Source organism: Eucalyptus grandis, chromosome 3, assembly GCF_016545825.1.
Source record: "Eucalyptus grandis isolate ANBG69807.140 chromosome 3, ASM1654582v1, whole genome shotgun sequence".
In the NCBI taxonomy this organism is placed as follows: domain Eukaryota; kingdom Viridiplantae; phylum Streptophyta; class Magnoliopsida; order Myrtales; family Myrtaceae; genus Eucalyptus; species Eucalyptus grandis.
The window spans coordinates 43,679,517-43,751,605 of record NC_052614.1 but is presented as its reverse complement, the minus strand read 5'-3'; the positions used below and the strand labels follow the sequence as shown (position 1 = coordinate 43,751,605).

Genomic DNA, 72,089 nt, shown 5'->3' with positions numbered 1-72,089 from the left:
TTATGGAGGATCATCGCCTTGAAGTCGGACTACCGTTACCTCCACCGTATGTCATGCTCGGAGTTTTTGGAGTTTTGGGAGTTTTGGGAGTTTTGGGAGTTTTCGCCACTTCTTAAGCCTGCCTTTAGCGAGTCACTATCAAATGCTGTGGTGTTGACTCCAGGCGGAGGCCACGAGAGAAGCTCTCTTTTTGCACAGGAAGGCTACCTTAGGTGGCGGAACTGAAGAGTCTCTATGACATGGCTGGAGAAAAGAAAGTTTTAGGAGGCTGGTCATAATTTGATGGGGTCCAAATCTTTATGGAGATTTGCTTCTGTTTGCGTTCTTGTTTTCTTGAACCGGTTAAAGCCTTGACAGTAGATTTGAATTTGAAGCTGCTATTCTCGGTCGGATGATAAAGCCATTATCCATCGTCTATGATAATCTAATTAATCCTATATCATGGAATGTGCAAACTGCAGTCAAATGCCCTTTTCTTTCGCTCCTTTTGAGGTGCTAAAAGCTTACTCTTGCATTTATGAGGTCAGCTTATATCCATATCAAATTCAAAGTGGATTTAGTTTTTATTATAATCAAAGTAAGTATTAATCTAAATTTCAATTGTGGATATACGATCTTTGACTTCACCAATAAGAAGAAATAGATGTCTTTCACATTCAGCAGTGAAATTCCTCCCATCCTCTCTTTAAATATGAGGTCTCTCTATTCGTTTTGGAATGTACAAATAGAGACTTAAAATTTTATGGAGTTGCTATCAAGAAGTTCACAAAAATTTAGAAGCTTCAAAACCACGAATCTGTGATTTTAGGTCATCTAGATTTCAGAACTAAATTCTCAAGACTTCACCAAATATTCGAGTCATCAAGACCTCGACCATCTTATACTTAAGAGTGTTGGAGAAAGCCTTCAAGTCTTTAAGACTGCTAGACGGCCGATAGTTTTAAAAGGATTAATTTCTTCAAGGATTTGATTTGTATGGATCTTAGATATAGCACCTATATGATTGATTATCTTTATTGAAATCAATTTCGATAATCAAATCTTAAGAAACCCTTATGGAAACTAAGAATTATGTTCATATTTTCAAAAAGAATCGTGAAAGAAAATTTTGATAGAGCTCAAAATTGTTTACAAAAGAGAGAAACTCATCTGAGACGAAATGCATTCAAAGAAGAATGACAATTCGTGCTATTTGATAGGAGATCAAACCACCTAGGTTCTTGAGTTGTCTTTTATTGCTATATACATAAAAATTAGATGGAAAGCCTTTTCTTTATTTCACAAATAGATATGGTTCAAAATGGAGCTCATATTTTACCATTATTAATTAAATTCATGATCAAAAAGGTTCTTGAGTTGTCTTTTATTACTATATACATAAAAATTGATTCTTTATTTTTGTTCTTCATGAAAATACATTGTTTTTTGCATATTTATTTTTGTGCTATATTATTGAATGGTATAACTTTTTCGTTCCACAAACCTCTTTAATGAAGGAAAGAATAAAGTAAATTAAAAAATGGTTAATACCCTGAAAAATCTCAAATTGGTACATGTGTGACAAATTTATCTAAAATTATTTTTATGATCATGAAAAACCTCAAATTGATACAATTGTGATAAATTTACCCCGATTGATCATAAAAAACCCTAAACTAGTATATTTATGATAAATTTACCCAAAACTAATTTATTCAACCGTCAAAAATCCAAAACTTGTACATTTGTAACAAATATACTCTATGTTAAATTGGATTAATACCACAAAAAAATTACAAAAATTGTAAACTGTGAAAAATGGAGAGTAAAATCTCAAATTGATATACTAGTTAACCGTTACGTGTCATTTAACTTAATAATTTGATAATAAAATTTAACATAAATTAACAAAGAATAAATTTGTCACAAGTGTATCGGTTTAGAATAAATTTGTCAAATTTACCAGTTTAAGGCTTTTGGTGGTCAAAAAATTAATTTGGGGTAAATTTGTCATATGTGTACCGTTTTTTAGGGTATTAACCTATTAAAAAAATAGAAAAGTTAAAACTAAGAAAACTACTTAAAGAAAAAAACAAAAACAAAAAGTGGAACGAACTAAGCAAATATGTTTCTTTATATATAAATTATTGCTATTTTAAACAATAACTTAATCTATTCAAAAAATTCAACGCGACATATGAAGAAATCTATGTAGAAAGAGAAATTTATAGAATTTAATAGTCTATAAATATAGATAGGAACAAAGTGCACGAGCTTTTATTTTACCAATACAACTTTCATTTTTTTTTTTTTTATCTACAATTTGTATACGCTAGTTTTAAAATTAAAAAGAATAGATAAAGAGAAAAATATCTCTAAACATATTGATTATAGCTTACATTTAAAGATTTAAATAGTAAAACCGCTTTTAATAGAAAAGTATATAAGTAGAACTAACTAAAACATATGCAATTTAGCTTGTAACTTGTTTGATTTAACTACGTTAAATAATTTCATTTGCAGTTTCTCTTTTCTTGCCTAATATTATCCTTGGCCTTTGGTTTTCTTTCTGCCGAAGAATATAACATTAGAAATACATATTATGAGAGGAACTATCTATTTTACATTAAAAAAAAGTCAATGCTTTCTCGAGAAAATAAAAGTTGGAAGATTAAATCTTTTGAAGTTTTTTATATGTTGTGACATCGATTGTGTAAATGATATTACCATAAGACTCAAGAATGTAAAATCAACTTGGCCATATACAAATACTTCTCGTTATATTAATTTTTATACAGAAAAAATGAGCTCGTTTGTAATTAAGGAACATTTAAACAAAAGAACATGTGCTAGCTAGAAGAACAAACATCAACCCTCGCTTTCATTTTTTTTTTTTCGAATGTTATTGAGGTGGAGAAGGAATGTGAAACTGCAAAGGAAAGTGACAATGATAAAATAAAGGAGATAAGGGAGAGGAGAGAGCGCATGGATATGGTGAATAATGCTATCAATTGCTTAATTAAGTATTAACAGTGTGAGGTTGTCTTTGTCACTTGAAAATAAAATGTCTGAAATAGGGTGTATCTCTCTTGCATGTCCATTTTCAAACTAAGTTCTAATTAAATTAACAACCTGCATTTCATATGTCGAACATCAAAATTGTTTTAAAATTTATCACACTTCATGGACGTCCCTAATTTACATGCTAGTACGAATTATAAGTTCTAACATCAAAAGTAGTTTGCCAACAAATCTAACTAGTGTTATTATCGTGGCAGCAACGTGTTTTTAAATATGAATTATCCACGTCCGTTTACCATATGGTGGTGATTTAAAGCCTACATATCTTTAAAACGAAAAGTGGCACTATAGACTTGACTTGTGACATCTAGAATTTTAGTTGACATTTAGAATTTTCTAGGCCCAATAATAATATTTAGATTATAAAGCTTTGTATTATTTAGTTTGGGGTTCGGTTTGACACGTAGAAAATCTTAGTGGGATTGTTAATTTTATGAAGTACGAAAATGCATAAGATAATTTCTTGCTATTGTAATCATTTTGAGTCTGATGTGTTGGAATTAATTAACAAATGTTGATGTATATTATCTAGTTAAAGTGATGCTAATTAATATACTGTCATCTTAGTTGTTGATGGATACAAGTATTTTTCGAATTTTATGTTAAATGATTATTGAATTTTAAATTTACTAAAACAAAATTTTCTTATTATATAGTAAGGTTTATAAATAATTTTGACATGTTACGGGTTTCATTATTTTAACCTCAGTTAATTAATACTTATAATGACCTATTTACAAGAATGATAACTCACTCACTCATTGGCCAAAGTAGAGGATTTTTTTTATTTTCAACATAGTTACCCTCTTATCTACCCATATTAAGCCACATGATACTCGCTTGTCCTTGTAAGAGTGCATGCACAGCCAAGTGTCATTTCAAATTGAGACTCTTATACTAAACTTGACATCTAAAACTAAGCTATTATTACCTCAATGCATTAGTCATCAACTCTTTTTTCTATTTGGCCATAGATTAAGTGCTATTATTACCCCAATGCATTAGTCATCAACTCTTTTTTCTATTTGGCCATAGATTAAGTGGAACATTGCCACATGTAGTTACATTCAGCCTTCCATCTAATATTTACTTCTAGTCAACATTTTTAACATTCGGGAAGATTAGACTCATTTTCACCTTGACCGTATCACTCTACCTTAAATCTTTAGAAGAAACTTTCTTCTACTTTCGATCTTGGATTTTATCTTTCAAAAGTCACAAGGTGGTTAAGACATTTTGATTGTTCAAGTTTTATTTGAGATTTGTAGGATGGTTCCATTGGATATAAAGATGGAGGGAAAAGTTGACGTCGGAGGCCATCAACCCTTGAGTTGGACGGTGGTTTGATTAATGTATATGCTTCCTCTTGGGTTAGTACGGGAGTAGTGATGCTAGTTGACCTGATCTTTTTTCTAGCTTTATTTATTTTGCTGTGTTTTGCTTAATGTTGTAACAAGTTAGTATCTACTGATGTCATTATATAGAAGTTGCATATGTATATTATTAAACTCATGGGATCTCTTTTAGGATATGATGTAAATATTTTGTTGTGCTTTCGCATGTTATTATTAAATAAATAATAATAATAATTAAAAAGGACAAGTGTGGCGCGTGACGTTTTGGGACGTCAGATGACTGATGTGTCTTTCATGACAAATAGAGAAAACTATTGCATCGTGGATATGTAAACCAATCTAATTCCATGCTTGAAAAGCAATAAATGGAACGTCGATATGGTGGATTACTACAATAGACATTAACACCCTTAAAAGTTCAACCGGCAAGTTCTGATTTTGCTTTCTTATTCATCTTTGGAGCTGATATGATTTCTAGAGAGGATGTACGAAAAACAAACTGGCTAAATATACAAGAAAATTATCTAAAAAATCATAAATTTATTGCATTTTTGCCAATGTAGTTTTAAATCTTTTAATTTTATTAATTCAGTTCTAAATTTTTTCATTTCTTATTGATTAAGTCATCCGGCTAATTTTGGTGGGAAAATACTAACGTGGATGCTGGTGATGCCACTTAGGACCATCGTGCTGATTGGATAATTTTTAATAATATTTTAATAATTCTTTCTTTTCTTTTGGCTTTCTTCTTTTTCTTTCGTTAGTGGCTGGTCACTAGCCACAAGCAATGGCCGGCCACCGGCCACGGCTAGTCGGCTAGCCTTGCCACCATAGGCAAGGCCTGGCTAAGCGAGGGTGATCCCCGAGGGTCGGCCTGAGGGTTGGCGAGTCGGCCCTCCCACTAGAGTGGCCTCATCGGGCATAGGTTCGGCTAGGCTAGTTGGCTGGCCATGGCTGGTGGCTGATTGTCGCCCATGGGCGGTGGTTGGCCATTGGTAAAAGGAAAAGAAAAAAGCCAAAAAGAAAAGAAAGAAAAAAATAGAAAAAAATAAAAAAATAAAATAAAAATTCAAAAATATTAAAATTTATCCATGTCAATGTAGATGGCCGATTGTTATTCCATGTTAGGTTAAAATTTGAATTAGTGTGACTCAAGTTAAAATGTTTGTGACTGCATTTTTTGGCCAAAATTGATCGACACTTAAAATGACAAAAGTGAAAGAAGAGTCTAAGGGTGCCGTGGTTCCCAAAAGAGACAACAAAAGAAGCAAATGACCACCATACAAATTGTAAATCTCAGCTCTATTGAAGTCTTCTATTCTTGGGAATGTCGGGGACATGCTTAAAGCCTTGTCTTTAAAGTGGAAATGTTTATGATTAAGCCAAGCAAGAAAGTGATAAAATAATTCTACCATTGAAATGTTTGCGTGATAAGACAAATGTGTTTGAGCGAGGAGGCAAATTGGCAAATATGAAATAGATTTAGAATTTTTTGAACAATTTTTCCCTAAATATATTGCAATCACTGTGTAAAGGTGCATCCATGGGAGGCATCAAAAGTTCTTCTGTTTTAAAAAGGTGGAATGAATCCATTTGCACCAAGGAACTCCATCATCATCATCATCATCATCATCATCATCATCATCATCATCATCATCATCATGTGTTATTATGGTTATTGTAATCTATGATGTTCCGGTCTCATTATCATTGTACATTGCCAGAAACTATCTAGGACGAATTTCAAATTTTCAATTTTATGCTCATATATATATTCACACATTTTCCTTTGCAATTTTTGCTGCCCTCAATTTTGTTGCACCACATTCTCGAACCATAGGTGCTTCGTTTCTCTTCTCCATCATATTAGATCCTCTTGTTGTTTTCCGGCTGATCTTGTTATGAATTTTTCCCTTGAATCAGAGACTGATTTTCTTTTAAAAATTCGCCACCTTCTTATATTAGTCAAACCAGCAACTATATTTGGATTCAACGAGAACATTTATTTATTTTCTGTCCACTCCAAATAAAAAAGATGGGAAAATGATAGAAATGATCCTTAAAACTTTATCTTAATACACTATATCCTCTATAAATTTTTAATTTATTTAATGTAATCCCCGAACTTTAGTCCGATGTGCATTGTGGTTTTTGAACTTTTAATTTGTTCAACGTAACTTTTGATGCGCATTCGATATAGTCCTTTAACTATTTATAAATATTCAATGTTATCTACGAGCTAAAATTAATGTAAGGATACATTGAATATTTTAATATAGTTAGGGGCTAAAAGTGTGGACTATATTAAATAAATTAAAAAGTTTAGAGACGATATTGTATATTTAATTAAAGTTCATGAGTCATATTTTATATTAAGTCAATTTCGTGGATTATTTGTGCTGTTACTTTTAGATGAGCCGGATCGCATAAACGAGGCAGGTGAGTCATCACGCCAGACTGAATCGTACCATGCCACAACTACTCCACAGCGATCATCCCGTAGAATGTCGAAACCGTATGCGAAACGACAGAACTGTACCGCGTCTGATTCTGCTCAACTCTTTCTTCTACCCTCGCGCTACGAGCCGAAGCTGAAAAAGAGTCTCCTTTTTCTTCTTCATCATCATCATCGTCTCCATATCCTTCTTCGCGATCCCTTCTTGCAGTTGCAGGATTGTCGGGAGAAACCAGATAGGCACGAATCCGAGGCGTCGTCGCGTCATGGGTTTCTTCTCCAAACTCGAAAGGAGCAAAAGCGCGCTCAATGCGCTCCCATGTTTCCACGACAGAGATCGTAATTTTTCACCCGCTGCAGCCGACCTCGCGCATCGCCGTCATCATCAGTGCTACTGTCCTTCTTCGTCCATAGAAGTGAACTGAAGATTCATGGACCGCAATCAGCTAGGGCTGGGAGGACCCAGTTGATCACCGAATGCGTCGTCGAGGCGGTAAAGCAAGAACAAGTTCGTGACAAGGAGAAAACGAAGCATGACCGATGCAGTCCTTGGTCTTTTGGAATCTCGGATGGACTTTCGAGGTCATGTAAGATGCAGGTCTGGCGAAATATAGATCACGGATCACCTTCTTGGACCGTACGGCTGGAGGACCCTGGTTGGCGGGCCTTGGTGTTGGATTTGTGCCGATTTACCTGGAGGCTGCCTCCCCTGCGGGAAGATCGCTGCGTTCCCGGAATCACTTAACTTTGGCAAGACGGATGCGGAAGCAGCAACTGCCACTGCACAAGAGGAAGTACTTGATATTCTCTGGTTATGCTGTAGCTCGTATTCTAGAACAATACAATTGTTAGAGATATAGATATATTTAGGAGATGTATCTTAATTGATTATGATTTGATTCTTTTGATGTAATTGATTAAGCTCTAAAATCTTATATATAGGCTCATGCATTCCTCATTAGAGATGTACAAAATATTACATTTTTCTATCAATACATTTCTCAGCTTGATATCAGAGCCTCTTTTCTTGAGGCAACTGAAGTGCGCCCATCGAGTCTGCTACAAGGTGGCTGCCACGACGCCAGCCTCGCCAACTATGTCTATACCGATTATTCATCAAGACTGAAACTTTGAGTTGCTGTTCAGCATACATCCACTGTTGATTTAAAAAAAAAGGGTCATAACCATCAGACTTGCCACCCATAGACGAGAGAAATATTGAAATTTGGTCGTTGACCGCCACTGGACACCGCCGCATGCCCCACCACGCGCCGTCGTGTCTCAAACCCAGGTAAACCTCCACTCCTCCGTCGTGATTTGGACGCTTTTCGACAAGTTTATTGAAAAACGAAGCTTATCACATGAGATGAAGCTTATCACGTGACTTGTTGTCGGCGGAAGAGGCCGTTGGTGAATTTCGCCGCCAACCACCACTGCACGCGCCTCTACGAACCATCGGAAGTCTCTACGCGTGAGATCCACGTGCGTCATCATTGAGACACGCCTGCATGCATTGTCACGCCTTTGCTTAGCTTACGTAATCACCACGTCATCCTTTGACCATTGACCGGTCCGATCGGCCGTTGACTAAGTCAAATAAGATCGTTGACCAATAAGACCGTGCTGTTGATCGGTTCATACCAGATCGGTCATACTGGTTCCATTGCTTTTCTGACCAATTCATGTGTTTTAAGACTGGTTCTTGGCCATCCAAGATTGGTTCCTAAGGTATTTTGACGTTTTGAGTACGTTTTTCCCTTATTTCCTCCAAATAAGCTCTCCATGTACTAGTTTCTGCATATTTTTTGGTCCAGTCTACTGTGTTGAAGCTGGTATAGTGCTATTATGGATAAATTAGAAGTTTTGATGTCCAATTACCATCAAGTACGACCTACACAACTTACAAAGATAGCTGATCAATCCAAAAATCGAGGTTTACATGCAAGTTCATCTATTATTGCTGCTATTTTAAAGACTTCTCCCAATGGATCGTCTATTACTCTTTCGTTAGAGGATCTTCATTCCATAATTTGAGAGTTTGGTACTTCTAGCTTTTCTATTCCCTATGTTATGTTTATCGCTTCAGGTACTTCTGATTCGGGTATTTTGACTTTGCTTGCTGCAATCATATGACCTCCAATTCTAATTTATTTCAATCAAAATTATTCAATTCACATGTTCCTACTATTCACACCACTAGATAATTCTCAAATGAGAGTTAGCCATACAGGAAACATTTCAACATCTACATTATCCTTACCTAATCTCTAATTTTCTTATGCAATTAATGATTTGCCAAAATTTAGGTGTCAATAACTTAATTAGACAAATTAAAGATAAAATGAATTAATCATAAAAGGTGTAAATGTCACGCCCCGACCTTCGAGAACGCGCACATCCCATTGCGGTTGATACAATTGCAACTTCCCAAGCTTAGTCGCCGACCCTTTTATTTTTAATTAACACGCGGAAGCAAACAATAACCCCTGACAACAAATAACATATGATAGGAAAGTAGGGCAACATTTCTCAAAATCACACTTTTATAAACAATTGGGTTTATATACAACAGGAGTCTAGGTAAAAGCCTACATAATGATTGACTCTCAAAAGAAGTTGTCCTACAACATCCTAGTAGGACACATATGCCGATCCTCCAAACTTCACCTCTACAGACTTCAGGGCTTCGGTCCTCCACAACCATCATCTAAGAACCTGAAAATGGTTATACAATAATTAGTGAGACAATGTTTTAGCAAGTCTACCCCTAAACCCCTACTAGAAAGTAAATACGCCTCAGGGCGCTCTAGCCACACAACCACACAATTAGAATAGGGGAATCACCTCGCCTCAGTTCCTTCCTACATGTCAACATGGTTCATATCTCAAAGCATATAATTAATGCACACAACAATTGAAACGTCTCATCAATTCAATCAATCACAAGCGTTCCAATTGTTAATATTTGCCCCTTAAGGGCACCACATACTCATAGGTTCAATGTCTACTGGCACAGCCATGTATCGTCTCACCGCCATTGAATACGACCACGTTTGTATCTTAATAGACAGCTTCCCCAAAGGGGCATAAGTCCATAATCTACTGTGACCCGAGTCACCTACTCATAAGTTCGGTGTCCTTTTGGCGTAACCAGGTGTCGTCTCACCTCCATTGACCACGGCGTCATTCATATCTTAATAGATGGCTATCGTGACCTACCCTCGAGGGGAGGGAACAGGTTTAGGGGTATTGCCTAAAGGATAGGTTTATAACTCTTGATTAGGCACGGGCTCTTCCAAGCTCATATTTCACGTGACATTGTGATATTTCAGAAATTTTGTAATAAGGAGTTGCCATTAGTCTATTGGAGTCAATTAGAAACCAAGTGAGGCATGGGAGTATGCCACACTTTCTACGCAACCAAAGAATCTAGAATCAGGGACTTGATTACACTAATTAACCAATTAGTGCCCTTTCGATACCTAATCTTGTTCATTTTTAAAAAAAAAATATTTTTGTCAAGCAATTTAGATTGATTTTATAGGTGATCATGCGAGTGCGCAATCATTAACATAATAATCATAGCTACCAAGATCCTAATTGCAGTAAAATTAAACACATGCAATTAAACATAATTAAATATGCAAATTAAACTTATGATATAATCAAAATACGAGCAAGTAAAGGCCTAGTTATACTAAGAAGGCAGGATATGGCAATTCCTAACAAAACCCTACATTTTTTAAATTTTGAAATTTTTTAATTTTTTAAAAATATTTTTTAAATAAATAATAAATAATAATTTTTTTGGCCAGACCGGGTACAACCCGACCCCAATCCGCCCGGGCTCGGCTGAACCGGCTCGCTTGAAAGGCAAGGCTTGACCAACCTTGGTCGGGCCTTTCCTTGGCTCGGATTGGGCCTAACTAGGGGCCTAATCTGGTCTAATCTTTTCTATTAAAAAAAAAAAAAGGAAGCCCACAAGCCCACATCTTAAACCAGCCCAAACCCAACTCAAGTGTATCCGACCCGGATTGCCCGAAACCCTACCCAGTTTGGAGGCTTTGCCCGACCTGGTTTGCGCCTCTTCTCTAAGGCTTATTAGCGGATAGGGGGCGACGGACTTGATGGCAGGTGTTGTAGAGGTAGGGATGGAGGTGCAGTAGCAGAAGGCGGAGCAGCTCGGCGAATAGGTGCTAGTTGGCGTTGGTGACGGAGCTCGGGCGGAGCAGCGGCTTCGCGAGGGATGATGAGCAGATTGTAGCTGGTGCGGCGAGGTGGTGGCAGCTTCGCGGGTTGCTACGAGTGGAGATGATGCTAGGAGTAGCAATGCGGAGGCGCGGGCTAGTGTGAGGCTCACTTGGTGGCGGAGCGACAACCAGCTCAAATCTGCCGTCGTTAGGGCTCTCGAGCGTGAGATTAGGATAGCGGTGGTGTCTAGAGACGGCGAGTGGGCGGTGAAGGGGATTGAAGACCAGCGGGATGTAGGTGAGGCGGAGACGTGGCATTAGAGAGATTGGAGCGGCTCGGTGGCAGGGGTGTTGGGCGAGTAGGGGTGGTCGGAGGGCGATAGGAGGAGGCGTCACTTGGAGAGGGGGCCGCGGGCGTCGAACAAAAGCGGAGGTGTGCGGTGGCTCAATGACTGGGGCTAGGGCTGTGGCGGCGGCGACGACGGGTGGAAGTGTGGTGGCCGACGCAGACGGGCGGCGGCAGCCATGAAGGAGACAATTGGCTGCCGTTCTCCTTCCTTCTCCTTCCTTCTCCTTTTTGCCCTCTTTTTTTCTCTCTCCGCTTTTGCTCCTCTTTCACTTCTCTCTCCACTTATGCTCATTTGCTTTTTGCGGGCTTGCTTTTTTGGTGAAGACTCCACGTGCGAAGATGGACAAGAGAAGGAAGAAATCGGCATGGGCCCGGCCGAAAGGGAGACGGGCTTGGGCCACATAGGGGAAAGAGAAGCAGTCGGTGGGCCAAGCCAATGCCAGATCCGGCACGACCCGACCTCTAGGCATTTTTTCTTTTTTTTGTTGTTGTTGTTGTTTTTTTTTTTTTTTTTTTCTTTTTCTTTTTTTTTTTAGTGACTAATTCCTAATTTTGTATAAGATTGAGTTATAAATAAAATAGTAAAATTTAGGTGTCAATAGTTGCCCCTCTTTGAATGGGAGCTCGAAGAGGTTACATTCAAAGATAGAAGATACCTAAATTATTTCGACAAGAAGAGGACCCTAGGTGCATAGGCATGCACTAGGTCGACAGAAAGGATTCAGGGCGGGCTATGGAAGTGTGTCGTGTTGATAAGAGGAAGAAAGATCCTGGGTTATAGAAGCACGTCGTGTCATAAAAATAAGGAAAGACCCTGGGCTACAAAAGCACGTAGTGTCATAAGAAAAAAGACCCCAAGTTACATAAGCACACCGTGTCATAAGAAAAAGAGATGAAGTCTTACCGTGTAACAACGAGTTTTAGCCGTGTTGAAAATATATGATTTGAGGAAAGCCCATGAACTTTCGCAGTTCAAAGATAAACTCACGAACATTGTAAAAGCGTGGTTTAAGGAAAGACTCACGGACCCCGTGATTTAAGGATAGGATGAACCCACAAACCCTATGGTTTAGATTGAAAAAAAAAAAAAAGGTCTCACCTTGTAAGAGATGTCTCACCGTGTATGTATGGGTTTCGATTGAATGATAGTCTCATTGTGTACGAACAAGGTTTCGACTGGAAAAGAGGTCTCACTGTGTACGAATGGGTTTCGACCAGATGATAGTCTCACCGTGTACGAATAGGTTTCGACTGGAAGAGAGGTCTCACCGTGTACGAATAGGTTTTGATCGAATGATAGTTTCACCGTGTACGAACAGGTTTCAATTAGAAGAGAGGTCTCACTGTGTACGAACGGGTTTCGGCCGAATGATAGTTTCACCGTGTACAAACGGGTTTCGACTGGAAGATAGGTCTCACCATGTACGAACGAGTTTCGACTGGATGATAGTCTCATCTTGTACAAACGGGTTTCGACTGGAAGAAATGTCTCACCGTGTACAAACGAGTTTTGATCATGTGGTTTAGGAAAAGCCACCAACCCCGTGGTTTTAAGGATAAACTTACGAATCGTGTGGTTTAGGAAAAGCCACCAACCTTGGAAATGACATGGTTTAAGGCTGACCATGAACCTTTGGAAATGGCATGGTTTAAGGCTAACCATGAACCTATGGAGATGGCATGGTTTAAGGTAACCATGAACCTTAGGTTTTTAGGGAAGCACCCACTAACCCCTTGAAAACTGCATGGCTTCACTAAGGAATCCCGTCAGACTCAACTTGAGCATATATCATTAGAGACGTCATGAAGAGACGTATTGGTAATATTGCAGCATTAATTGAACAAGCTAATCAAGCTAAGTCCAACTGCTTTAGAAAAATATTCAATGTCAATCAGCATCATGTGGCGCAAAACTGTCATCTTGCTCGAGGATATATAATTAATCATCAAATTCTCTAGGAGCCAAATTCTTATCATAACGGCTACGGCTCATGAAAAAGGCTCATTAAGCATGCCAAACTAGAGCTTCTTAGTCAGAGAGGGTTTCTCACACACTCTCGATAAAAAAGCTACTTGATCCCATCTATTCGCGTGGGAAGTAACTGATTGCTGAGGGTATCTCACATAACCCATGTCAAAGGCTTTTATAAATATTCGCGATGAGCACAATCTGATCGATCAAAAATGTCTTTTGAAAGAACCGCAATATCGATTTGGTCGTGGGCTTATACAAATGAATTATTGCTTTAAGGCCAATAAATGAACATTTGTCGTTATCTTCATCGGGTTTACAAGTCGAGAACTTGAAAGATAAGATAAGATAAGATATAATTGCTTCCACTTCTTTAAGCAGTAGCTTTTTGGTGGTATTCTCATTTTCACTCAAACCATCCCAATCGAAGAGGCTTTGGAAGAGGGTTGTAATATTGGCTTGAGAGAGGCTCGACAGGTTCAAGAGAGTTTTTAAGAGTCGGTGATCATTATGGCATCATGACCAAGTCACTCAACCTTTCGAAAGCATTTGGCTTTTGAAACACAGCACATCTCGAAGGTCCCTTAACTAATCATTTTTGCACGGGAGCTTTGCTCCTTTCTCTAATTTCTTTTGCATTTGCGATGATTTTTTTTTTTTTTTTACGCAGGCACTTGAACTTTGATAATTTTTCTTTCACGTATAATGCATCCTTTTTTTCAGGGGCATTGGCCTTACTTTTACTAGGCACACTATTTTTTCATACCCCATAATTTGGCAAACTTTTGCTCTTCGAACTTTTGGAGCTTTTATGACTTTCGAGATGCTTTTCACGTTTTCTTGTAAATGTCAATTGTATTTGGTTAATTCTTATGCCTTGCCCCAGTGAATGGAGATGATCATCGCTCGGGGTTCAGAAATGAACAATCAAGCCCAAATCGGTTAAAGTAATGAGTATCAATGTTTGGGTAGAGAAGGAAATATTCTTCTTCACATTGGGATGAGTCAAGCTCTGATGAAAATTCTTCTTAAGCTATCACCAGAAGGTTGACGGAAGTGAAAGTAATAGAATCTTTCTCAATCTTTCGCTTTATAACACGACCGTAATCTCCTATGTTGCCCCCAATGTAGGGTCGTTCTCGACAGGGGTACTTTGAAGCATCATCTTTATTCGGCCCAAAGAGGTAGCAAGAGATTAGTGCAATGCTTGGGATTGATGAAGGAAACGCCTTTATCATTTCAATCTTTGCGCTCAATGTGAATAAATCATTCATCCTAAGAGAAGGTCTCTTTTCGCTCAACTCTCAAAAGTGTTTGAAGAATGTGTTTGAAAATGGCTCACATTCCTTCATCCTAAGCACTTCTTATTTGGCATGGTTAACATCTTCATTTCACTCTGTTGAGATCATCGAGTAGATCAATCTCTATAGAGAAATTTGATTCAAAATGAATAACCCACAAAATGATAAAACAATTTTGAGATAAAAATGATGCTCAAAAAGCTTGTAGAAAGTTTTTTATTTTTCTCAATTATTCATTTTTGTGCTTGTCTCTAGGAAAGCGCAAAAGGTTCTTTTTTATTTATTTTTATAATGGAATGGAAATTCTCCGTTTTTTTTTTTTTTTTTGAGAAGAAGGGTACTTACCTACAGCATGGTGACCCAGTAACCCTGTAAAGAAAGTAAAAGAACATGTTAGTGCAAAAATCTTTAGAGATTGAAATGTTGGAAACGATACATTATTACCCTTCACTCACTTTTATCTTTTGAGGGCTAACATCTCTTGGATTCACCCTCGTGGATATTTGGTAACTTGGCATTACCCTTCACATGCATTTGTCTTTAAGTGTTTGATGTCTTCCTATCAAAGGAAAGAAAGAATCATGTCAAAGACGCTATCAAAATGAACCATTGGAATCGACACCATTTATCCTTCACGTGTTTCCATTCTTCAAATATGAACTTTGCCTGAAGTCGCTAGAATTGATTGAAAAATGGCTATGTGGCCTTGATTTTATTTATGAAAAATACTTCTTTATTGTATATAACAATTTACAAAGTTCAATTTATGCATTTTCAAATGCTCTCTTCAAAGAGACGTTTAATTGACAAGGAGCTTGAAAATTTTAAATATGGATCATTAGATGTGTTTTTTCAATATCTTGCTTTGAAAAGAGGGGGGATTGCTCATTGTTTCCACATTTGGAAATATTGTTCTTTAGATGCTTTGCCCATTTGTTGCCTGATTCCTTGGTGGAAGGCGTTGTTTCTGTGGTCAACGTGCAACTTTTTCCTCATTTATCACCCTGTAAAAAGAAGAGATGAAACGGGTTATCTCCATACTTAATTAGGTTCAATTGAGGAACGATACATCATTTCTTGATGAATTTGACATTGTTGTTCTAGCACACTTCATTGGTGGGGGAAGGAGAGATTTTTCTCTAAATCAAATGTTGCTCTCCCACTCTTTATTTGACAAACCTTTGTTTTGTCTGAGTTTGTGTACCAAAGAAAAGAATATGGAGGAAGGGATAATATTGCCCTTCTGTTTCATTTGAATCTTTCTTTGTTTAAGATGAACATAACTTAATAACGCTCCATCGCATTTGTTGGAACATTACAAAACTTGGTACTCTTGATGTCTCTTTGACACTGAAAAGAAAGTCATATCAGAAACGGTATTAGAAATGACTGATTAGAATCGATATAGTTTACTATTCCTTCGAATTCGTGTTTTTGGATGCTTGGCAACTCCCTTCATTTGTCTCATCATGCAAAGTGAACGAGATTGATGGACTATTTTGGCACCTAAGGCATCTCCAAATAAAGAAACTTCCCAGAACATAATTCAATTTTGTTCCGCCTCTATTGGAAGATTGGCGCCGACAAAGCCTCGATGCGAGCTTGCCTCTCGAGTTCCATGAGCCTACACTTTTATCTTTTAGAAAGGGTAGATGCCAATCTTAGATAAACTCCTCATCCTACCTGAGGAAGTGATCACATGAAGAGGGGGCCTTAAATAGAGTTTTCTTGAAATTCATTTTGGAAGGTAAACGTATATGTTCGCTTGAAACACTTCTGAATTTGTTTTTTTTTTATCCTTTTTTTTTTAGTTTAGGATGATTTTCCCGAAATTGAATTCCATCATTAAAAAAAAAGCGTGAGTAACATGATTTACAAAAGCATCAATTGGATTTGCAATCAAAACCCAAAATGGAAAACGTGGTTCTTAACAAGAATAAAGACAATGACAAAATACAAGAAACTCTTGCACAAATGAAAGTAAAAATCAACTCTTGTCCTAGCTCTAGAATTCACTTTTTTATGTGGTCACCACGAGAATGTCAATGAGCATCGCGCATAACCTGCAAAAAGACGACAATGTTAGTATGTGAATGAGAGAAAATGATATCTCAATAAGGTCACTTCTTACAATAAAATCGAGGCAACGGAATATGCCCCACAGTCCTTATTACGGGGTTTTAGTATTTCGCCAAGATTTTATCATAAGAGAAGACATCATTAAAATAATCAATCCACGGCCATGAATTGAATGTCCACTTTTATTCCAAAAGTTTCGTACGCAAAAGTGTCATTGATTTTTGAAAGATTGATTTGTGATTTTACTCATAGAAAAATGAAGTGACTTTTATCTTGAGAAATTTGTACACAAAATGATTTCCATTTTAGTCCCAAAATGTGAGAATGAGAGAATTTGATAAAAAAATGCAATTTCAATTTTTGTGCCCCAATATAAAATTACAACTTGAAAGTTTGTTTGTTTGTTTGTTTTTTTTTAAAATGATTTTGAGCCCATAAATAGAAATTTAAACAAAACCATGTATTCAACATGGCCAAATCAAAGTGTTTAGAACTTGCATTCAATGTTCACTTATCAAAAGTGATTGTCAATCTTTTTTTTTTTTTTTTTTAATTATAAGCCTACAGCACCGAGGGCAGTCGATTGATGTTCGCGAATTTCAAGATGGGAGTTTAATACAAAATGAGCAAATAAAAGGAAAATGATACTTACAATGTGGTCCGATTTCTACTTTGTAAGGCTCAAAATGGAGTCATAGGATTATCGGATTGAACCAACAAGATCGCGGCTAGGTCGTGTTACCCATGACTCTGACTTTGTCAAAGGACCGACCCGTGTTGCGCGATTGACACCGGGGTGGGTACCTTCGATATCAAGAAAGAAATGTCGGGATAGAGATGGGCGACTTGTACCTCATGGTTGTAGTTGGAGTGGTATCCACCTCAACACCATCCTAAGTGTTTCTATGCGGCCTAGGTCCGGCGGTAGGTAGTGTGTGCTAGGGCATAGTGCATTGAAAATGACACATGCACAACAATTTATAGGAAAACAACACTCCGTACATAAGAAATAAACCATACATTCCTACACCTCACTGCAAGACAAATGTGAGCAAACGCTTCCCCTTTTACCTCCCATTTTACAAAAAACATTTAACACCTTTAATGTTAGGAATGTGCCTGGAATCCTTGCTACCAAACAAAAATATTTTTGAACAAGATTAATTTTGGCCTAAGTCCTCTAAGGTTTAAAACCAAGTCCCTAATGGAGTCACCAAGTTATCGCGACCTACCCTCACGGGGAGGGAACATGTTTAGGGGTATTGCCTATACGATGGATTATGCCCTTTGATTAGGCACGGGCTCTTCCAAGCTCATATCCTGCGTGACATTAGGATATTTTAGGAATTTTGCAATAAGGAGTTGCCACTAGCCTATTGGGGTCGGCTAAAAACCAAGTGAGGCACGGGAGTATGCCACACTTTTTACGCAACCAGAGAATATAAAATCGGGGACTTGATTACACTAATTGACCAATTAGTGCCCTTTCAGTACCTAATCTTGTTCATTTTAAAAAAGATTTTTCTCAAGCAGTTTCGATTGATTTTATGCATATCCACTAACATGTGAGGTGATCATGCAAGTATGCAATCATTAATATAATAATCATAACTACCAAGATCCTAGTTGTAGTAAAATTAAACATGTACAACTAAACATAATTAAATATGCAAATTAAACCTATGATATAATCAAAATACGAGCAAGTAAAGGCCTAATTACACTTAGAAGGCAAGATATGGCAATTCCTAACCAAACCCTACATTTTTTAATTTTTGAAATTTTTTCAATTTATTTTAAATATATTTAAAAAAAAATTTTTTTTTGGGCGGACCGGGTTCGGTCTGGTTTGACCGGACTTGGGTCCGACCCAGTCGTGGTGGGTCAGTCAGACTCGCCCAAGCTCAGCCTAGATGGGGGCTGGGTCGAACTGGCCCGCTTGAAAGGCAAGGCCCGACCAACCTTGGTCAAGCCTTTCCTTGGCTCGGGTTTGGGCCCAACCAACGGGCCCAATTTGGTATAATCTTTTTCTATTAAAAAAAAAAAAATGAAGCCCAAAAGTTCACGTCCTAAACCAGCCCAAACCCAACTCAAGTATACCCGACTCGAATTGCCCAAAACCCTACCTCGTTTGGAGGCTTCGCCTGACTTGGTTCGTGCCTCTTCTTTATGGCTTCTTGGCAGACAGGCGGTGGCAGCAACAACGGGCTTGACAGCGGTAGCAACATGGCGGCAGGTGCTGCAGAGGTAGGGATGGAGGTGTTGCAACAGAAGGCGGAGTGGCTCGGTGGACGGGTGCTCGTTGGCGTTAGCAACGGAGCTCAAGCGGAGCAACGAGGCAGTGGCGGCTTCACGAGGGATGACAAGTAGATCGCGGTCGGTGCAGCAAGCGGGCGACGAAGGGGATTAAAGACCAGTGAGATGCAGGCGAGGCGGAGACGCGGCGTTGGAGAGATTGGAGTAGCTCGGCGGCAGGGGTGTCGGGCAAGTAGGGGCGGCCGAAGGGTGGCAGGAGGAGGCATCGCTCAGAGAGGGGGCTGCTGGGCGTCAGAGAGATTGGAGCAGCTCGGCGGCAGGGGTGTCGGGCAAGTAGGGGCGACCGAAGGGTGGCAGGAGGAGGCATCGCTCAGAGAGGGGGCTGCTAGGCGTCGGACTAGAGGCGGAGGTGTGCGATGGCTTAGTGACAAGGCTGGGCCACTGTGGCGATAACGACGATGGGTGGAAGTGTGGTGGCTAGTGCGAGGCGGTGGTGGTTGATGTGGACGAGTAGGTAGTAGCCACGAAGGAGATGATCGGCTGTTGTTCTTCTTCCTTCTCCTTTTTTCCCTCTTTTTTTCTCTCTTCGCTTATGCTCGTTTGCTTTTTGCGGGCTTGCTTTTTTGGTGCAAACTCCGCGTGCAAAGATGGATAGGAGGAGGAAGAAACTGGCATGGGTCGGGCCGAAGGGGAGATGGGCCTTGGCCGCGTAGGGGAAAGAGAGGCGGTTGGCGGGCCGGGCCAATGCCGATCCAACCGACCCGGCCTCTAGGCATTTTTTTTTTTTTTTTTTTTGTTGTTTTTTTTTTCTCTTTTTCTCTTCTCTTCTCTCTCTCTCTCTCTCTCTCTCTCTCTCTCTCTCTTTTAGTGACTAATTCCTAATTTTGTATAAGATTGAGTCATAAATAAAATAATAAAATTTAGGTGTCGACAAGGGCTTCCCCGAAGGAGCGTAGGTCTAAAATCTACTGCGACCCGCGATCCAAAGAATGAATATCTCATATAGGGTAATGTCTGGCTTAAAAGCACGAGACAGGTTCTCATTAACCAATATACGACCAATCAATCTCGACCCAGGACACCGTTCATTGCACTTAAATATCTCCATTAAAATAGTGATATTGGCATATTTTCTTCATATTAAAAATACTCGATGAAAATAATTATGTGTAAGTACATGGTTAGACCGAACCCTAAAAATTCATATCCTCCAATTTAAATCCCACTACTTTATATAGTATATAAAGTCATTTTTGGTGTTAAAACCTAACATGCGAGATTTTCTGAATAAATATTGAAATTCACAATTTTTGGAATAAATTATCAAAAATCCAATCAACACTCAATTTGCACAAATTAACATCCAATTGCAAAAACTGAAGACACAATTACAATCAGCACGAAATTCCAGTCACTGATTATTCTGATCTAATTTCCAGAAAATATTTAATAATTAAATAATTACTAAAATTAATTAAATAAATCAATTAAACGCCGAAATAGCTAACCTAGGCCGAAATTGCAAAATTAAATACCGAGACGGGCTCGGAAAATTCCCAAACCAACCTAGATAATTAATACAACCTATCTAGGCTCTAATTAACTTAATTTAAAAGCCTAACATGCAAAATTGGATATTTAAATAACTAATCTAATCTAACTAACCACATAAACCTTAATTAACTTAATCTAATTACCCTCTAAGTGTAATTAACCTACTAATCGAGGTTTAGTGAGTTAATTCACTTGATTTGCGATCCGCTCGGACCAAAACAACAGGAATGTGATGAGGATCAACAAGTTCCAAAATGGCGACGCCAACAGGGCTTGGATCGGGCCCAAAAATTGGCTCGTAAGCTCGCTGTTCGAGCTGAAAAGATCGACTCCAAAGTTGCTGGTTCGGTTTCGAGAAGAGATGTTGAGCTCGACTTGCCGCGGATGAAAGATAGCTTCGTGGGGGGATGGGCGGTCTTCGATGGAGTGATTTCGGACCGTGGGGTTGACGTGCGGCGTTGAAGGCCGCGTGGAGCTTCGGTGGGATGCATGGGGCTGAGGGCGGTCAACTTCGGTGGTCTTCAATGCTGATTTGTTGATCGGTGGAGACCAATCGTAATGGAGCTGCAGGCGGCAATGAGAGAGAAAGATGGATTTGGTGGGCTGTCTTCGAAGAACAATAAAAGGGAAATGAAAGAAAACAAACCAAAAGCAGAGAGAGAAATATAGGTTCGGTTATGTGGTGTGAGAGAGAGAAGGACTGAAGATGCGAAGGGGGAAGGGACGGCATGCCGAGGAAGATAGAGAGAGAGGGGAGAGAAAGGAATGGATAAGAGAGAGGGGGAACCAAAGTCCTAAAAGTCAATGTAAAATATCTACACATTTAAAGCTTGGTCCCTAAATCTTTCTAGCAAAAATAAATACCCAAATAATCAAATTTTGAAGCCCAAAATTGCTGCCCTCCACAAAGCTCCGAATTCTTCAATTTGATATCCAATTTTGATGTAGAAAAAGCCCACATGATTTCTATAATTCTCTTTCGCCAAGTAGCTTGGTTTGCAAGTTAAAAATCCCTTCAATTCGGCCAATCCAAATTTCCGTTCGTTTTCCGAAACATCCAAATTGATTTTTTGTAAAAATCTTGAAATCACCAAAAATTCTTTGAATGATAAGTAAACGTTCCTAAAATAAGTCGTGACATGACAAAATTTTCAATTTCTAAAATCGGGTTCAAATTCGCAGTTAATTTCAATCTCACGCGATTTTAGTATGACTTAACATATCGGATAGTTTTTAGGAATTTTTAGTGTAATTAACTTATGGTTGATTATTTTTTAGCCACAACGTATATCTTCGACACATTGACGACTCTCGGTTATTGTGAAAATTTCGAGATTTCAATTACGAACACAAGGTACCTAAAAACGACAGCAAATCAATTTATTGCCGATCGACGAGAATTTTGCAATCAAGTAGAATCACCTACACTTACTCACACACTTCAGTCGAATCGACCTATACACTTAATCATACACCTCAGTCGAATCGACTTATCTCCGGTCTCTAATCGATTTTTAATGTGCCGTAATGACCCTTGCAAATTAGCACGGTCGAGTAATCGATTCATGGTCGAATTCTCAAGTCTTTTGCGTTAAAATCCATTAATGACTTTTTTAGATAGTCTAGTTATCTCATGAGTGATCGGCTTATAGAATAACACTATAGGCGCGTCAACGAAAGGCCCGATTTATTCAATGGAAAATAGGATTGAAAATTCAGGATGTCACAATAAAATATAAAGAAGAAATGTATATTCTTATTCTAGCATTTGACTCGACAAGATTAGGTGATCAAGTACGTTTAGATGATTTCGTGAACTTCATCAATTAACCGCATTCATCTAATCCATTTGATGAGCCTGTCAACAATTTTGTGAGCAATACTATAGGAAATCAAATAGATTATCATACATTACAAATGTAAGTGCATAAGTTGCTTATATAAATAGGATTAGAAGGAAAAGATACCATGAAATTCTTTTACAAACTACATAAATTGATTGTAGGATAGACAACATATGGTTTTTGAACAAAAATTGATTAAAAAGACAATGTGAGCAAGCCATTCGAAAGAGAGTGCTAAATGTGAATAGAAACACTACCTTGCGAATTTTTGCTTTTGATCGATTGGATAAGTTCCTTGAGTGTCGTATAATTTTATGAGATTTATTTGACAAGTTTGAGCATCTCTCTTCCGACCATACCTGAGGATGCCACATCATTTAGCTCTATCAAATAAAGTGGCATCTTTCTTCCCTAAAATCCTCCGGAAGCAACTAGAAGAACCTTCTTCCAAGGAGAGTGGTTTCGGGGACCAGGAGGCAAGATTCAGGATTTTCATAGGGGAACTTGTCGGTCTTGTGACCCAAGAGAAGCCACACATGAGTGAAGAGCTCACCTCCTCTTCTCAGGTTATGGGCATGGCGATACACATGACACTTGAATGCTGCATAACATAGTATCTCCACCCAGATGCTGCTGATGAGCTCCCACTTGTTATCCATCCTCCTCAGGTTGACCACGAGACCTTGCACGTCCAATAGCACGTGCCAGTCACCAAGGATCCTTGTCGTGTCACTCGGTTCCAAGATGAGTGGGACATCTCCATCCGCCGACGACAGCATGCTAATTGCTTCTTCAGAGTCTCGGTACCTGAAGAAACGCGTCAGTGTGTTACGAGCGTACTCCAGCGTGATGTTGGCGGTGGGCAGGGACAGCATGTCAGGATGCGCAGTGAGGAGAAACATCATGTACTCCGATAGGAATTTGCTTCCTTCGTAAGCGTCGGATTTTTCATTTTCTAATGGATGCAGGATATCTGTTGCAATGTGCCAAGTAATGATGCTCTTAGGAAATTTTACCTCGATGCTACTGCTCAGTGCTCGTTCCTCTTGGACGCCGTGAATCTCGAGCGTCCACTTGCCTCTTTCGTGGAATGGCCGATTTTTTCTTTTCTCCTCTAGCTTCAATATCTTTCGAAGCACCAGCGCCCTGAGGCACAAGGGCATGGGCTGGTGGGAGGGGACCAAAGCCAACTGAAGATCTCCCGCTTAGAAAACCAATCAAGTCCCGCACGGACGGCCTTCCACTTACCAAACCATTGAAGTACCACGCGCACTGGCTTTCGCCTTTCTTGGGTTGGGAGGCATTGTTTTCTTAAATTGAGCTGCCCTATCGACCTCGACCATCTTTTCTTCCTCATGCATCGATCAGCGAGAAACGGGAGGAGCCTTGAGAAAATCCTTGAGAAGAGGGGCACCCGGAGGCTCTTACCCATTCCCACCACTGCCCAATCCGAAAACGCCGCCGTCGTGATCTGATAAAGCTCAAGACATGTGAATGCTATCAGTATCGCATAGGTGTAGGTGATGTACATATTTATCAAGAAGGCTTTCTTGAAGATCACGGCGAATCTACACAAGGCAGACACCAAGCAGAAGAAGCCGATAAGGCAGAAGATGAGGCCGCGTTTCGTGTACAGAATGGGCGCTTTAGTGTAGAGTGCATCGAACATGAAGTTCAGTTCGATCTCATTTACGGTGAAAGCGCGGTTCTCGGAGTACTTGTCGATGGACATCAAATCACGGGATATGAACACGGGGTGGTATGGCCAGTTCACGAGGTGGGGCTTCAGACAGTCGAACCTAAAGTAGGCCTTCAAGATGTCCTTTGCGGAGTCGAATTTCTTGTCCTCGGGAAACTGTTCGAGCTGAGGACTGTCTTCCCTGACTTCCTTGGCTTCTTGGGGATAGTACTCGAAGTTCACAATTGAGTTCTCGTCATTTACGGATTTGAGAGCCCAGACCCACAATGCCGCCTTTGTGAATCCAGCAATGAACAAGGGGATGTACAGCCGTGAGACTGGGGACGAGCCGTCCCAACAGCGAATGAGAATACGAAGCACGATGACAACTGCAGCCCCGATGTTCAGAATCTGTCTCAATCCCAGCCGGTTATCTTCCCACGCATAGGCCGTTATGCCGTTTGGGTACCCAAGTTGCATCAGAAGCAATGGGGCAAACAGCCCTTCCAACTCCACGTCGTAACTCGGATCTTCAGGATCATCGATGTGGACCAAAGTAAGCTTGCCCATTGCAATTTTCACGACGAAAGAAAGGAGCAAATAGGCAGCCCAGGTGATGAATCTAGCAAACTTTGACGTCATATATTTCCGACGAATGCCTAATATTGTGAGACTAATCTCGCAGGCAAGGCTTACGGTGACCAAAAAATGAATCCCCCAGTCCACCCACAGATCTTTTAGCAGCGGCCACACCGTGTTGATAATTGAGGAAATCCAGCTGATCAAACTCATGGTAGCTCCGGTCAAGTGTGCTCACTGGACGTCAATGCAAATGCAGAGTGAGGAAAATTTTTACATTGCTTGAATTGCTTCTGAAGAATATTTACTAAGAGCTTGCACAAAACTGCATAGATGCATACATCATTTCTCTCAATCTGCTAGAATTTTGCACAACTGAAACTATGAACGTGCACATTGTTTAACTATAAGTTAATCCTTCCATGTTCTTCTCTCTTTCCTTTCCCAGAGTTTTTGACTGTGTATCCTTTTGCGATCCTCATATTTTTATTTTCTCCATTTTTTTAGTTACACCTTTTTCTTTCCTTTTTTTTTGATGTGTTAAGCTAGATTTTAACTATCAAATAAGGGCTTTGCCAGCATGGTAGTCTTGGGGCTAATGTGAAAATAATAATTTGTTGTGAAGCACAAATTCCAGAAGAAGTGGACCTTAAAACAATTTATAATTATTTGTTATTTGAATTTTTGTTATCCAAAATAGATTATTATTCTCATAATTAATTAAAGATTGTCACCCAATCATTTTTATTCTAAAAATGTGGCCCTCTTATTGCATTGGGAGATGTGAAGAAGCTTTGGGACAAATTTGTGGCCGTTCCCGTCCACCATCTTATGAGTTTTCCTTAACTTTTCAAAATAAACAACTACACATGCTCACTCTAATTAAGTTATTTGCAAAAACAAATTTTAGTTCTAAGGTGGTGTTTGTTGAAAGTTATAGCATCGAAATGACTGATTGAAAATTTTTGCCACTAAAGTGAGCATTATAAAAAAGTTATGACATTCATGGTATTATTTTTCTCAAATTCTTTATAAGTGAATCCTTAATAAATTCTTTTAATGTGGCTTTTAAGTTTTTCTACCTCTATTCTTCATATATTAGCTTTTGGAAGTATTTTCAAAATAGATTTAAGAAGAAAAAATGGAAAAAAAAAATGTGGATAAGAGATGTTTCAGGAGTATTTAGTAGAGGTGAGAAGGTTTTGGGATGGGTAAGGTGTTTTCCCTACCCTAGAACCTTAGATAGCCATTCTAAGTTTTTGGAATTTAGAAATTACCTTATAGGCTCTTGAAACACCTTAAAATTTGGAACTTATCAGCGCCACGGGTTCTAGAATATCCTGTACATTTTCATATCGTTTCATAAAAAAAAAAAAAATTGTCATTGTTATTGTTATTTACACATTGAACATTCAAACATAACATAGAAATGGATTACGTGTTAAATTCATGTTCATATCTAATATTAACATATGTCGATAAAATAAAAAATAAACATATATACATATGTTGAAGGAGAAGACGACGAGATGCACACATGCATTCGAGTCATGTGGCATGAATGAACCTCATTAAATCTTCATGGTGATCGTGCGCCGTCAGGCCATGCACGAATCGATACCTTCATTTGTTACGCTTAATCGCAAATGTCTCCGGGAGTAATAAAATTACGGTGATGGTTATCTTCAGAGAGAGAGAAGAATGATTACGAAGAATCTTTAGTAATAATTTATAAGTATTCCACTATCACGTGTTTGATATCATTCGTGAATCAACAACAATATGAAATTCATATCTAATAGTTATGGTGAAATCGGATGCTCTAACATATTTATCTGATAAATTTATTACATTTAGTCTCCAAATTTTGTTTTTAATTTATTCTAAATTATATTTTGATCTTTTAGATAAATTTTAGGATTAATCTATTTTAGTATTTAATTAGTTTATTAATCATCGATCTCCGTGAGACGATACTCTTTCTTATCATTATATTTCTTGTTCGACACATTCATTTGCGTTTAGAATTTTACGAACAGAGAGGGCCACATGTTAACTTCTCATTGGCCTTGTACTATCTTCACAGAAATACTTATATAAAATTAGAGTAGATGACTTTAGGTGTAATTGCTCTCAGGTTGGATTTTTGAAGTTTTATTTAGAAGAGCTTTCACGACTCTCAAAATAATTCCTATAATCCCATCACATCGCACTTCCTGCAGATTTCTTAAATCCCATTTACGTAGGCAAGAATGCATTCGATAGCATGTTTGCTATACCTTTCAGACATAGCAATATTTAAATGTCAAATTTCATCGGTTGTGAAACGAGGAAGGGTCTTAATTTCTCTAGGTAGTTCTTTCACCAGTTGGAAAATTAAAATCGAAGACAACAAAACATGTGCTGTAACTTGTATAGAGTATGGTTAAGTGTACTGACCAGCAAATTAAAGTAAGATAATCACTTGCCGAAACATCCAAATGCGGAGAGGATACAAACCTTTTACCATAAAGATAATACAGGTTAGTAAGCACAATAAGCAAATGCAAGCTATCTAAAGTAACAGGAAAGAAAGAGGTGCAATGCAATGCGAGACTAGCACCACCACACCTGAACTTGAGGGCTGATGAATCCGAGAAGTATTATTCAGAAGATGCAGACAGCAACACCGGAAAAATTGGGCAAACTGAAGTACGCAAAAGTAACAGAGAGATTTGTCCTAAGAATCATTGTTAAGGAACGAGCACTAGGGATACTAGCTTTATTTATTTAGCTGACAGATAACTTGTGTCTCGACACTTTACAGCAATGAACTTCTGTTTTCTCCAATTATTAAGTAAGATAAAGAAAAGCACGAGAATAATAAGTACAAAAAGAGAATTGATTATTTGCTTGCAACTTCAGTTTGAGGCTCTTTTTATCTTTTGTTTGGTTTGCCTAATGAGCACGTAACCACGTCTAAAGTTTCGCCATCTATCTTTAAGGTCACACGTGATTTTCATCCTATCTTGTATTTTTAGCTCTTTATTTAGGCAATTGATAAGCCACTCAACCTCGGGTCTTGATGAAAGTGTAGGGGACTTTAGGTCTATTTTGTTTCCTTGAAAAATGAACATGATTGGTAAGTAATATTTCATAAGGAAATTATTTTCAAGAAAAATTGATTTTCTTGTGTTTGGTAGGATTTTTCTAAAGAGATGAAAATCATTATGGGGAGTTTGGTGTTGACAAACTTTAGAAGGTGCTCAAGACAAATTAACGTCCGTCTGAAGCACAATTATCGAGACCTTGGCGGCAAGCTGTGAACTCAAGCCTTGTGCCTAGTATCTCCAGGCGCCATATCAAAACCCCAGCCTCGGACTCAAGATCCTCCCACAACTTGGATGCTCAACTCTCGCCCCCGGTTTCGAAAGTCTAGGTGCCTGCGTCCAAGTTTTAAGCGTCCGAGGCACCGGTTAGTGCACTGAGATCTCTGGCGAGGCCCCTAATGTTCCTAGGTTCAGGATCTGGAGTGTCCGATCTGACCCCAAGGTCTCTAATTTTGATGAAAGGGATGATCCGAACAACGGTGGAGGTCAAGTTGGATCCTTGAATATGAATACCAATCTTTCAAAAGCATATATTATCTTTTGAATTTAAATACGGATTTTTTGTTTTGCATGAAAAATAATTTTTATTGATTCATTTTTAAAAAATGCCAAAATGACAAAAAATGAGGAGATACTTTCCAACCGCTAATTTCCGTAAAACAAATCTATCCTTCGTGTTTAGAAAATTTACTTCAAGGCCTCCTATAAATACTTATAAAATCCACTAAATTAAGAAAATTATGATGAGGTGGAATAATCATACAAATTTTTAAATCCAAGTAGATAAAAACAAAATGTTTTGCATAATTCGGTATACTAAAATGAAGTGATGAATAACGCCAAGTATACTAAAGGGTTTTACTAAAGTGACATTTAGTCAAGTACTTAAGGCGAAGAAAATTTCCTCCTGTTCCCTGCCTCCTTGTAGGCTTTTTGACAAATGGGCTCCATCCACCATTTGAAATTGCTTCGTTTTTATTTTCTTACGTTTTTTTTTTTTTTTTGGAAAAGATGACATTGGGTGCGTTTGGGAAGACTTTTGGGGAAAGTCCTTGAGAAAATGTAAAGACCTTTGAGCTAAAAGGGTTTTTGGAAATGCAAATTGTGTTTGGTAAATCGTATTTGTGAAAGTCTATTGTAAAGTATATTTGAGCAAAATAGCGTTTGGACAAATTAACTTTGCAAAAGACTTTTATTATTTAAAAAAAAGGAAAAAAAATGAGAATTGGTTGGTTACCGCCGGCGAGGGGCAAAGGTCCGGTGAGGGACAGGCGGGCGGTCCGGTGAGGGGGGGAGTTACCGGCGAGGGTCGCCGCAACCAGATTGTCACGACCAGATCGCGCGATCCCGATCGCACGATCCGGGGTTGCCGGAGGTCGCGTGGCCCGGATCGGTCATGGCGACCTCCGGTGACCCAGATCTGCGTGCGATTTGTGTCGCCGGAGGTCGCGCGCCCGATCGGGTCGCGGCGACCTCCGGTGACCCAGATCTGCCGGGGGTCGCAGTGTCGCCGGGGTTGCAGCGGTCTGCGACCCAGATCTAGGTGGTTGCCGGGAGTTGCAGCGGTCACGGCGATGCGACAACTAGGGGGTCGCCGAGGTCACGCGATTGGCCGCCGGCGATCGCCGTGACGCACAGGCCTCTTGCCGACCTCTGTCCAGCTTGTCGCCGACCATGGACAGCTCCGCGCAGCTTCGTCGGCCATCCTCAACGAAGAAGAAGATGAATAGTAACGAGGACAAAACCGAAAAAATGAAATGTTTGTGAGGACATTTGTGGAAGAAATTTTTTAACTTACTCTCCCTCGCCTTCGAGAAGGCCGAATGCCCAAGGCAGCCCTAACCCGCCTTGGGCTTTCAGCTTGGGAAGGCTTGCCTTTGGCAAAGGCAAGTAAAAAACAAATTGCCAAACACTGATTATTTGGCCCAAAGGCCTTTAGGGGCCTAAAGATCCTTGGCAAAGTGGTTGCCAAACGCAGCCATTGTTTTGCTTCGAAGATGGAGAAGAAAAATGATGTGACAGAAGAAAATTTAAAACTTCCCACCAATCAGCCCACCTCTCATTTTCACCCCCTCTCTCTCTCTCTCATTTAAGGCAAGTTGGTGGATGAGCTCCTCTCTCAAAGACTATGAGGAATCACGAGGTGAGAGTAATCTATAATAAGAAAATACGAAATTATAGATTTGATCAAGCATATGCAAATAAAATTCTAGGAAAATTGTCTAAAACGTCCTAAACTATTATACATTTGCCGATTCAATCATAAATTTTTCAATATTATCAATTGAGTCATAAACTTTTTCATCTTTTATCAATTAAGTCCATGGGGCCAATTTTGGCAAAAAATTGCTAACATGAACGATTGGCAATGGCGTGATACTTTTTTAATAATATGTTGAATTGTTTTGGATTTTTTTTTTTTTACTTTTCCTTTTTCTTTTTTAAGGTTTTATAGTTAGGGCCGGTGAGGGTGGCCGGTCGACCCTCACCGGCTCTAGGCAAGGGTGTTGTGGCCCTCACCACCTCTAGGCTAGCACTATGACAGCCTTGTTGGCTAAAGCGAGGGTGCGCGAGCCCTTGCCCAAAATCGGCAAAGGACGCGACACCCTTGCCAGATCTAGCTAGGCAAGGGCTTGGCGGCCCTTGCGGATTCTAGAAGAGGGCTCGCATCCCCCTGCTTTGGCCCATGAGGGCATCATAGCCCTGCCCCAGAGCTAACGAAGGTTGCGATGCCCTTGCTGAGAGTCAGCAAGAGTCGACCAGCCCTCACCTATGGCGAGCAAGGGTCACCAACTCTAGCTCCAAAAAACGCAAAAAGGCAAATAAAAGTATATAAAAAAAAGGAAAAGAAAAAAACATTTTAAAAAGATCAAAATATTATTAAAAAGGTACCACATCAATGCTAGTTATCCATGTTAGAAATTTCTGCCAAAATTGACGGGATAGCTGAATTGGCAAAATATGAAAATGTTTAAGGTTTAATTGGAAAAATTGAAATGTTTATGATTGAATTAGCAAAAACTCAATAAATATAGGACTTTGTGGACAATTTTCCAATAAAATTGTAGTAAAAACATATGTATGAGCTCATAGATTTGACCTATATAAGGGTGATTTTCTTGAAGAAACTGGTGACAATGAGAGGGCTATTACTCTCATTATAGAATACAATCAGGCTGTCGCAACCTACCCTTGAGTAAAACCACCTAAGGGTTTGGCTAATGGATTACTAAGTTTAATTTAACTCGAACTCTCTCAAGTACATACCAATTTGCAACTTAGGTTCAAGTGATTAACATGCAAATGATTTTTATCTAGGATTTGTCACTAATTAGTTTATGGTGGGTCGATTAGATACCTAAGTAAAGCAGTAAAGCATAGGGAGAAATACTTTACTTTTATGAACTAGAGATTAAACAAATTTAGGGACTTGATTAACTAGATTACTCTAGTGCCATTTCGGTACATTTTCTCTTTTATTTAAAAAAAAAATTGCAGGTAGTTTCAATTGATTTTAACATGTCCTCTAACATATGAGGTGATCATGTGGGTATGCAACCATTATTGAACACTTAATGAAGTAAAGGAATAAATAAGTTACAAACATAGGGAGGAAATACCTACCTCAAATGCAATGTAAACAACTACAACAGACATTAATTAGAAACACATATTATCCCTAAATATGATTTTTAATTATTACTCAATTCACTTAATATTTTCTTTTAGGATATTTGCTTATTTAAATGAAAGAGAGACTGTGTGCAATGCATGCAATGATGTACACAAATAGTTTATATGACATGCAGCTTTTAGCTAAATGGCAATGCGATCAATATATATTGATTTTTGGACATCCTTTTAGGTTGAGCCGCAAATAATTTAGGGATAAGTGTTCCAGAAGTCCTACAACTTGTCACGAAAATGCATTTCAATCCTAAAACTTGCAAAAAGTACATTTAAGTCCTAAAACTTGTCAAATTGTTTCAAACGAGTCCTAAGATCGACGCCGTTAGCCTTTTCCGTTAAAAATGCTAACGTGGCATTTTAAATAATTTTTATTTTCCATGTGAATTTTTTTAATTATTTAAAAAAATAGATTTAAAAACTAAAAAAATCAAATTTATTCATTTTATCTTATTTTCACCATTTTTTAAAGAGTTAAAATATTTATTAAAAAAAAAAAAAAAACAACGGCTACTCTCTCTCACCATCGCCGCCGCCGCCGCCCATCGTCGGAGGGGCCGGGCGATGGTCGCCGGCCTTGGGCGGGGGTGGCTGGGCCTCGCCGGCCCCGGTGAGGGTCGACGACGTTGCCCGCCCTAGGCGAGGCCTCGTCCGCTCTCGCTTGGGGCCGGCGAGGATCGCCAGCATTTGGGTGAGCCTCGCCGGCCCCGAGCGAGGGCGACGAGGCCTCGCCTGGGGCGGCGGACGGTCGCCGACCCCTCGTGAGGGCTGGCGACGACTCGCCCTGTGGGGGCGGCGATTGCAAGCCCCTCGCGAGGGCCGGTGGGCCAGATCGGGCACCCGCATTAGAGTTGAGCGAGGGTGCCCCGATTTGGGCCCGTCGGCCCGCACGGGGGCCGGGCGGCCGTCGCCCCTCCGGGTGAGTCGTCGCCGGCCTTCATGGGGGCCGGCGACCGTCGCCCCCGGGTGAGGCCTCGTTGGCCCTCGCTCGGGGTCGGCGATCGTCGCCCGGCCCCCCGGGCGATGGGCGGCGGTGGCGGGGAGAGGAGCCGGGCTGATTTTTTTTTTTTTTTTTTAGAATTTTAAAAATAATTTTTTAACTTTTCTTTTTAGTTTTTATTGAAAATAAGATAAGAATAAATTTAATTTTAATTTTTAAATCTATTTTTTTAAATGATAAAAATTAATTAAAAATACACTTGGAAAATAAAAATTATTTAAAATGCCACGTTAGCATTTTTCGTTAAAAATGTTAACGGCGTGGATCTTAGGACTCATTTGAAATAATTTGACAAGTTTTAGGACTTAAATGCATTTTTTTGCAAATTTTAGGACTGAAATGCATTTTCGTGACAAGTTGTAGGACTTCCGAACACTTATCCCAATAATTTAAGTAGAGACCTTGTCAAGGGAAATCTTGATTGCATTGCCATTGGGCATTATATTGTGACCATGGTTGAATTTTAAGCAATAGATTGTTTAGTGAAATGAACCATGAATATATGAATTGATAGAGATTGATCAATGGATTTGGCCATTTATGTTTGATTTGTGAAGATGGATTAAATATGTATCCAATACGTATAAAGTTTTGCTGAAAATTGGATTTGAGATTATTGAGTTTCTAGTTTTACCTAGTAAATATGTATAGCGGTGCTTAATCTGTTTAGAAAAGATTTGTACTATTCATTGAGCTATAATTACTCATTCATTCATTCCAAAAATTTCTCAAAATCTTCCATTAATTGCAAGTAGGCAAGAACAATATTGACAAAAGACTTTTGGTTGTTAGAAGGACAGCCGTGTGATTCTCCTATTCTTATTCTTGTAGACTTCATCTTCCTTGGTGGCTAATTGTAGTGGAGGTTGCAAGATTGGCATGACAAACGAAGAGGTGGAGATGGAGGAGGGGGTGGAGTAACAATGGTGGGTTGATGAGCGGCGGAGTGATTGACGCTTAGGGAGGACAAAGTTTTCCTCCACACTTAATTAGATAATGCAATCTATGCAATTTTCTGCTATGATGAGTATTCAATGGGCTTAGTCCAAATAATTTAATTAAGCTCATAGCCTCCCGTCTAATCAAAATGCAATTTATGCGAACTTATTACTACTAAATGTTCATAATATGCAAATGTAATTAACTAATATTTTTGTTTAAGAGTCAAGGTCAACTCTTAATTTTCTATACAATACATAATTCAATGAGTTATAGAACTTATGTGTCTAAACATACATGCACACGCTATGTGTGTTTGGACTTAGAGATAGCAATCAACAAGTCCATATACAAAAAGCACCCTCGAATTTTGGGATACTATAGCCCCCATCCCCCTCCCAAAAAAAAAAAAAAAAGAGAAAACTTTCAACTATTACATAATATCCCCAAAATTATGTTTATTACGGCCTTTACTATTTTTTCATTAGCATAACTTTGAAAGCGTAAAAGTTGATTTTTGTCTCATTTTTTAAAGGAAATCTCTTTATTATCCTTAATTGTTGTAAAAAGTAAAATACAGGAAATGTGAAAAAATTAGTTAATTAAAATACTAATAAAATAAAAATAAATATCTATACAAATATTCTAAGCAATTAACATTTGTTAAAATTTGAAAAGACATGAAGGTTCATGGCGACGATGAGCATCAAACCACTAACCATCTTACAATAATCCACAAAAGTCAATCCAAAATCCATTTAATAAATCAGTTTCACAAACTAAAACATGTATTCTTTCATAATAAAATATATCTTATAAATCATGTTCACAAATCAATTCATACGGCAATTTGTAATTCCTTCCATAAAGCATTTCTCAAACTATAGTAAAAAAAAAACCAATAAATAAAATACTTCCAAAAACGTTTCACCATGTCATTTCAAAATGATAGAAAGGGTAATGAATACCCGATTTGGATTATTTACCCTCTTTATAAATATCACGTTGTGTTATAACTTTGATAACTCATAACATATCTAATTTCTATCACCTTCAAGATGTGAATTTATAAATTTTAAGGAGATGAGCACTACCAATCTAAGATTGCAAAACTAAACAATGGAAGCTCTATTGAGCTGACGAACTCGATATCCTATCAATTATGCAAGAAATGGGTATCAAATCCATGTAGACAACCATCTTAGTTGATACCTGACCAAGCTAAGCTTACTTGGTGGTGAAATGACTTGGACGCACCAGCGAAAATCTCTCTAAGGTAGACCTTATGATGGTATCAGTTTTAATGTGGCAACTTGCGTTCCTAATATGTTCATGTCATAAGTCTCTACAATGGACTCCAATTGAAATGACTTTACAATCAAAGGAAAACCTTTTGGAAGAATTAAAAGATCCTAAACTTCATCGACTCAAATGATGGCCGAGGACAAGCGAAAACCATCCCAAAATCATAAAATTCGGAGCTGATGACAATGCATGTGAAATGTTAAAAATTCATTTCTACCAAACCGTAATTCTAAATTGACTTTTGTAAAATTCCATGATTCCACGATACCATACTCTATCATTTCCATATAATTTCACAGTCAAATATCTCCCGGATTGGACCTAGAAACTCGGAGTTTATATGGATCTATGGTTCAACTTCGAAAATTCCACCGATAAAATGAACAAGAAGTACGAATCCCAGCGGGCTCTACGAAACAGCGTTACTTTGGCTGCGTTTGGGAGTGGCATTTGCAAGCCACTTTGAACCCCCAAAGCTCTTTGGGCTGATTTGTGGGTGTTTGGTAAAAATTTCCAAACCCCATTTGGGAATGCCAAGCATTCCCAAGGCTGAAAGCCCAAGGCAGGTGGGGGCTGCCTTGGGCTTTCAGCCTTCTCGCATCGAAATGAGCTTAAATAAAAAAATTTCCTTCCCAAATTGTCCCCGTTGATTTTTCGTTTTTCCATTTTTACCCCGATTGTTCATCTTCTTCTTCTTTCTTCTTCGTGAGCGATTGCCGACGAAGGGCACGCATCGCCGGCGACCGGCCGCGCCCGCCACGCCGACCCGCCGCACCACGACCTCCGCCGCGGTCGCGTGACCCTTCGGCGAGGGTCGCGTGACCCCGCCGAGAGGTCGCCGCGAAGGTCGCGATCGCGACCCATTTGGTCGCAGATTTGGTCGGGGCCGCGACCTTCGCATTGCGACCGAGATGGGTCGCCGGTCGTGACCTTCAAGCGACCTTCGCGGAGGTCGCGACGCAGATCTGCGTCGTCGGCCGTGCTCAGCGACCTCCGTGGAGGTCACGACCTTCGCGACACCCATCGGTCGCGACCTTCGCGGCGCGACCAGATGGGTCACCGACCGCGACCTTCGCTGAAGGTCGCGGCGACGCAGATCTGGTAGCGACCGGTCTGCATCGTCGGCCATGCTTCAAGCGACCTCCACGGAGGTCGCGACCTTCGCGCGACGCATCCGGTCGCAGATCCGGTCGCGACCACGCCGGCCGCAACCTTCACGCGCGACCGGATGGGTCGCCGACGACCTCTCGCAGGCACAGTGGGTCGCACGACAGCCGTGGCGAGGGTCGCGCGACCCTCGCCGGATTGCCTACCCTTGGCGGCGAAGCCTTGGCCGGCCAACGTTCTTTTTTTTTTTTTTTTTTAATAATAAAAGTATTTTACAAATTTAATTTACCCAAACATTATTTTGCACAAAAACATTTCACAATGGGCTTTCACAAATAAATTTACTAAACACACTTTGCATTTTGAAAACACCCTTAACTCAAAGCGCCTTTATTTTTTCTTAAAGACTTTTCCCAAAAGTCTTCCCAAACGCACCCTTTGACTAGTCGAGGTCTCCAAAGCATGTACTTGCGAACCCCCTCTCCTTTCTTTTTCTCTCACTTCTTTTTCACCGATGGGCTCTGCACAATGAAGAAGAAGAAAGCTTATATATGGGCTGAGGATGGAGTGGGCTGAGGGCTTTAGGGCTTAAGCGAGACTTGCAGTTGGACTTATTTTCCTTTTATTTATTTAAGCCCACTTGTTACATATGATGCCTCCACCAGTGAAGTTGCATTGAAGCATCTTTAGGTTTATGCCCATCCTTTGCTACCGACTTTCAATGGCTATTAATTACGATTTCTATATTCGAAGTGCCCTAATTTTTCTTGAAAAGTTTTGGACTTTTACCCTTCCGACGATGACTGTCATCCTCACTCTCTATCGAGTCATCTTCCTAATAGGCAAGTTACACAAGAATCCTAAGCCTTTTAACTCAGTATAATTAAATTCTGGGTTTCTTTTTAAATCCGGTACAATTCTGTCTTTATGACAATAGGTCCATTAAACTTAATAATGTGGCGTTGGCGTGGAGATAGAGGGTATCTCACATTAGAAAAATGTCAAACAAAAAAGAAAGCAATAATTTTTAACAAAATAGACTTAAGCAAGTCCTTAAAAGGCTCAAGAAGGCTTTTACCGGGGGAAGAACCTCTGAGGGGTGGGATTCCCCATAATAACCCTCCGCATTCCTACCTACCAGGGAAGAAAAATAAGTGATAGGAGTTGGAGGGTCTGTTGGATGGTGAAGGTAGACACCACATCGTTATTTAGGTACCGGCCATCGCCAGGTAAGGAAGTATAATAGCTCTCTATGCCTAAGATGAGGCAGGTGGGATTAAAACCGCTGTGGTGCAAGCTGAGCTTCATTCAAGTCTTTCAACCAATTGATCGAGCCATACCCCATCCCTTGGTTGAGCCCCAATTTTTCTTGAAAAGTCTTGGACTTTTACTCTTTTGAGAATTTCTGGCATCTTCCCTCTCTATCAAGTCATCTTCCTAATAGGAAAGTTACGCAAAAATCCTAAGCTTTTGACTCAAAGTATAATTAAATCCTTTTTTTTTTTTTTTTTAATCCGATGCGATTTTGTCTATTTGGCAATATGTTGATTAAATTTAGTAATGTGGCCTTGGCGTGGAGACAAAGGGTATCTCACATTAGAAAAATGCCACAAAAAAAAAAAAGCAACGATTTTCAACAATAAAAGTTAAAGAAGAAAACCAAAAGCTAAAATATAAATTGGGATAAAAAGAAGAAGAAGAAGAAGAAGAAGAAGAAGAAAGAAGAAGAAGAAGAAGAAGAAGAGGAGGAGGAGGACGGAGGGCAATGTTTAGCGGCCTAATAGGATGATGACTGATTATTGAGTGAGACTATTTATTTATTTTTTATTAATTTGGAAAAATAACATAAATGGTCCATAAATTTTGACCAAACGTATAATGTGATATCTAAATTTAGTTTAATGTGCAATATTGTCCCTAATTTTTTTTTTATATATGTCCAATTTAGTCCTTAATTATATAAAATGTTCCATGTTGTCCACTTAATTTTTTTCAAAAAATTTGAATTGACAAAATGATAATATTAAACATTTATGTTATCATCTCATTAATTTTTGGTCCAATCATGATTCTTACTCCATCCCCATTCAAGATAGATCATCAATGACGATTTCATTCGAACCAATTTAAGTCAATCACATTCGAATCGAGTCATTACACACGGGCTACAATTGAGATTATATCTCGTCCCGGCTCTTATTAGATCACCATTCGATCTAATTTAAGTCAATTACATTCGAATCGAGTCATTACACACGGGATACGATGAGATCGTACCTCGCCCCGGCTCTTATCCAGATCACCAAACGGGCGGGACGGCAGCCTCGAGCCGGGTTCTCCAGCCGACCACGGCGATGACGCACGAAAAGCATCGTCCTCATCCCCCAAAGGACAGAAGGTCGAACACGCATACGAATCGTTCGAAGAAAAGGTCAAAAACCCGACGCGTAACGTGGCGAAACGACGTTCGAGTCAGCACCATCCAATACTCATCAACAGCATCGGCTTTGACTTTTTAGGTTCTCTCCAATGTCTCCACTTCTTCGTTTCCTTAACCGTTCTGAACACGTCGACCGTTGCCGCAACTCTCGCATGCGCACGCGCTCGCCCCCGCCGGCCACGGCCCCTTCCCACCCGTCACGCGTCGGATCCACAGCGCGTGCGGTTTTCGTATGCAACTTGCGCTTTCACGCCCCCGAATATGAATATTCTCGGCAGCATCATCGTCAGCATTTCGGATTGCACCGTGTCTGTCTCCTTATTTATTCTCCGTCTTCTCTTTCCTCATCATCCATCCATCCAACTTCTCTGCAGTCCACAAGATCCTTCTTTTCTGAGTTGGGTATCTCTGCTTTTCCGAGCCCAAGATGTTCCGTCTGAGCAACAACCTGATCGGCATCCTCAACATCTTCTCGTTCCTCCTGTCGGTCCCCGTCCTCGGGGCCGGCATATGGCTCGCCAACCGGGCCGACACCGACTGCGAGAAGTTCCTCGAGAAGCCGCTCATCGCGCTCGGGGTGTTCCTCATGGTGGTGTCCATCGCGGGCCTCGTCGGCGCGTGCTGCCGCGTCTCGTGGCTCCTCTGGTTCTACCTCCTCGTCATGTTCCTCCTCATCCTCCTCCTCTTCGCCTTCACCGTCTTCGCCTTCGTCGTCACCAACAAGGGCGCCGGGGAGGTCGTGTCCGGTAGAGGGTACAAGGAGTACAAGCTCGGGGATTACTCCGACTGGCTGCAGAAGCGGGTGAACAGCACCAAGAACTGGAACAAGATCAAGAGCTGCTTGATCGACAGCAAGGTCTGCGAGGCTTACGCCAAGAAGTATGCTAATGATACTGTGGTGACCCAGTTTTACAACGAGCAACTGTCGGCTCTTCAAGTAAATATTCTCTCTCTCTCTCTCTCTCTCTCTCTCTCTCTCTCTCTCTTCAAGTAATTGCGACAGTTTTTCTCTTCGTTGTCCTGTGCTGTTTGAATTTGAAGTTCATTACGCATACGAGTGGTTATTGTGGGGTTTGTGTTCTCGTTGATTGTTCTGTCAAGTGTTGAATAGAGTGTGAATAATTGATAGGCAAATTAAGGCAATTTTGTGGGAGGAATTCGGTTCCTTGCATGATGCTAGAGATAAGATCTTTGAGGGGTTGCTGACTAATGCTTATGGATCTGTTCAATTGCTCGTTCTGTGGTCCTTGTGGTTGCCTTGCATAGGGTGATGGAGCATGGTGCTCTCTGGATGATTCCTTTTGAGCCGAAAATTTTCGAATGAACCGTTTTATCGTGATGAGGGTTTTAAAATTGTCTCTGTTTCTACGCTTGATCCTGCATAGTGGCTCACTGCACGCTCAGTTAGGATTCCATCCTAACTTCTATGAGCAAATTGGAAGATGTGACCTTGTTATTGGCCATGAATGATATTGATTATAATGTCTGTTGAATCGAATTGCTGTTATGGCAAACTAGTAGAACATCTTGCTGTGTCTTTCATGGGGAATGCCCCTTCCGATGAAACTCCTCTTGATATCATTAAACTGGTCTGGTGTAATTGTTGTTGTACCAATTTAGAAACTTTTTCATAAATCAATGCTGTCAGGGACTTGTTTCTTATGCTGCTGTTTTGTTTCTGTAGTTAATCCTATCACGTGTTTGAGCTTGTCGGTTTCCCCTGTTAGTCATTCTCTGGTTGGAAGTTTGAAATTAATAATGTGATGGGTTTTTTGCAGTCCGGGTGTTGCAAGCCGCCAGATTCTTGCGGCTTCACCTATGTGAGCCCGATTGTCTGGAATGCCAGTTCGACCTCGAACTACACCGACTCGGACTGCAGCGTGTGGAGCAGCGACTCAAGCGTGCTGTGCTACAACTGCCAGTCTTGCAAGGGCGGGCTGCTGGACAACCTCAAGAGGGACTGGAAGAAGGTCGCCATCATCAACATCATCATCCTTGTTATCCTCATCATCGTGTACTCAGTGGGGTGCTGCGCATTCCGGAACAACCGAGACGACAATGCCTTCTGGAAGGGGCGTGGGTACCCCTGAAGTATGTAGTCAGCGTCGAGTAGCAGCGACAGTCTAGACGTGTAGTAGACTGTATTTAAGAGTGATTAGACGATCCCGCGATTTTAACTTGGGTCTGTGTAGTTCTGAATTCGGGTCGAGATGTATGTATGGTCTTGTATAGCGTTGCATTTTGTGGATCTATCTGATCATATTAGGTTCATCTAGTACGACTCTCTTTCGATGTCCATTCTATATGCTCCTATTCATCCGATATTTCAAGTCACTCCCAGAATCTGCTTCCAGGCCTCGGTGGCTATCTCCCTCCTCTTCCGCGGCTTGAATTTCCCTTTAACATCTGTGCTAAGTCAGAAGGTGAACAGTCCCCTTCCAAAAGGAAAAGATGGAAGATGGCACGAGCAAAACCGCCTGCTGATTTGTTCAAAATTCAGGCATTTTATTCGCGTGACTAGAAAAAGATTAACCTTGAAAAATTTAGGTGAGTCTGGAAAAAGTTTCGGAGTAGATTCGAGCCCTGAAAGTTATCTGGTTGAAAAAGATCTCCGAGATCTAATTAAAAGTGTCATGGAAAAGCAGCCATCTAACCCAGTTCTTTTGTCCGAAGTCAATTACTGTTCTGCAAAGTTTTTCCAACTATCAGTCAACTACGCAAAGCTTTGAGGACGTGTGAAATGTTCGGGTTTGGTTGGGATTGACCTATGAGTAGAGTTCCGTGGACGAGACACTTTGCTTGTATTCGTGGGGATTAATTGAGCTGCAAGGTCGTGATACCCAATGTTTTATAAGGGGAAAAAAGAGAATTTTGGTATGGAGTTTAGTTGATAATAATCTATCTATAAAAACTTTAAATTTATTATTTGGTGAGCGAGTGAGTTGATTGATTTGGGCAAAGTTAGTGTGGAAAATATGTATGGAATAACTTGTACCTTTAACATTGATGTTAGCGTAATGCCACGGAATTCAAGGTTTGACTCTTATCAATTCAAAGAACTTTAGTGTTTGAAATTAATCATACGTCAGCACATCGAATCATACAAGATATTTGCATAATTTCCAAAACATAACTAATATTTCTTCTGAAGTTTTCAAGGAAAAACTATTTTTTTTATGGAAAAGGAAAACTGTTAAAAAAAAAAAAAAAGTAGCTGAGAATCCCTTTAAATGGGGTACGGCACCAATTAATATAAGGGCTTAATTTCCTAAATAACCTCTACTTAGGTCTAATTCCAATTCAATCACGAACTTTTATTGTCTAAAAAAACACAAATTCTTACGTTAGTTTCTAATCTACCATCGCATCCTAAAATGACATTAATTTTTTTTCAAGAATTAATAGTAACGGAATTAGTTAAAAGTTTATTTATTTCTTCATCAACACTCTCACCCTTACATGAAGGAGTAAAATCCTTTCAATATTGATAATTTTCAAAAAATTAGTTACGATTTTTTTACACATGGTTATTAAAAGATTAGAATGAAAGTTGATGTTTAGACAAAAAGAATTCAGAGCCGGATAGAAATTAGACTAGATATTGGTGATTTTTTTAAGGCACAGAGGCCTAGACGGATTGTGCTCGATTTTTTAATCGGTCCCACGTTCCCTCCTCGCATTATCATATTTTCTAGTATGAAAGTGCTAATCGTGCCACGTGGATTATTACGTGGGAAGACGTCCTTTTGAGCTATGTGTTTTTGTCTCTCAGTTTTATTGGGATAATGTCCCTTTTGTCTGGTTGAACTTATCAAAATCCAGATACCACCAACGCCCGCATCGCTGTCCGATAATTGTAGTCATGTTTCTCGTGACTAATGTCTGAACGGCTATGATGGCTATAATGGCTACACGAAGGCCTACGATAATGCTGTAGCGGGTGTCAGTGGAACGTCCCACGTGCTGTCGGATTCAGAAAAAAATGGCAGTAGATCAGCAGTCGCATCGTCCTCTCCCCACTATCGTGCCCCTTTTTTTCAGTTTAAAACAAAGATATTAGGTGCTTTTCGCAAGTATACCCTGTCTCACGATGGAATCTTAAGCAAATATGAATAAATACACGTAAAGAGATCGATTTTTGGGTACGCGATTCCTCATCTCAGGATGGATGATATCCACTTTGAAATTGAAAATCATCCACTAAGGCTCAACTCCAAAAAGTTAAGACTAGAAATTGCCTGTTGGTTATATGGACGTGGAATTTGTCAAAATATTTTTACTTTGAAAGAGGCATGGGATTTGATAGTGAACGACGAGACTGAAAGTGACGGAGAGCAAGAGTTACAGACAATATGACAAGGCCAAAGACAATCCAGAGAATGAGTGAGAGAGGGATCAACGAGGCTGAAGGCCATTGAGAGCAAGAGTAAGAGAGGGGAGTTAAGGTTGCCACATGAGCGACGTGATAGACAGAGAAAGATGAAGAGGAAACTAGAGTTTTGATTTGAAAAGTTAAAACTTAAAGCTTAAAAATCGAAGTAATATATATACCAATCCAAGTAGGCGATTCTATATCTAGAACTTGGATCTCAATTCGAGTAATTTGAAATCAGAAATTGGACAAGTTTTCATAGGAATCGTCTATTCTAGTCCGATCTGATTAGGTCCTAAACAATTCGGGCGGTTCCTAATTATTTTGCACACTTCTAGATACACATTGAATTGTATAAATTTTTAGTTTGGAAAGAATGCCCTAATAATTATTCCTCAAAATGGATGTTTCCGTATTTGAATTTGTATATTCCCAATTTATTCAAAAGATATATTTCAATTTATTAAGCTATAAAATGTATTTTCCGTTGTATTTTTTAGAAAAAAAATTGTGTGCTCAATTTTAACTTCGAGAGTTCGTAGTCTCAAGTTTGATTTCTTAAGCCCCTTCATCCATTTATGATTTTTCCTTTCACTATAGGAAGGATGAAGGTTTAACTTATTGTTCAATGTCATTCGACTCAATGTGGTGTTCTTCTTCCTTGTTTTAGTTATCGCTTTTGAGTGCGGAACTTGACTTTGCTGATGGTGCGGTAGCAATGGCCAATAGCATCCGAAAGCCACTACCGCCGACATCTAGTAGAGGGGCGATGTCTCTTTCTCTATCTCCATGTGTCTAGAAGTGTGAGTGTGTATCCTCGATGGATTTGAGATAGGTACTCAAGGTGTGTTTATTTCACGGAAAACTCAAGATTTGAAGAATATTTTCCAAAAAATGATTGATTTTATCGCTTAAACAAATTAGTCAAAGGAAAATTTTCATAATCGACAACAATTTATATCTAACCATTTTCATCCACCGATTTGAACTATTGCAGTTTTCCCTCCGTTAGGTAATAAAAACATTTTGTATTCATTTGTTTTTGCAAATGATATAAATGATCATTTTTCGAATTTTTTTTTTTTAAATCTTGAGTTTTCCATGATATTAATGTATCCATAGATATACGATTTTACAACTCAATCCATAAAGAAAGAGGAGAGGGAGTGTGTGTGTGTGAGTCCTAGTCTCGCAACTCGGCAGTGGGGGTCCAGTTTAGGGTAAACCAATTCGAGCTAGTTGTGAGTAACTTCGAGCTCAACTAAATGACTATCGGCGATTGACTCACTTAATTTCTAGCCAGACCTGAGATCGAGCTACTAGAGCATCTTGTTGAGTCAAGCTCCAATTTGTCGATATTTAACTTAATAAGCTCATGAGCCTAATTGAGCTAAATTGAGATTTTATTATTTTTTAGGAAATGTTAAATAATCACATAGATAGATACAAAATACTTAAAATTGTGTAATCCTTGAGCTTAGATTTTACTTATAGATTGATATTAATCAAGTTCAATCAAGCTTGAATATCTTGAATTTCTAACGGATTTGAGCTCGAGCAATTTAGTTAGTACTTGATATGATATTGACTTGACTTGGCTCGATTACACTTCCTAGTGTAGCGGTTCATGATGATTATTGGGAATGATGGTCACAGAATAGGGGTGGTGCATGTGTTTGATTCGATGCTGCTGGTGATTGATCGTGACGGCAAGGGCAAGTCGGCAACCGAGGGCAAGTGCCATGCCTGATCATGGAGTTGACTGTCTGTTGAGCTCCCAAAAAAGCTTCCCCAGCCAAAAGGCCCAAAACACAAATTGAAAGTGGCTGCTAGCACTTTTCTCATTGGGCTCATGCCAAGCAGATAGTTCTTCTTAGGCCTGCCCAGACTTGAATTTCGGATGAGTAAAATTTTGGATCATGGGCGAGTTTGGACAAGGACTTTTGGTCCGGTTTTTAGCTCGAGCCAAACCCGTTCATTGATCATGTCTAACGGTTTTTATGCGTCAATAATGCTAATAGAGGCACCTATTTTCTTGTTTAGGAAAATTTTGGCCCAAATTTCGAAATGTTCCCTTAGAAGGATGCTTATGTCCATTGGACAAATTTTGCACATGCTTTTGAGCATTCATTTGGCATCTTATATCGTTCATGTCAATATGTCATTTAAATTGAGATTTTTTTACATCACTTAGAACAAAGTTGTGATTACACATTACAATGGCATTATATGAAATAAAAAGAACAATCATGTTGGATCATCCAAACGGCATCGTTTTGTTTCACTTTTGCAGTTATTAGATGATCCGATCTGCTAAATGACGCAGTGTTGTTCGCGAGAATCACTTCGGCAAATAACACAGAAGCGCTACGTGCCACGTCCACGGCATGGCAAAGGTCAACATGGACTTGCTCTTTTTTGGGTACTTAAAAGGAGAGGTATGTGCTGGGCAATAGACTGAGGGCCCATTTGGTTCGGCTTTGGGGAAATGCCATTGGAAGAATGCAAATATCTTTGAGGTAGAGAGGCTTTCGCAAATGTTAGACCGTTTGATAAATTATAGCATTGAAATGCAACTTAGCATAAACACCGTTTCGCAAAATTCACATTTGTAATTAGCTTTTGTTATTTTTTTTTTAATTAGAAATCAAGGCCAACCGTCGGCCACCGCCGGACGGCCAGATCTGGTTGTTGCCGGACCGCCAGATCTAGTCGCTGGAGGTCGCGGAGGCCAGATTTGGCCTCAAGATCGCCAGATCTGGCTGTCGAACGGCCGAGATCTAGCTTTGCTGGTCGCCTGGCTCACGCGAGACAGGCGACGTTGGCTAAGGTCTGCGCGACCTCGGGCGGCGTCGCCTGGCTCGCACGCGCCGGCGACGCCACCGAGGTCGCTTGACCTTAGGCGCCCGAGGTCGCCCAACCTCGAGGCCACCTCGCCCGAGGTTGTGTGACCTTAGGCGAGGCTGGGCCAGATCTGGCCACTCGCGGCTGAGCGCCGCCCACCACAAAGAAGAAGACGAACGGTGAAGAAGAAGGCAAACGGCGAAGGAGACGATGAACAGTGACTCGGAAAACAGTAAAATCGCATCTCCGAAATGCCCAATACTCAAAGTAGCCCTACCCTGACATTGGGCAAAGGGGCTTTCAAAAACACATGCCAAACACCCAAAATTTCCCCCAAGGGGCTTTGGGGGCCCAAAGCCCCTTGGGAATGCCCAACCAAACACCCCCTGATTTGAAACCACGAAACTTCACTACTGCTCATCTTTTCCTGGTATTCTCTGCAGAAATCTCCTCTTCATGGAAGGAATTCAACCATTTCTGGGGACATTAGATGGTCAAGTGACGCAATAGAGTGTCCAATAAGGTGCCAAAGGCGGGCCTTTTGACTACATCCAGTGCAATAGATTCCTCCCTTCACCCCCCCCCTCCTTCCAAAATCGGACGAGAAAGTTTCCTAGCCCGATTCATGGGATAAGAGAGTATATTTAGTACCGAAATAAAGTGCGAGGAATGCATTTATGCTGGCGCGGCGACGATGTTGCGATTAGATGCAATTTCGACCCTTGACATGTATAACAGGCTTGTTGAGCTTAAATGAAGACCTAGGAAGGCCTTTTATTCCCCCCCGTCTTGGTTGAATCAGGCGCAAATCAATGACAAAAGAGGACTTCTGTCTGATGTCGCAACGACCACAAATCCGAGGCCATAGCCTTAGATATGAAAACCCGTGGGGGCGTGGTGGTGGTGTCAAGGCCTAATGGTGGTGGTGCCGACTCAGGTGCAAGCGTTGATGGCGACCGAGCTTTGCGGTGGTGATGGTTTTCTTTTCGAGCGCAGTGGTCGTTTGAAGGTGGTGGAGACATTGAAAGTGGACTATGAACGGCAGTACTTTCAAGGTCGAAAGAAAATTTTTTCTTGTAATAATTTGTCTAGTTCACTGGGGAAGAAGAAGAAATAAAGAAGAAGGTCAACATGTTGTTGCATTTGGCCTGTCCAATTGGACACGTCAAATGCCAATTTGGACATTTATTGGTCGGTTAACGACAAGAGCGCCTTTGTTAAAAAAAAAAAAAGGATGAGCGCCTTGTAAGCTATTTTCAATTAGCCAATTTAATGGAAAAATCACATTGCATCAACTTTGAAAAGTAGTACCAAAAAACAAAGCTCAAACTACATTGTACATTGAGGAAAACTATAGAGACTTCCAGTGCCGTTATCCCCATATTCGCAAGTATCGCCGGGAGAACGAGCCTAGCAAGGCATTCTCTTCTAAACTATAAAAATCCGAAAAGGCCCGCAAGAGCCCATCTTATGTTCTTGATGCAAATTGAAAATTTCTTCATAAGCCCGCTTGACCCATTGGAAGAAGTCTTCAAGTTTAGATGCACAAGAGAGCCCACGACTTTGAGAAGCTTTCTATCGGTCATCACCAAGGCGAGTAATAATAAAACTACCAACTCCATTTGCAGAAGCTTTCTATAAGTCATTTATTATGCCGAGCTCTCTTGTTCATCTCGCCGTCGTAACCATCTTGTCGATGTAAGAAGCTGCGTGGTCTTGTTCAAACGTTGACGTTGACCAGTCAATCGATGTTATCTAATGTCGATGGCTGTTGATTGATGAACACAAGTCTAGTGGATACATATGCGCTCCATTTCAATCAATTTGTTGTACATATGGGTTGACAGGAGTGTTGACGATTCAATTCAGTTCAAGTATCCAAAAAACTTGTATAGAATCGTCTCGGTGTATATTAGTTTTGAATCAAATCGTTCAGTTTTCTTTTTTTGTAATATCGAGAAGATTCTTAGCGACAAAGGAAAAATATCGTGTAAACTGTAACATTAAGAAGGCAGAGATATCTTCAATTTAGTTTGATTAACTGACTTTAAATGAAATCATTCGGACCGAAATAAAACAAACCATTATTTTTTTCATTAGTCAAATTAAAACCCAAACTGAAATGAAGATGCATGAAAATTTAGTTTAATTCGATTTGACACCCTTAATTGACAGCCACTCGCGGGGGGAATCATGTACTTACGTTGAGGACGAGAAGGTTGAGTTCTGATGGCGAGGGACGTGTGACTGAGACTGAGCAGCAGACTTCGATACGAAAAGAACGGATTTGACTCGACGATAGACCCTCGTGTGATCGGCTTTGCGTATCGAGCTCGAGAGAAAAAATCATCTGCTCGTAGCATCTATTGCTGTCCATTTGCGTTTTCTCATGTGGCATCTGTTGGGCGGTCTAATCCCAACTAACGTAATTATTTGAGACGTATGGAAGTCTTTCGAACGATGTCAAGGAAAGGATAAGGCATATCTTTTGTGCACGGATTGCGGATTTCGACGATACATAATCTCCTACGTGCGTGAGGTTACATATGGGTCGCCAAGGATTTGACCGGTATTGCTCGTCCGCACATTTCGCGGCACATACCAGGGGGTAGTGACTGTTTATTAAAAACACAGGACTCTGCTAAGTGGTAACACGATGTATAGAGTGCGACACTTGCCCAGTGTTGGAAGGTCAGAAGGAAAAGTGTCATAAGCTTTGAATGGAAGCCCCGGTAAATGGCGACAGTAACTCTAACTGTCCTAAGGCATCGAAATTCCTTGTCGCATAAGTAGCGACTTGCACGGGCGTTTCTCTCACAATCTCTTTCGTTTATTTTTCTCGTGGATGCCTTAAATTTATTAACTCTCATAAGATTCTACCGTTATATGTGACATGTGACTTGTCGAGTTTTTTCCATACTAACTAGTTAAGACTTATTTGAGTTGCTTGCTAATGTTTAATTATTTTTAAAAAAAAGACATTTACCTATTTTTTTTCTTTACTGAGTTGCCCACTTTCCTTTGTTTTTTTTACCCACTAATTAAAATTTCCAACTGCTTTTACAAATTGGCAACTTTAATTGGAGTAATTACAAAGTTTTACACAATTAAATTACTGGCAAGTTTTCCCTTATCAGCTCTTTTTAGTTAGTTACCAATAGTTTATTGGGTATTTTTTTTTATTACCAACACCTCTTATTTCTCACAAACATAAATTTTCTTTATCACTTATAATTTTTATTTATCTTTCGTACCAATGCGGTAATGCTTTGAGTTCACCAATTATTGTACGAAATTACCAACCTTTATTGCAGTAACTTATCACATTCCTGTGAGTAAGTTAACAGATTTCATATGAGTTGCTTATTACCAAGTTCTATTAGTTTTTTCCCCTTAATTTACCAACTTTTCAATTGAGTTGCCACATTTATTTTGGCCAACTATTTAAATTTGCCAGCTTTAGAGTGATTATCAACTCTGCTTAAATAAATTTACCGACTACTTTTGTGCTACCAACTCTTAGTTGGGTTAGTTATGAATGTTTATTTTATCTTTTTCGAAAAAAAAAAATGCTTCTCTTGTCATTTGCCAAGCTTTACTTACCTTTCATGCCGACGCCTTTAATTAACAAATATTCCAAATTGATTTTGGGGTAATGGTTACCCTCCTACGCTTCTTTAAGTATTGAGTTGTGGTTGAGAAGACTTCCGATTGCTCTTTGCACTTGGAACGACTATTGGGTTTATTGAGTTCATATGATAAAAAATCAACACTTCTCATGCAAGGGATTCATGGTGCATTCAAGAATTTTTACTCCATGATTATCGACATTTATGTCCTAAATTAGGTGGGAATGGGAAGAGTTAAAAGAAATATCAACATTTGGCACAATCATGATTTGACATTAGCTTTTGATGGATGGGTTTCTAAATTATGTTAAATTATATTTGGGATAATTGCAAAATTTATCATAAAAATACAACTGACTTTTAAAACTCCTATGAATACGATCAAATCTTAAAATTAATCAATTTAGTGTAATCAATTCCTTCCTTTAACTTCGTTTGACTTGGTTATAGATAAATGTGGATGTGGCTTTTCTTATTTATTATTTTGTCTCTCCTACGTGACGTTAATATCACTAAAACACGAAACATAATTTTAAAACGATGTTAAATTGTATATCTATTTCTTTTTTTTTTAAAAGTATTATCTTAAGAGCTTAGGTAACAGTACTTATTAAAGGCCTCACAACTTTATTAAGGGAAAGTGTTAAATAAATAGCAACATTTGACACAAACATTATTTGACATTAGCTTTTTGAAGGATTTTGAAGAGGGGCCAATGACCTTTCAAGCAAGGAAGCAAGTGTTGACTTATAGGCTAGCGGCCCCTTAAAGGTGAACGTGCACAACTACTTTTCGGATGTTTGGAAGTATTATTCTACTTTATTAATGAAATTGACCGATTTGGACCGAATCGTTCAAATTATTAAAGTGTGGTGCACAGTATGTTTATACAATATCCCCCGTAGCACACTTCTCTTTGCATATCGCATAAAATTGCATTTTGTTATGAGAAGAGTGTTTTTAAAGCTTACATGTTCGTAAGCCAAGAAAAAAAGTAATTCTTTAAATGGGTTATTTTGAACTCTGTATTGCTCGAATTCCCTCTAGTGCTTTTTTTTCTTTCATCTATGAAAGACTAAGCAATGCGATTTGAAATTCAAGGTCTATTTATTTATTTATTTATTATTACGGCACAGTCTATCAACCGGGGGAAGCGTCTTGACTAGTCGGTTGATAGACTGTGTCGAAGGCATGTCAAGAGCCTGTAGGAATTGCACCCACCTACTTTCAAGCTAGGCGCGGGTCGGGGGCTAGTTACCCCAAGCCTACCTGGTCTTAGCCAGTAAGCCTAAGCTTACTGACGTGGGGTCTACCTTCACCACCAAGTAGCCCCCAAATCCCCAGCCTATATCTATCCACCCGACCGAGGGGATGGGGAGGTAAGTACGGGGTCTTTCACCCCAGGGCAGATCTCCCGCCTTTACCTCCATAAACAGTTTAAGGACATATTCAGGTTCGGTCTTACGGGATTTACCCAGCCGCTATCTTTATCGAGGCACGGGAGCTGCCTCTACCCCCTTAGTTTTTTACGGCCGAGAGGGCCCTTGCAAAGGCAAGGCGGCCCTACCTAGATCAACTTGTTCCCCACCAGGGGAAGACTCTCCAAGGAAACCCTATCATTTCTAGTGGAGCAATTTAAGGACATGCTTAGGTCTAATGTGGTACATCAATGCTTTAAAGATAAATTCCACAAATGGCTACTTGTTGTGACACGTACGACAAAAGGATGACCCCATCCATTATCTATCTACTCAGGCAGGGCTTGGCCTCACAAGAATTGATTTCGATATCTGTCCCGCTGATGTTAAGCGATTTCAGGATTACATTGATAGAGAAACTTAAGCAGAAGAAATTACCTCGGCATTTGAAAATGGAAAGTTTCGTCCTTGATAAAATAACATACGATAACTACATGAGATACTTTCTCTTCGAGGACACTCCATACCGTGTTCCACGCAGGTAATTCGAGCTGCGAAAGAATCGGGCACAGCGATTTTTTGTCGACGCTTGTCTCGAATGGAGCAGTATGACAAATGATGCACCATCGCTTTAATCTTCGTCTGTGAGCAGCTTTCGGCGGTTCGGTCCCACGTTCTGCGGTTCAAGATGCGGACCTCAATCGTCGATATCGCACGCACGCCTGCATGGCGCTTTCAGAAGTAAAGACAAACGGGACGATCCAAGAGGTGGGTGTCCATGTCCCTGTACGTCCCCAACGCCTTGCATCGATCATTGACGCATGAGTAGCGGGCACGTACTGTTCAAGCTTAGCTGGTTACTGTTGCGAGCGACTCGCATTTAATTTCGATGGGTGGGCGTTGAATGTGTCTTTCGTTTCGCGCGCATGATTGCATTATTGCGTTTAGCATACATGGATAAGTCCGACGCTACCCTTATTTGACGTGGTTGAGCAGGCCATTGATTATGGCTCAAATTTAATCCCGTTTGATTGGAACCTGACAAGAGTCCGTGATTTTTGATACATTTGGAGTGCTTGTGAGGGTCGGGAGATAGAGGTGGATGATATGAGATGTGAAATGACGGCCCGCCTAGCACCTGGATAATCCAAGCCACTAGGCCGGTCGCCTACACTGTGCCTAGAAGTTACGGTGCTTTCCGCTACAGTAGCCCCCGGAGCAGCCCTGGTTCAAAAGTTCTTAATGCCTTATATCTGAAAATGTTTGAAAAGGAACACGTCGAGAACAAAAAGAGTTTTGAGAACTATCATTCAAGAAAGTTGAGAGCGTGATATAGTATTCAGCGATTTTTGTGAGGTGGGGTGTTTTTAGGATCTCAAAACATTTTATTACGAGCATTTGAGTGATTGTGATCTCTCCATGAAGTAGCATATCGCCAAATTATGTAAATCACCTATGTTAGATTTAATTTCTACAACTTATTTCCTTCTCGAATCCTTCTCTCTTTTTTTTTTTAATCTTTTTACTCTTTCTTGTTATCCGGGATACGGTGAATATCATTGTATTGACAAGAAGCCTAGGTGAGAGCGCCTACATCAGGAGTTCTGCTTGAGCTCTTGCAATTGCTGAAAGAAACTGAAGTAACTTAGGGAAAGAGGAAAAGAGGGTACTTTATTAATATGTCAAGAAGATCTACGATGTTGCATCAAGCGAAGTGCTTCCACCTTCTTCGAACACAAACTCGCCATTTTGATCGTAATTATGATATTAAAACTGAAGAAATTGATGTGCACATTTAATATAACAGCTTGAAAAAATAATGATTACTATGCTCAATCCAGTAGGGAAAGGGTAAGTAGCAATCAACATATGTACCCTGTCTGCACCGGTAACTGAATGTCGACTTTTTCTTTTTTCGGTAAAAGGTAAGAAACTGAATATCGACTTTGACAAGCCTTATTGACATAATTTTGTGGCATAATTGATCGATGACCAAACAACAGTAAGAATAATTTTCAGGCAAGCCAAACGGGTTTTAAGTGTATAGACGACAGCATTAACGTTGCTACTCGGCTGCAGCTAAACCTGTCCATTTCCATTCGTCTTATCTCTAATCATCGCTGATATGGGTCCTCCCCAATAGAAGTACTCTCCATCTTATCTGCGCTAGGTCAGATTCTCCAAATGGATCGTGCACGAAGGGTCCAAGCAAACATTAGGTTCACATCTCTTTCGAACATTATTGCCAAGCATTTTTCCACAGTATCTGGTCTGATAGGTATCCGGTGTTGAGATTCACTACTCAAGGAGTCACATGACCCAAGGTCTAATACACTAAAAAACTAAAACTTTAGGTTTAGTCCCAATCTACCTTAAATTATTTTTTGTCTCGTAATAAAACACAAATTTTTACTTAAGTCCCAAATTTACCATAATTACATCTCCGTCCAAAATTTCTTTGCTCTCCAACCGCAGGAGATGGAAGACCCCTAAGCACAAGAGATTGAATACTAAGCGCAAAATCAAAGATTCTTGAGTGAGATGGAAGAAATGCTCTCTTAAAAGTGAGAGCAATTAAAGAAGGCCAACCCTAATTACTCTAATTTTTACATAAACTTTAGATCCAAGAAGACGTTGTTTGAGCTTATGTAGAAATTTAATTCCAAAAAGCGTCTCCTTGGTTTTAGAATTTGGGATAAAAACTAGAGTAATGACGTGAAAATGTCACATCACTAAAAGGCGGTTTTAGATGAAGTGTTAACGGGTAGTTATGGGACTAATATGAAAGTTGGCAGTTTTATTGAGACAAAAAAAGTTTAACAGATTGAACCTAAAATTGGTGGGTGTGTATGAGATCCAAAAAAAGAAAAAAGAAAAAAAGTTAGGATGGAATTAAGATTGGATCAAAAGTTGAGGGTTTTTTCATGAAACGCAAAACGGTTTAGAGTAGAATTAGGACTAGAGTTAAAGTTGATGGTTTTTTATGGTATTACGCCCATGACCAAATTCAAGTATGCATTTTCTTTCCAAAACTTTTACACACAGTTGAGAATTTAGCCTCCATAATAAGAAAATGTGAGATGAGCAATATCAAATTTGAGTTTACCCTTGGTTAGTCTAATACTTCATAGAGGACTTAACAAAAGAAAAAAAAAATTAATCTTTCGAAACATTTCACACCATTTGACAATGAAATTTACATAACCTTTAGATAGACGCGGTTTTCATCCATTCCTTAGTTTGATAAGAAAATGGAGGATCGTGAAGAATGAAGAACGTGGGACCACTAGGGTTTCATTTGTCATGTTGTGTATGCGTTTGCACATGCATTTTCCGGCGAAGCTGTCACATTGTTTATTTATTCTGACAGAATTTGATTTTATTTGACCGAATGATAGGAGGCCATGCTCTTTATAGTTTACCAACATCACGTGGGTACATGTATATGTATGCCAAAAAGTCGTTTTCAATGCCCTACAGACACTGTGAATAGTTGAACGTGAATATCACAACTCCATTTACATTACAATAAGGACCGACACATCGAATAAATTCATAATCAGAGTATGTTTCCATGGCCACTTGTGAATTTACTGTCCAACAGTAAATAGCAGGAAAAAAAATATCAAAAAAGTTATAAATTTATTATGTAATGATTAATTCAATTTTAAACTTTTAATTTGGTCAATTTAGTTATAAGTCTTTTAATAACTTGCTAATGCAATCTTTTTGGCCATTTTTGGCTAGAAACTTACTAAATTGGCAATCGTACCATATAAAATGGTTGGTATTCACATCAACCATTTCAGTCTATTTAATATTTTTTCTCACTTCCTTGCTAATCGAGCTGCTACAAATAGTGGACAAAAATATTTAAGACATAAATTTATCAAAGTGGCCGGAGTCGTGCAACGATTGGCCACACAACTACCCAATTAGTGGTGAGAGACACTTCCACGTGGGGATGATTCCCTAAGCATCGCTTTTTCCTTCCTATCCTTCTAGTCCTTTCTTTTTCATTTCCATTTCTATTTATTCAAATAGAATATACAAACATGGGATTGCTTTGCTAGGTTGTCGAAGTCAAGCTTGAAGAGCTCTTAATGAAACACTTCATTGTGTAATCGAACGAACAAGCTATGCCAAAGTTGATTTTTATTGTAAAAATCACGTTCTTTCTAATTACTTACATTTGTATAAGTCTGACATGATATTGAAAACATTGTGGATCGATAGATTCATTTAACCTCCTGAAAAAATTCATTTAGAAAACTTGTGCCCTTTGATTTTCTATTATTGCTTTGATGACCTCAGTGAAAAGAAAATATTGAGATATGATTGTAACATATCATCTATCCCCCGACTGCATGTGTAAGATTTAACCTTAGTTTATATGGATAATGCAGCTCTAATTTCACTTTTAGTTCAGAGTACGTGTACCAAATTCTTTTCTATGATTCTTTTTTTATTATTGCTAAAATATTTAAATAGTACATCATGCTTTTATTTAATATCTTAAGTTTATAGAATATTTGACAATGGTTCCACGAAATCCTAAAATCGTCCAATATTTTAACATCCTAATACCCTTCTTTAGGTACTACGTAGATATTAGAAAGAGGGCCAAATGCGAAAAGAGATAATTCTTCTACCGCTAAGATTGTTTTTGCTCAAACTTTCAAATATTCCAAGAAATGCACTATTTTAGCTCAAACTTTGAAGCATCCTCCCCCGCCCCCCAAAAAAGAGAGACACATACATATGGTCATGAGATAGTTTTGGCACCTGATTTGAGAACAAACCGAAGTTGTTTTTATTTTACTTGGCAATAGCATTAGTCCAAAGCAATATACAGTGTGGTTTTATTTTGTTTGAATAGCTCATAGAGGAACCCGATACATAAAATGGCATTGTTGTTGTTGTCGTCGTTTTTTTTTTTTTTTTTTTTTTTTTTTTTTTTAAATTTTTATATCTTCAATCTCACTCATTTAACGTGTATGTGCCTTTTCTTAACCCGGACATTAAGAATGTTAGGGGAAAATTTTCCGTTTACTAGATGCATTTTTAATTTTTAATTTTTTGCAACTTTTGAAGTTTTGGGTAAAAAAATATGGTTTATTTTTTCTTTTGTTTGGTATTTGGCATTATTGAAAGAAAGAGAAAAATCTCTCACGCGTCTTCCTACAATGTAACATGAGAGCTATACCATCTTCCTATAAATTGGAAGCTTAAGCCTCTCTTCTTACCATCACAAAGATTGAGAACATCTTCATCTCTCTCTCTCTCTCTCTCTCTCTCTCTCTCTCTCTCTCTCTCTCTCTCTCTCTCTCTCTCTCTCTCTCTTTCAATTATGAGATCGAAGTCTTCTTCTACTTCTTCTTCTTCTTCTTCATGGAGACAAGTGAGAAGGAGGAAGATAAGAGTGAAGAGCATGATGTCCACGAGAAGGAAGCTCCACCAGCTCCTTTCCATCGTCCCAGGCTGCCATCAAACTCACCCCCAAAACTTGTTCCACACAATCGCCACTTATATCCTCCTTTTGGAGCTCAAAGTCAGCCTCCTCACCACTCTCTCCTCCTCCTACGGAGTCTAATGAAAAAGAAGAACACACGAGTGTTAACCTTTTGTGCAGGTTCTTAACCGCGACATAATTCTGGAGGAGGAAGAACTGATTAGGAGGTAGTTCCAGCGAAAGAGCATGAGAGAGAGAGAGAGAGAGAGAGAGAGAGAGAGAGAGAGATATTCAATGTACAGGTCAATCTTGTTAGTTCTCTCTTGAAACGTGTTAATTGCTCCCCAAGTTTCACTTTAAGAGCAAACGATCTTCCTTTACATAGCGTACATATACTTTCTACATACTTAAGTAACAATTTTGTTGCTCCTATATTAATTTATCATAGTTTGGGATCAAACTAAAGTCAAGTTATGTGATGTTATAATCATACATACTAATTACGTGGATTGATATTGGTTTCTTGAGATTCGATGTTGTATTCGGTAATTCACCCCTCAGCTTGTGCGTCATCCATCACGGGTCTATTCAGTAGCAGTACTCTCTAAATGGTCATTGCTAGGGCATTGTTTTGGGGACTTTGGCCCAAGGGAACTGTTCGCGAAGTGTATATCTCTAGGCAAAATCATCCCTCCGAAAATGAATATTACGTGATAAATGGACAATTAGGATTGATGCACTAAATAACGAGCAGAATCAAAGTCATTAGGTAACTAAAGAAAGTTGGAGAAATTGTCCAATTAGTCCTCATCCTATTATACATATGTCAATTTGATTTTGAACTTTTCAATTTTGCTAATTCGTTGCTAAACTTTTGCACGAAATTTCAATATAGTCATTCCAGTAGATTTTCACAAAAAATCATTGACATGGTAACGTGCCTCATGAGATGACCGCTGATGACTAAACCGCCACGTCAACGATATCCAATGAAAATTGGCCAGAAAGATTATAAAAAAAAAAATTACACTAATGTTTAGGACTCAATTAACAAAATAGAAAAGTTTAGGATTGAACGGACATATATACAATAAATTAAGGACTAATTTAATAATTTTTCTAAAAAAAAGTATAAATAGAATTATACGTGCAAATTTCCCTAGACGTGACTAGTATGTGATAACTCTTCGCATTTGCATGAACTGACAAATCGTTAACTAAGTGACGATGCTCCTTCATAGCATGAGCGAATCTTCTAGGAATTAGTTCGGAATGGGCACCATTATCCTAGCCTGGATCCAGCCAGTAGTTTGATAGTTTCCGCTTCGCGACGGTTGTATTTTGTCTTGGGAGCATCGATTTTCCATCATTGATTCTATATCTACTCAATATGTTGATCTTTGGCACTTACTCAGCGATTCCTATTTTCATTTTGACGGAAATATCTTAATTGGAATCGAAAATCAAGTTAGGAACTAAAATCCATAACAAAACAATGCACGAGAACCAAAATCGAATATCGACAATAGTATGGGGACCATTTCTGCAATTTCTCCTTGATTTTTCGAGGCAGCGCCACTTTTGAATCTTTTGATGTTTTATCGGCATTTTTTTAGGCATTTGACGGATATATGAAATTTGTCATGAGACTATGACTAGATATTGATCTAGGGATCAAATTTGTCACAAGATATAGCACGACAGAGATGGAATAGAGGCAAATAAGACATGGACTAACTTGAGTAGCTTTCGTAATTTGAATTGGTTTCAAAATTTGAGTAGATTCCTAATTCAATTTGATATCCTTGTTTCAATGGTTTTCTAATATGATGATTTCTAGTTTTGGTTCGTTTAGGGCCTGTTTGGTAAAATCTATTTTCGTTCCCTTTAACAAAAATTTATGTTCTTTTGTTTCGGGAATGAAAAAAGAATATAAACATGTTTGGTAAAACTTTTATTTTCCAAGAACAAAAACTTTTTTTTTGTTCCCGAAAATATATTTGGAACAGAAACAAGAAGTAGAAAAAAAAAAGTAGTTTCTTGTTCCTGGAAACAATTTCTAGAATCAATTCTTCTTCTTCTTCTTCTTCTTCTTCTTCTTCCTCCTCCTCCTTTTGGTCGGTCGTCGGCCTTGGCCATGGATGGCGCCAATGACCGGCTAGACAAGGGCTTCTTCTTCTTCCTTTTGGCCGGTCGTCGGCCTTGGCCATGGATGGCGTCGACAACTGGCTAGGATACCTTGCTAGTGTCGTTGGCCCCCGGAGATGCCGTGGCTGGGCAAGGCTCATTGACCCAAGCTTCACCGTGGCTGCTTCTTCTTCTTCCTCCTCCTCCTTTTGGCCGATCGTCGGCCTTGGCCATAGATGGCGCCGACGACCTTGTTCCCATAAACAATTTCTAGAATCAATTCTTCTTCTTCTTCTTCTTCTTCTTCTTCTTCTTCTTCTTCTTCTTCCTCCTCCTCCTCCTCCTCCTCCTCCTTTTGGCTGGTCGTCGGCCTTGGCCATGGATGGCACCGACGACCTTGTTCCCGGAAACAATATCGAGAATCAATTCTTCTTCTTCTTCTTCCTCCTTTTGGCTAGTCATCAGCATTGGCCATGGATGGCATCAACGACCTTGTTCCCGAAAACAATTTCTAGAATCAATTCTTCTTCTTCTTCTTCTTCCTCCTTTTCCTCCTCCTCCATGGATGGCGCCCGACGGCCGGACAAGGGCCGGCGACCTTGCCCAGTGTTGTTGGCCCTCGGAGATGCCGTGGTGGGCAAGGCTCATCGACCCAAGCTTCACCATGGCTAGGCGAGGTCAACTTTTCCCAAATTTGACGAGGCCGAGCCTGTCAGTGGCTGGGCAAGCTTGTCCTCCCCAGTTGGCGTGAGGTTGGGCCTCCCCAAGCCAAGGTGAGACCGACCTTGCGCCGCTTGGGCAAGGTCAAGGCCTCACCGGTGGTTGGCAAGGCTTACCCTTGCCCAAATTTGGCGAGGCCGAGGCTCGCCGGGCCTTGCCCTGGCCTGGTGAAGCTTTGGCGAGCTTGCCGGACATTGTCTAGCCCATCACCGGCCACAACGGTGGCTAGCAACCGGCCAAAGAGAAAAAGAAAAAGGAAAAAATAATAAAAAATAATAAAAAATTAAAAATTAAAAGAAATAAAAAAATCTAAAATTTTACCAAACATATTTCTATCCCGGGAGTAGAAATTTTGGGAAGTTATCAAACGTGTTCTTTTGCTCAGAAATTATTCCCGAGAACAAAAATAAAAAAAAAAAAACCATTTCTCAACAAAAATTGTTCCCCGGAATAGAAGTGTTACCAAATGCGCTCTTAGTGTTTTTGAGTCTTATTAGTTTGTTTAACGTTTCCTAGTTTTAGTCTACCTACAAGGAGGTGCATTCTCAATTGTAAGCATACAAGTTTGAATTGACATTGTTGAAAGAAAGTCGGCAAAAGAAACGATTAACCTCTTTGATGTGCAATAAACGAATTACTCTTTACCAAAAAAAAAAAAAATAATAATAATAAACGAATTACTAAGGAACGTATGTTAGATCACAAGCGAACAATGGACGACATGACTTCACGATGGTCCAAATACAATCACTACAAAAGTATTTATGTTCCACAATGTTACGCTGATTGTCTTCTCGGAGTAGAAATGGAAGGCTTTTGTTTGTTTGTCTTTGATGGAGAGAGAGAGAGAGGGTTCTTTTTTTTTTAAAGGTTCTATTGTTATCAGTTAGTTATTTTTTGAAGTTATCTTATTTATACTTCTTTTAAAAGATAGCTACTGATACTCCTTCGAATGGTACCTTCTCAATCACATCACATCAAGATGAACCGGTGCCTTAATCACACCTTATCATGGACGTACCATAGAAATATAACATCTTCTACTCAAACATGATGGACTTGATTGTACTCTATCAAGAACATAAGACATTCAACATTCATTTACTTTAGAAATAATTTATACTAGCAAGAAAGCCACGCGACCAGTGAGTACACCTGCATTTGGGAGTTCAAATCACGCGTCTATTAAGAATGACATAATGGCTACAACTCCAAAAAAAGAAATAAACAATTGATGTCTCATAGCGCCCTATATATATTTTGCTACATCAATTTAAGTGTACATATCCCTTAAGGGCTATACTTGATGATAGTGGGGAGAGCTTTTCTTGGTCACTGTTCATCTCTCCTCTCTAGAGTGCGATTTTAGCACTGTTCCCCTGTCTGGCTTTGGCTTAATCCGGAAGCTACAATAGCTGGTTTGGCCTGATTTTTGGAGAGGTTCCTCTACTGACCTCTCTCTTGGATCTCATTAACCAACTTCCTCTAGCTTGGCCCGGTTATGGAGAATGAGCTCGCCCCTTTTTCCTCCTGATCGCTACTACGATCGCCTGTGGAGATTGTGCGCAAGCTGGTTGCTAGTGATTGGTCTAGGCCCGTGCAGTGGAGTGGTAGCCTCAGCCCCTTTCTTAGCCCCTTCCCTGGTATGGCTTCACTCCCTACTGAACCTATACTATAGAAGGGTTGTGTTGGTTGGGGTTCTTCTTATGGCGTCGTCTTTGGCCACTGTGGGTGGCCTCTCGGATGAGGCTTGGCCCGTCACTGGAAAGGGCAAGGGAATTTCTACCTCTCCTCGAATTGCTCCGGCCCGGTCTTCTGTGTCCTCAAGTCAGGCTTCGATGTCTAATGTGGATCCAGCTCCAGTCGGGGTCGGAACTAAGCAAGGGCCGCAGATTAGGCCGACTCGTTCAAGGCAATCCTGTGGTCATAGTAGCACGCGTGCTCCTACCAAGCGGCTCCAAGTTTGGCCTAGCTTCTCAGCAACTCGAGGCCCCCTCCCGAAAGGTTTTGGGCCAATGTGGCGCGTTTTGCTGCCAAAGGTTATGAGCTCACTTATGTCCCTCCTTCCTCAGTGGACTCTAGGTCGGTGATTAAGTTATCTGAGGAGGTTCTCCATGCCATTAACCCCAAGTGGCATGAGTATTTGGTCGGGTATTTTGTGGGGAAAAGACTTCCTTTTCAGCTTATTGAGCAAACCATGAAGAACACTTGGGGCGCCAAGCTTGTGGATGTTCTTGTTGATGATTAGGTTTTTTTTATTTATTTCATGTTCCGGATCCCGTGTTCCGGAGGAAGATATTGGAGAATGGTCCTCTCACAATTGCTAGGGTCCCTATAATTTTACAGCAATGGAAGCCCTTTATGGAGATAAAAAAAGTGAAGCATTCGATTGTGCTGGTGTGGATCAGACTCAAGAATCTCCCTTTCGATTTGTGGTTGGCACCGGCAATAAGTGCTATTGCTAGCACTATTGGTAGGCCCCTCTATGTGGATATTGACAAAGTTTGCAAGAGTTTGTGTGGAGACGTGCGAACTAGCCTAGACTCAAGACTCAAAGTCTATTCTCATTGACAAAATGTTTTTCTAGACCGACTCTTCTATTCAAAAGAAGGGTTATACCGGACTCAAGACTCAAAGTCTATGGGTGTTTCATTAAATGGGCGTTTCATTAATGATTTGACCTTATCGATTGGAGAAGATCTCTTGGCTGGATATGACATAACGGAATCCTTTAATTGATCATGATTGATTAGAGATTAAGGATCCGATGATTGGCGAAGTATACTTGGAAGGTTCTACTTATGGAAACCGAGATCCTGATTGTATGGGCGAGCATGATTGATGGGCTATCGACATGTTCCTTTAATAGCTCGAATGATCTTCCTAATTGATTCCGTCCAACGGGTAGATTGGAGGAATTCCTTTGGTAAGTGCCAACGGGTATGATGGCATAAAAGAGTATAAAAGGAAAACGTTCCAGTTGTTCGAGTGTGTGCACGATAGAAGAATTCCAAAGTCCGAAGCTCTTTGTTCTTAGTCAATTCATTTACTGAGCGAAATCGTGTACGCAAAAGAGAGTTTATATTTTGAGAAACCTTGAGGAAGTGTAGTAAAGTTTCTACATTGTGGAATCAAGGGAGAGACTTGTTGTAATAACTCTTTTGTTCATAGTGAAATCCAGCCGGTGGGCTGTCAGTGCGGAAGAGTGGACGTAGGCTTGGAATAAGCCGAACTACTATAAACCTTGTGTTCAATTTTCTCTTCCCTACTCTTTACTTTACTTTGATCATAATTTGTTTTGTTAACCAAAGGATAACTTCCTTTCTATTGTCTGCTTAATATTGCTCTCTTATCTCGAGAAATTATTTTTACACCTATTCACCCCCCTCTAGATGCTTATACTAGCTATCTCAATTGGTATCAAAGCTTGTGTACTCACTTTGTTTGAAGTGTTTTACTTCAGAGTTAAAGATCCATGGCTAGTATGTTAGCTCTAGGGCTGGTAGAAGGGCAAAGCAATACCAGACCGCCTTACTTTGATGGAAATGAGTACAACATATGGAAAAACAAGATGAAGGCGTTCATAAGATCAAAGGATCATCTGGAATGTGACGTTGTAGAAAAAGGAATCATTCTTAAAACTGCATCTATCTCAGAGAGAGGAAAAAAAGCTGTTGAATTTAGTGACATGACTCAGGAAGAGATAATCAAGAGATAAGCTCTTGATGCAAAAGCAATTTATTCTTTATATTGTGCTTTGTCACCTACTGAATATAACATAATATCTTCTTGTGTTACAGCGAAAGAAGTTTGGGATAGATTACACATTACCTATGAAGGAACCGATCGAGCGAAAGAGACCAGAATTAACATTCTCCTCGGTTAATACGAAGCTTTCAAAATAAAATCAGGAGAATCTATAACTGACATGTTTAGTCGTTTTATAGAAATCGTGAATGGTCTTGAAAATCAAGGTCAACCAATTTATGATCCCATGAAGGTAAACAAGCTACTGCGTGGACTCTCCAAGGATTGGAATCACATAAAGACCTCAATAAGAGAGACACAAAGAATCATGCCACTATCTGTTGATGAGTTGGTTGGGACTCTTCAATCTTATGAAGTGGAACGAATCAATGAAGACAAAGATCCTAAAGGTAAGAAATCCATTGCATTAAAATCCAATGATGATTATGATGTTATAGACTCTGAAGACGATATGGATGATGAGGAGCTTGCTCTCATGATAAGAAGATTCAGAAAGCTGAACAGAAAAGGAAGAAGATTCAATCCAAAGAAATAGAGTTTTCAAAAGCAACAGACTAAGTCTGTTGAGGATGATGAATCAAACAAAGATGTAGTTTGCTTTGAATGTAAGAAAAAGGGACACATCATACCCAACTGTCCTCTTCTGAGGAAGAAGAAAGGAAAAGCTGAAAAGTATCGAAATGCTCTTAAAGCAGAAACCTGGAGTGATACAGAGTGTGAAGAAAGTGATGATGATTATGCCAATATATGTTTGATGGCACAATCGGATTCAGATTCAAACTCCGAGATTCTTGAAAAATGACTCATTCAGATAGTGAATTTGAGGTGAGTAACTTTAAAATCCCTATTAAAGTTTCTAAATACATTGATGAGTTGTGTTTTAGTCTTAAGACTTCTCTTAAAAGGATTTCCGAACTAAAAAAAAAAGGAAATTCTGCACTAAAACAACAAGAAAATGTTTTGAAAGAAAAGGTCAAAGTTTTAGACAAAAATATTTCTACCTTGAAAGAAAATGAAGGCACTCTTTCAAAAGAAAATGCATTCTTGAAAAATGATATCTCAAATAATTCTAAAAGATTTTCTATAGGATCTGAGAAACTGGAAAAAATTCTTTCTATTCAAAGACCTTATTTCAATAAATCAGGTTTAGGAATGACTGTAGAAACCATTCCTTTAATTGATTTTCCTAAAGTGAAGGAAATAATTAAGCAAAGACCCAAAAGAGATGCTTACAAAAATCATTTTAAAAAGATCTTTGTAAAACCAGTAGGCCGCAATGCTCTAAGATGTTCAAAGTGCAATAGTGCAGATCATTTTGAAAAAGAATGTCCTATGGTTTGGAAACTTGTTAAGAAAGTATGGGCAAAAACTGCATATCATACTAACACTAATGGACCCAAGAAAATATGGGTACCAAAGAAAGTTTGAGTCTCTTTTTTAAATGTAGGTCACTATCAAGAAAAAAGTAAAATGGTATCTGGATAGTGGATGCTCAAGACATATGACAGGAGATTCAAATTGCTTCATAAAGCTCGTGCAAGTAGATGGTGGAAAAGTCTCATTTTGAGGAAACATCAAATGAAGAATTGTGGGATTTGGAATTGTAAAGATTGGAAACCTCACAATAAGCAATGTTTCCTTAGTGGAAGGACTTAACTATAATCTACTCAGTATCAGTCAGCTGTGTGATATCGGTTTCAAAATCAACTTTCAAGAGGAAATATGTTCAGGAACCAGTAAAGATTCTACTTAGTCATTCATGGGTCGAAGACATGGAAATATTTACCTCTTGGATGTGAAACCAGATGAATCGCAATGTCTAATCTCAATACAAGACAAAGCGAACTTATGTCATAGAAAGCTTGGGCACATCAATATGAAGCAGATAGCCAAAATTTCAGCAAAGAAGCTTGTTCGTGGTTTACCCAATCTATCATACAAAAAGTCTGATCTATGTACACCATGCATATTGGGAAAGCAGGTAAGAAATTCCTTTAAACCAATAAATCAAGTTTCCACTAATCGTGTACTGCAGCTTCTGCATATGGATCTCTTTGGACCAACCAGAACTCAAAGCATTGGAGGTAAGAAATATTGCCTAGTAATTGTGGATGACTACTCACGATTTACTTGGGTATATTTCCTGGCAAGTAAGTCTGAAACCTTCTCTTACTTTGAAAAGTTTGCTAAAAAGGTTCAAAATGAAAAAAAAGGGTATGTTATTTCAAGCATAAGAACAGATCATGGAGGTGAATTTGAAAATCAAGATTTTACAAAATTTTGTGATGAATCTGGTTTTCAGCATTTGTTCTCCTCTCCATATACCAGAACAAAACGGAGTTGTGGAAAGAAAGAATAGGTCGCTTCAAGAAATGGCTAGAACTCTTTTAATTGAAAGTAACATCTCTTCACGTTTTTGGGCTGAAGCAGTTTCTACAGCATGTTATATTATTAATAGAGCTTTTCTAAGACCAATTCTGAAAAAAAAACCCCTATGAGTTATTCAAAGAAAAGAAGCCTATTGTTTCATATTTTCATGTGTTTGGATGTAAATGCTTTATATTGAAAAATGCAAATGATCGAGTTGGCAAGTTTGAAGAAAAATTAGACGAAGGCATCTTCCTTGGATATTCTACCTCAAGCAAAGCCTATAGAGTCTACAACAAGAAATCTCAATCTGTGGAGGAATCAATGAATGTCAAATTCCAAGATTCCATGCAAAACGAATCTATTCAGACTCATCTTGAAGAATATGAACCTGCTCCAAACTCTACAAAGTCAAAATCTCAAGAAGCAGCTTAGACTTCGAAAGACCAGCATCAAATGATTGTTGAAGATTCAAATGAAGAAAGTGATAATCAATCTGACAAATCAACCAGTAATTGGAAGCATAAGTCCAATCATCCCAAAGATCTCATTATTGGCAACATTAATGAAGGAATTCGCACAAGATCCAAAAGGCGCGAAAAGTCTAGTGTTGTGGCTCTTATTTTTGAAATAGAACCCAAAAGCGTAGAAGAAGCTTTATCTGATAAAAGCTGGATTGAAGCTATGCAAGAAGAACTCAGGCAATTCAGCATTAATGATTTCTGGGAATTAACTCCTAAACCTAAAGGTAAATCTATTATTGGAACTAAATGGGTTTTCAGGAACAAGATGAACGAGAAAGGAAAGGTCATAAGAAACAAAGCAAGACTTGTGGCCAAGGGATATACGCAAGAAGAAGGGATAGACTATGACGAGACTTACGCACTAGTGGCAAGGTTAGAAGCAATTCGATTATTACTTGCTTTTACTTGTTATAAGAATTTCAGGTTATTCCAAATGGACATCAAAAGTGCTTTCCTAAATGGATTTATCCATAAGGAAGTCTATGTGGAACAACCACCTGGGTTTGAAGACCCAAGGAAACCGGACTCAGTATTCAGACTGAAAAATGCCTTATATGGTTTAAAGCAAGCACCTCGAGCTTGGTACGACATGCTGAGTAAGTTTTTAATTCAAAACGGCTTTGTAAAAGGTAAAGTAGACACTACTCTATTTATCAAAAGAGAAAACACAAGTTTTCTACTTGTTCAAATATATGTTGATAACATTATTTTTGGATCCTCTAATGAAAGCTTGTGCAAGAAATTCTCTAAGTCTATGCAGGATGAATTTGAAATGAGCATGATGGGTGAATTAACCTTCTTTCTTGGACTTCAAGTGAAACAATTGAAGGAAGGGACTTTTATTCATCAAGAAAAATATGCTAATGATCTTGTCAAAAAGTTTGGACTGGAAAATTGCAAAAAGACTGAGATACCAATGTCAAGCTCTTTGAAGATAGACAAAGATGAAGGAGGAAAGAAAGTTGACCGGAAGCTATACAGAGTATCATTGGTTCACTTCTTTATCTTACTACTTCTAGACCGACATTTTGTTTAGTGTTTGCATTTGTGCAGATTTCAAGCGAGATCCAAAAGAATCTCATCTAAGTGCTGCAAAGCGTATTATCAAATACATTGCATCAACTTCGAGCATTGGTCTTTGGTATCCTAAAAAGGAGACTTTACCTTTTCGGATATTTAGACGCAAACCTAGCCGGATGCGAGTTGATAGAAAGAGCACCTCGGTACTGTCAACTACTTGGAAACAGGACAATATCTTGGTTTTCAAGGAAGCAAAGTACAGTAGCTCTTTCTACAGCGAAGCGAGTATGTAGCTCTTGGAAGTTGTTGTTCACAAATTCTGTGGATAAAACAACAGCTAAGAGACTTTGGAATTGAAGATTCATGCACGGAGATTAACTGTGACAACACCAACGCAATCAATCTCACCAAGAATCCAATTCTTCACTCAAGAGCAAAGCATATAGAGATTCGACATCACTTCATTAGAGATCATGTTCAAAATGGAGAAGTTTCAATTCAGTTTGTTGACTCAAAGAACCAACCGGCGAGATATATTTACAAAGCCTTTGGAGAAAAATCAATTTGAAATCATCCGTTCAAGACTCAACATCTTGAAGTTTGAAGAAGTTAAAGTCTAGAGACTTCTAGACTCAGACGATCAAGGTTTTCTTTCGTAAGTTATTTTACTTTCCTATATCTCGAATCTCATCTCGAAAAGGTACGATCATCAACCGTGTTTGATTATTGCTATCTTTAATTGACGTGATTATTGCAACGTTTCCTTTTCAAAAAGGAGTTATTTTGAAATGACAATTATCTAGTTTTTTTCGAAAAAAAAAAAATGGCAATTATTTTTTAAAAAAGGCATCTTTTTACTTCCTTTATGACGTTCCGTATGCCTCTCTTCGACTATTTTATACAATGTGTTTCTTCTTCGCTCTACTCTCAAAAACCCTAAGAGAGAACCGATCTTCCATTTCTGTCTTCTTCTCTTATTTAATTTTCGAAAAGTTATAATCTTTCTTGGGAAAGTCAAGCTTGGAATCTTTCAAAGACTGTGAAAGATGTCGTCTCAAAGGAAGTCTTTGAGGATCGCAAATAAGGGACCACATCAAATGTGTGAGGGGCCTACGCACTTTGATCTCACCGAGGAAGAAGAGTTTCCTAGTCAGCAGCAGAGCCCACAACATTCTCAGCAGCGTCCATCTTCTCCATCTAGACAACAAGAGGTTGCTCGACAAGAAGAGGAAGAAATAATTGAAGATGCAGAACTTGTAAGAGTCTTTAAGCCCTCTTTTATCTACAAGCTTTATCGTGCTTTAAAAAGGGGTGGAACTCCTTTGAACTACATTGACGAATTTCTGAAAGACAAAGGGTACAAAAATGAAACCTTCTTTTTACGCACAATGGAACGGTTGGGAATTGCCCCTGCTGGATCGGCAGAAGAAGCAATGGCAAATATTCCAATCGATCCTCGTGTTGGAGGGCTGAATCAGATAGATGGGAATGATGATGATAAGTTGTACAGTCAGTTTCAACCGAGAATGGGTGTTGCGGCAAAAATTCGGGGAAAAAGGACTGACTTGTTTCGATCAGAGGAACAAAAGCATCTATACTCTAAGTTGTTGAAGCGTGGGGTGATAAACCCTAGAAGTGTGGACTTTGATTTCCTTGATGTTGTAAATGTTAAATTGAGGGAAAAATTCAGTCTTCTTCAACTTGAACAGTTATGTTCTGGCTCTACAGAAGCCTATGCTGAACTCACTACTTATTTCTATTCGAATCTTAGTTTCTTGGATGCGAATAGATTCTCTTTTAGTGTCCGAGATCAGGACTATGTGGTGGATGTAGATATGTTGGCTGATGTGATTGGGGTTGAGAGAGGGAGATATCAACCTATCAATATCTCTATTGCTCGTACTACGTTGGAACTTGTTAAGGATAGAAGGACAGAGGGAAAGGTTTCCTACTCAAGGATGAGTGCATTCAACATTATGCTTCACAAGATTGTGATTAATTGCCTCAGACCAAAATCTACTTCAAAGACTGATGTTTCAAACTTAGAGGCAAAACTGATGTATGCCATCAATGCGGGGAAAAAGTTCTCTCTTCCACATACTATTATGTTCCACATGTATAGGGCAATAGTGAAGGACAAGGCTCAACTTCCTTATCTAGCTCTTGTGACAAAGTTATTTAGACATTTGAATGTTCAACCTCCACGAATTCTTTGTGTTTGATCGTGTGATCAAATGGTGGTGGGACTGAAAATGGTCTCTAAAATGCGTCTAAAGGAACTCAACAAGGCGTTGGAGAAATTCAAGGAGAAAACCCCTGTTAAGTCTCATCAAGTCTCTTTGGCTGCAAAGAGAAAAGGAAAGGAGCCCATGGTAGCTCCATCCAAGAAAAGAAGAGCTCTCATCGTTGAGGATGAAGATGATGAGGAAGACATCACCATTTCTGCTATGGCATTGAAGAACTTGAGTCGTTCTGTTCCAGAATCAATGGAGAGACAAGATAAGGACACATATGAGATAGAACAGAGGACTGGAGAAAGAGAAAATTTGGAAGCAGAGAAGAAAGAAGAAAGAAAGACAAACGAGAGAGAGAGAAGCAGAATAAGGAGATGAAGAGGAGGAAAGAATTGAAGAAGAAGAAGAGAAAGGAGATCAAGCGAAAACAGAGCATGATGAACACTCTTCTCCACCTGAAGGCATGGAAACAGAGGGAGACCGTGAGAAAAGAGGAATGTCCTCATATCCTGCTATCGGTGAGGGAGTCAATCGCTCTCCAGCAGATCCAGAGGACATCTATGCCTCTCAATTTCCTGAGGAGGGACATGATGTTTCATCGCCCAATCTGCGTGACCATGCTGATTTGCCATCGTCTGCCTTTACTCCATCTGATCGTGCAGAAGCCAGTACGCAGACTGATAATTCAGCAGACTTTCGCAGAATTCTTGATGTTCTCTTGGAAATGCGGGGTCAGATATATGCTATGGGATGCGAAGTTCAGAATTTGCAGAATGCAGGTCAAGCTTCTTCAGTTTCTTTGAATGATCAGATCCAAGCCCTTTCTCTTCAGATTCAGGCAAATGCTAAGGGTGAAGATGTGGCACAACTGAAGGAGGACTTGAAAAAGCTGGAAGGCATTGTCCAATTAATGGGAGATTTCCAGCTTGTTCGTGTTCCCAAGCATTCTTGAATCCATTCTCTTTCCATCTCAACCTTTTTTATGATGACAAAAAGGGGGAGAGATGCAAGATTTGAAACTTTGAAACTTAAACTTGTTGAACTTTGGTTTGTTTTTTTGTTTGACTTGACTTTTGTGTCTGGATGTGGACTGAATTTGGGATTTGGATTTGACTGCTTATATTGACTGTTTATATTAAGTATTATTGATATCTTATGAATGGCTTTACTCACATGAAAGTCTAACCTATTTTCTGTGGTTGCAGATTCTAGTGTTATCATTAAGTCATTTATCTTTATAAGATATCCATATTTGCTTGAGTAATATTTTGCAGGTCAAAGTTATTCAAATCTGCAGGAAAGTTTTGTCACCATAAAAAAGGGGGAGATTGTTGGAGAAATCTTCCTGGAGTATTTTGAAGTTGACAAAACGTTTCCATCAATCTAGTCTGAAGATTTGCAAACTCTTCTATTCAAAGTCTGAAGACCTCCGGACTGCCAGACTCAAGACTCAAAGTCTATTCTCATTGACAGTTTCTAGACCGTCGAAGAAGGGTTATCCAGAACTGGGTGTTTCATTAAGGATTTGACCTTATCGATTGGAGAAGATCTCTTGGCTGAATATGACATAACGGAATCCTTTAATTGATCATGATTGATTCAGAGATTAAGGATCCGATGATTGGCGAAGTATACTTGGAAGGTTCTACTTATGGAAACCGAGATCCTGATTGTATGGGCGAGCATGATTGATGGGCTATCGACATGTTCCTTTAATAGCTCGAATGATCTTCCTAATTGATTCCGTCCAACGGGTAGATTGGAGGAATTCTTTGGTAAGTGCCAACGGGTATGATGGCATAAAAGAGTATAAAAGGAAGACGTTCAGTTGTTCGAGTGTGTGCGCGATAGAAGAATTCCAAAGTCCGAAGCTCTTTGTTCTTAGTCAATTCATTTCGAGCAAAATCGTGTACGCAAAAGAGAGTTTATATTTGAGAAACCTTGAGGAAGTGTGGTAAAGTTTCTACTTTGTGGAATCAAGGGAGAGACTTGTTGTAATAACTCTTTTGTTCATAGTGAAATCCAGCGGTGGGGTCGGTGCGGAAGAGTGGACGTAGGCTTGGAATAAGCCGAACCACTATAAACCTTGTGTTCAATTTTCTCTTCCCTACTCTTTACTTTACTTTGATCATAATTCGTTTTGTTAACCAAAGGATAACTTCATTTCTATTGTCTACTTAATATTGCTCTCTTATCTCAAGAAATTATTTTTACACCTATTCATCGCCCCTCTAGGTGCTTATACTAGCTATCTCAAATGGAGGCATGTTGAGTGCCTCAAATGCGATGTATTTGGTCATAAATGTGTGGAACCTCTTGCCCCCACCAACCCAAAGACGACGGCGATGTAGACTCCGGCTTCCCCTACTACTGCGGCCCCGGTCCAATAACCTGCTTCTGCTTTGGCTTGTCCTTCAGAACCAGGTCGTGAGTGGCAACAAGTGAAAAGTAAGAAGAAGAAGAAGAACCAACCTCCGATGGAAGGTAGCTCTTCCGTTCAAGTCAAATCAAATGTTGAAGGCTAACCTCCGATGCTGGAGGATAAGGCCCTACATTCCATCTCATCTCGTAAGTCTTCTAGAGGCCCAAAAGGTCTTCCAAAATAGGATGAAGGTGCTCCCCACTCCTTGGAGGAAGCCCCTACCCTTGCGGTGGACCTCGCCTCTGAGCCATCCTCTCCCGTGGAGGAGATTGAGGGCTCAAATCTTGCCAACTCTGATGAGGACCTCCTCTCCTTGCCACCATCTCCGAAGGCTCCCAACAATAAGGTAGAGACGATGCAAGATAAACCCCTAACACTAGCTCCCGATCCACCTCCACCGATAACCCGTGCTGCTATGCCCTTTACTCGGCGAAGTTCCTCCAAAAGGAGGTAACTCTTCCTGCCCCTTCTCCTTTTGTAAATATGTACATAAAATGTTGGAGTATTAATGGGTTTAGTTGGTGTTGGTAGACAAGTTGAGGTTCGAATCTGGTTTTGTTGAACCATTTGACTTTGGTTGGCTTTGTTGAAATGAAGGTCCCGCAACATTTGTTTGCTTCTATCTCTTGGGGTTTGTTGAATAACTAGAGGTGGCTGGCTAACTTTGAGCACTCCTCTAGGGGAAGGATCTAGGTTGGTTGGGATCACTCCAGAGTTTCTTTTGAAGCGGTTTCTATAATTGATTAGGCAATTCATGGGAATTTTAATTGTTTGGTTTCTGGGGCTATTTGTTTTATCTCTATAGTCTGTGCGGAACACACCTTCACTTCCCGACGGCCCCTTTGGAAGGATCCGTTGGCTAGGGTGCTGATTTTCAAAGTATGCCTTGGATTATTATGGGCAATTTCAATGCTATTAAGGATTCTTCTGACAAGCTGGGTGGTTTTGATAGG

General features: G+C 39.5%; 1 protein-coding gene across 1 annotated transcript; it reads left to right on the top strand.

Annotated features, from left to right (window-relative positions):
• The first annotated feature begins 38,323 nt into the window (after positions 1-38,323).
• LOC104436720 (tetraspanin-8) lies at positions 38,324-40,573 on the top strand. The gene is made up of 2 exons (XM_010049579.3): positions 38,324-39,176; positions 40,018-40,573. Exons 1-2 carry the CDS (start codon positions 38,667-38,669, stop codon positions 40,327-40,329), a joined length of 822 nt encoding a protein of 273 aa, XP_010047881.2. The 5' UTR covers positions 38,324-38,666; the 3' UTR covers positions 40,330-40,573.
• The last annotated feature ends 31,516 nt before the right edge of the window (positions 40,574-72,089 follow it).

Excerpts from the sequence above, each read along its gene's own strand:
- LOC104436720 (XM_010049579.3), top strand. The coding sequence starts at position 38,667 with ATGTTCCGTCTGAGCAACAACCTGATCGGCATCCTCAACATCTTCTCG. Across the intron at positions 39,177-40,017 it reads AGCAACTGTCGGCTCTTCAA|TCCGGGTGTTGCAAGCCGCC; the intron begins GTAAATATTCTC and ends GGTTTTTTGCAG.